Source organism: Eleginops maclovinus, chromosome 4 (genome assembly GCF_036324505.1).
Source record: "Eleginops maclovinus isolate JMC-PN-2008 ecotype Puerto Natales chromosome 4, JC_Emac_rtc_rv5, whole genome shotgun sequence".
Lineage (NCBI taxonomy): Eukaryota > Metazoa > Chordata > Actinopteri > Perciformes > Eleginopidae > Eleginops > Eleginops maclovinus.
Window position 1 is genome coordinate 35,405,539 of NC_086352.1, and position 61,566 is coordinate 35,467,104.

A 61,566-nucleotide genomic window follows, 5' to 3' on the forward strand; every position below is an offset into this window, starting at 1 on the left:
AGATCTGTCCTATGAGAAGAAAAATGAAGAACAACAGCACAGGCTGAATGGGTATACTCTCATTGGAATTGGTTTAACAATGTAACAATTGACATCACAACTCAGATACACTCTAAATATAAACGTTAACATTAAAATCATTTCATATGTTCTTCACAGGCTTTAATAGAATTAATCTCATCTGTAGTATCAGCAGTAAAAAAAAGTACATTGCTGTCTGCTCTAAAATCGGAAAATTGAGCGTTCACTAAACTCTTAACTAATAAGTTTAATGAGTGAATGTGGATGGTCCCTTTTCTTATTTGATCTGTTGTTCCTGCTTTTATGGTTCTTTCATCCATTAGTTAGACAGTCTGTCCCAGATCTCATTCTGAATTTGCATGTGACGTGAATCACGTCCTGTCACAGGCTGAGGAGGCGGGATGAGCTCAAGCACATCATCAAATCGATACCATAGTACGTCCTCTTGTAGAGGCCACAATAAACCTGTTTTTGGTTATTCCAGCATGGTGCATGCATTTGACTTGAACGTCGATTTCATCTGTGGCAAAGATTATTCCTGGATACAATGCTTTATCATAAGTGAGCAGACACCACTTCCTTATTACCTCTGGGTTATCCCAATTGATTTCTTTCTGCCCTTGTGACACAGTAGCTGGCGACACGGTAGCTGGGACTTTCCTGACAAAGCTGAAGTGCTTTGTATTCCAGCATTCACATATAAGCTTTCCATAGGTGGAGCACATGCAGCTGACATCTCGTGATGTTATCTCCCCTTGAGCAAGAGTGATGACCTGGGACTGGTGGAATGGTGGACGGCATCCTTTGCAGTGCCTGCTCAACAGCTTCCTCCTTGATAAAATACAATTTGATCGAAGTGTCCGTCTCAGAGACGGCCTTGAAGAGCTCATAAGCATTGTTGATGTCCCGGCCATGGCTGATGAGGTTGTCTGCTGATCTCTTTAAGGCAGCACCAACATCATCATTGGCCATGCAGCTGCGCAGGCCACGGTAACAGGCATAATGTTGCCTGATGTTGAAGATATGCCTTTTAAACTTGGTGACGTGTGTGTGGAAACTCTGTGCAAGCTCCTCTTGACGGTTTTCAATGTTTGTTTGTTTTTTCCTGTTATTTTTGTGACTGAGCTCTGTACATCATTTGATTTTGCATTGTCTTCTGTGGCCCACTGCATATAGGTCACATTCTGTGCACCATTATATGAGGTTGAGAGGGGAATGATTCTCTTCTTGCAATCTTCACATTCTCCATACATGCAGGCCATGCTGTTAATGTCACAGCAGACACGTTCTGTGAGGCTCTCTAAATGTGATGTTCCAATAACCTTAAGCTGACAAAGCTTGTCAGCCAGAAAGCCCAGTTTTTCATGTAACCTGCACTGGCATGTGTCGCGGTCTGAAAGGGAGGGATGGACAACCCAAAAGGGTTGCAGCCGGCAAACTGAGGCATAGGAAATGTGACTGGTGTTGTTTTCTGCCAGAAACTTCATGTGAAGGTTTTTCCTCCTGTCTACAAGGAATCGTTTTTGCATTTTAATGTTCTTCTTTGTTATTGTTTGTTTTTTTCCCGTCGTCATCCGACTCACATCATCTCTTGTGAAGAATGTCTTCACCTTGCTCACCACGGATTTATCAGTGTACCTGTTGTAAGCTTGTCTGGTGGAGTTATTACTCAGGTCTTCATTCTCACACAAGGTCCTGCGTTTCTTTGAAAAGCCTAGTGCTTTCTCAGACCACCTCTACAGCCTGTATTTCTTGACTATCTTCCCGACAACAACCTCAGCAAGTTTTTTTTCCTTTTTCATTTCGGGCATTCTCATACTTCCTCCTAATGTCACGAATGCGGGCTTCATGGTGCAGTACATTTTTCCTCACCTTGCTGTTCACAGTACAATTCTTCAGCAACTGACGGACTTTGGACCTGGGAGAGTCTTTATTCTTGGTTGCTCGCTGGAGGCTTTTCTTGTATTTTTCTTTCTGCTTCTTCTGATGTTTTAGTTTCCTTTTTAGTTCTTCTATTTCTTTGTGCAGTTTGTCTCTAGATTTTCTGGATGCTTTCTTGCCTGCTGAATGACTAAGATGAAACCATACAATACATGGAAAGGGGATCGTTAGTTTAACAGATTAGTAGTTACATTAGTAGTGACATAGCAATTACCTATACACTAGGACACTAGGGTGCAATAATTAACCCCCATGGCTTTGTGTGTGTGTGTGTGTCTGTATGTGGAGGGGCGTCTGAATTCACTACTAAAAAGCACTAACCCCCTAACTCCTAACCCTAACCCACAACCAAACATTATTTCTAACCACATATTTCCCTCACCGTGAGGACCCTGGTCTGGCTTGCACAGCATCTTGAATCTCACTGTCAGCAGTATGTAAGTAAGACTCTACAGAGGGTGGGGAAAACTGCTCAGCACATCACCAGGACGGAGCTGCCATCCATGGAGGACCTCTACACCCAGCGGTGTAGAAAGAAGGCCCGTAGGATATTAAAGGACCCCCATCACCCCAGCAACAATCTGTTATGTCTGCTGCCGTCTGGCAGACGGTACCGCAGCATCCGGACCAAGACGACCAGACTCAGTCTACTCACATCTGTTTATAGTACACCGAACATATATACAGTGGGGCAAAAAAGTATTTAGTCAGCCACCAATTGTGCAAGTTCTCCCATTTAAAAAAATGAGAGAGGCCTGTAATTTTTATCATAGGTATACCTCAACTATGAGAGACAGAATGAGAAAAAAAATCCAGAAAATCACATTGTAGGATCTTTAAAGAATTTATTTTCAAATGATTGTGGAAAATAAGTATTTGGTCAATAACAAAAGTTCATCTCAATACTTTGTTATATACCCTTTGTTGGCAATGACAGAGGTCAAACGTTTTCTGTAAGTCTTCACAAGGTTTTCACACACTGTTGCTGGTATTTTGGCCCATTCCTCCATGCAGATCTCCTCTAAAGCAGTGATGTTTTGGGGCTGTCGCTGGGCAACACAGACTTTCAACTCCCTCCAAAGATTTTCTATGGGGTTGAGATCTGGAGACTGGCTAGGCCACTCCAGGACCTTGAAATGCTTCTTACGAAGCCACTCCTTCGTTGCCCTGGCGGTGTGTTTGGGATCATTGTCATGCTGAAAGACCCAGCCACGCTTCATCTTCAGTGCCCTTGCTGATGGAAGGAGGTTTTCACTCAAAATCTCACGATACATGGCCCCATTCATTCTTTCCTTTACACGGATCAGTCGTCCTGGTCCCTTTGCAGAAAAACAGCCCCAAAGCATGATGTTTCCACCCCCATGCTTCACAGTAGGTATGGTGTTCTTTGGATGCAAGTCTGCATTCTTTCTCCTCCAAACACGACGAGTTGAGTTTTTACCAAAAAGTTCTATTTTGGTTTCATCTGACCATATGACATTCTCCCAATCCTCTTCTGGATCATCCAAATGCCCTCTAGCAAACTTCAGACGGGCCTGGACATGTACTGGCTTAAGCAGGGGGACACGTCTGGAACTGCAGGATTTAAGTCCCTGGCGGCGTAGTGTGTTACTGATGGTAGCCTCTGTTACTTTGGTCCCAGCTCTCTGCAGGTCATTCACTAGGTCCCCCTGTGTGGTTCTGGGATTCTTGCTCACCGTTCTTGTGATCATTTTGACCCCACGGGGTGAGATCTTGCGTGGAGCCCCAGATCGAGGGAGATTAGCAGTGGTCTTGTATGTCTTCCATTTTCTAATAATTGCTCCCACAGTTGATTTCTTCACACCAAGCTGCTTACCTATTGCAGATTCAGTTTTCCCAGCCTGGTGCAGGTCTACAATTTTGTCTCTGGTCTCCTTTGACAGCTCTTTGGTCTTGGCCATAGTGGAGTTCGGAGTATGACTGTTTGAGGTTGTGGACAGGTGTCTTTTATACTGATAACGAGTTCAAAAAGGTGCCATTAATACAGGTAACGAGTGGAGGACAGAGGAGCCTCTTAAAGAAGAAGTTACAGGTCTGTGAGAGCCAGAAATCTTGCTTGTTTGTAGGTGACCAAATACTTATTTTACCGAGGAATTTACCAATTAATTCATTAAAAATCCTACAATGTGATTTCCTGGATTTTTTTTCTCATTCTGTCTCTCATAGTTGAGGTATACCTATGATAAAAATTACAGGCCTCTCTCATCTTTTTAAATGGGAGAACTCGCACAATTGGTGGCTGACTAAATACTTTTTTGCCCCACTGTATATATAATACACATCTGCCATACATATCTGTTTATAGTACACATATCTATATATTATACATATCTGCCATATACATCTGTTATAGATAATATATGCATTTGTCCATACCTCCTCATTCAACAGTGTAAAGTATTTAAATACTTTCAATGTATTCCACATATGTATATATTTCACATCCTCAAATCTTTATTGTTGTTATTGTAAATATTATTCTCTCTTTTTGCACTATTTTATTTATCTTATTTGCACCATGTATGTTGAGTTGTTGGAGGAGCATGGGACATAAGATTTTCATTGCCAACATATACGTTGTATATGCTGTGCATATGACCAATAAAACCTTGAAACCTTGAAATGTGGAGGGGTTAGAGAGGTAGGTCCACTGTTTTCAATCTCAGCTTTCCCTTTAGCCTTCCGCCACTCCTTCCGCTTACATCATTTGAGCTCTCTTACTCAGGTCATTGATTTATTTATTTTTCCCTGCTTCTGTATCTCTTTTCCATCGCTCACACTCTTTCCTGAGGTATTCTTCCCTTCTCTGTGAATCTGCATTTCTTCTCGCCCTGTACTCTCTTTGCCTCTCTGCATTTAATTTAGCCATCTGATATGAAAATAATGAACATGAAATAACATTTAGAGAACTTGGGGTAAGACTTCATTCCCTACCTGGAATGGACAGTCCATCGGTTTCCTGCTGAGAACCATGGCCTCAGATTTGGAGGTGCTGATCCTCATCCCAGCCGCTTCACACTCGGCCGCGAACCGATCCAGTGGGTGCTGAAGGTCACAGACCGATGAAGCCATTAGGACCACATCATCTGCAAAAAGCAGTGGTGCAATCCCTAGCCCACCGAACTGCAGACCCCCTCCCCCACGACTACGCCTCGAAATCCTGTCCATGAATATCACAAACAGGATTGGTGACAAAGCGTCGCCTTGGCGGAGGCCAACCCTCACCAGAAATCGGTGCGACGTGCTGCCGAGGACCCGGACACAGCTCTCGCTTTGAGAATACAGAGATTGGATGGCCCTGAGTAGAGACCCCCTCACCCCATACTCTCGCAGCACCTCCCACAGTATCTCCCTGGGAACCCGGTCATACGCCTTCTCCAAATCCACAAAGCACCCCTCCAGGATCCTTGCGAGAGTGAAAAGCTGGTCCGTCGTTCCACGACCAGGACGAAAACCGCATTGTTCCTCTTCAATCTGAGGTTCGACAATCGGCCGGACCCTCCTTTCCAGCACCTTAGAGTAAACTTTCAGGGGAGGCTGAGTAATGTGGTGCCTCTGTAATTGGCACACACCCTCTGGTCCCCCTTTTTAAAAAGAGGAACCACCACCCCGGTCTGCCACTCCTTCGGTACTGTTTCCGACTTCCACGCAATGTTGATGAGACGTGTCAACCATGACAGTCCCTCAACACCCAGAGCCTTCAGCATTTCTGGGTGGATCTCATCCACCCCCGGGACTTTGCCACTGTGGAGCTGTTTAACTACCTCAGTGACTTCCCCCCCGTGAGATTGGAATTGATCCCCCTTCATACTCCAGCTCCGCCTCTAACATAAAGTGCGGAGTTGTCGGATTCAGGAGTTCCTCAAAGTGTTCCTTCCACCGTCCTAACACACTATCAGTTGAGGTCAACAGCGTCCCATCCTTACTGTTCACAGCTTGGATGGTTCCCTGCTTCCCCCTCCTGAGGTGTCGGATAGTTTTCCAGAACAACTTTGGTGCCGACCGAAAGTCCTTCTCCATGGCTTCTCCAAACTTCTCCCACACCCGCTGCTTTGCCTCGGCCACGGCTGAGGCTGCTGCCCTTCAGGCCTGTCGATACTTTGCAACTTGCGTCAGGAGTACCCAGGGATAACATATCCCGGAAGGCCTCCTTCTTCAGTCGGACGGCTTCCCTGACCACCAGTGTCCACCAGGAGGTTCGAGGGTTACAGCCCCTTGAGGCACCTAAGACCTTAAGACCAGAGCTCCCCGCCGCAGCTTCGGCAATAGAGGCTTTGAACACCGCCCACTCTGGTTCAATGTCCCCAGCCTCCACAGGGATGCCTGAAAAGCTCCGCCGGAGGTGTGAGTTGAAGGCCTCCTGGACTTGGGACTCCTCCAGACGTTCCCAGTTCACCCGCACTACACGTTTGGGCTTACCAGGTCTGTCCAGAGGCTTCCCCCGCCACTCGACCCAACTCACCACCAGATGGTGATCAGTTGACAACACCGCCCCTCTCTTCACCCGAGTGTCCAAACCATGCTGCCTCTGGTCCAATGATACGATAACAAAATCGATCATGGACCTTCTGCCTAGGGTGCTTTGGTACCACGTACACTTATGAGCATCCTTATGTTCAAACATGGTGTTTGTTATGGCCAATCCATGACTAGCACAGAAGTCCAGTAACAAACCACCACTCCGTTTCAGATCAGGGGGGCCGTTCCTCCCAATCACGCCCCTCCAAGTGTCTCCATCATTGCCCACGTGTGCGTTGAAGTCTCCCAGCAAGAATAAGGAGTCCCCTTCAGGAGCCCCATACAGGACTTCTTTCAGGGTCTCCAAGAAGGCTGAAAACTCTGAACTGCTGTTTGGTGCATAAGCACACACAACAGTCAGAGTTTTCCCCCCCATGATCCGCAGGCGTAGGGAGGCGACCCTCTCGTCCACTGGGGTAAACTCCAACAAAGCAGCACTCAACCGGGGGCTTGTGAGTATCCCCACACCCGCTCGGCGCCTCACACCTTGGGCAACTCCGGAGAAGAATAGAGTCCAACCCCTATCCAGAAGTAAGGTTCCAGAGCCGACACTGTGCGTAGAGGTGAGCCCCGCCAGATCCAACTGGTAACACTCCACCTCCCGCACAAGCTCCGGCTCCTTTTCCCCCAGAGATGTGACATTCCACGTCCCCAAAGCCAGCTCCTGTCGCCTGAGTCTGGTCCGTCGGGACCCTCTGCTTTCACTGCTACCCTTCTGGCAGCGCACCCGACCCCATCGTTGTTTCCCGTAGGTGGTGGGCCCGCGGGACGGAGAAGCGGAGGTGTTGCCCACGTTGCTTTTTCGGGCTGTGCCCGGCCGGGCTCCGTGGCAAGCCCGGCCACCAGACGCTCGCTGATGAGTCATCCTTCTGGGCCTGGCTTCAGAAGGGAACCCCGGGCTTCCTCTGGGCCGGGTATCCTCGCTTCCAGGTGTTTTATTCATGAGGTATTTTTGAACCAATCTTAGTCTGGCCCCTTACCTGAGACCAATTTGCCATGGGAGACCCTACCAGGAACACAAGGTTCCAGACAACACAGCCCCCAGGTTCATCGGGGCACACAAACCTCTCCACCACGATAAGGTGCTGGTTCTCGGAAAGCTAGTCATAATAACATTTGAGATATCTTTAATTTTCAATCTGCCTAGTCAAAACTGAATTACAGATATCTGCAATTGTCATTTAAGATGTGGGACGAGTTGAATGTCGGTTTCAGTGACGTCATTACAGATATCTCTATCTGTAGTTTAGACTAGTCACAATTACGTTACAGATATCTTGAATGACAATTCCAAGTATCCAAAATGTAATTACTACTAGTCAGAAAGACGTTGTTGATATCTACAATGTTAATTCCGGATAGTCAAATGAAGCTATTAAATGTTATAAGGGCTTGCCATAAAAGTAGGCCTGTTGTAGTCGATGACGTCGACGTGTCGCCGCACACACATGGGTGATCCAAACAAAACATTGCCACAGTTCGCACTGCAGAATGGAGACTGAAACTCCAACCTCCTCACAGGATGCCCAACAAAGCCCTGCAAAAAGCCCCAAAAAAACAGCTCGCCCTAAATCATTGAAGACATGGGAATACTTCAAATTTAGTCCCAAACGTAAAGGCATCGTTATTTGCGGTCTTTGCCAAATGGAGTTTGCATACCACACCAGCACAACAGCAATGTCGGAGCATCGGAGGCGGAGGCATCCCATTGTCTCTTACAATACTTACAGTACTAACGTTGGTTAAATTAATTGTATGTGTGTTGTTAGAAATAATCAATATATTAGAGCGGAACTTTAAAAGATAATTCACTGTTTCTGGACGGATCATATTTGTCCATTTCCGGTAGTATTACAGGATGTTGTTTTTAGCCTCAGATAGCATAAAGCTAATATTGTTTTGTATATATGAGTAGAGGGAGAAGGACCAGTGGAGTTACATACTAAACACACCGCCTCTACCTCTCACTCATTGATGCTGCAATGATACAGTTGCCTGTTTAATAACTGATAAACCACCTAAGAATTGCATAATAGACTATCGTAGATGACAGCTCCAGGACTTCGCTAACAAGATGGCGACGGTGACGTCATAAGAGGACCCGCCCCCGACGACGTCAGCCTATAGAGGAGGATCCAGCCCCCCCCCCCCGCTACCAACCAATGAGAGCACGAGAGCGGGGCGCGTCTGATTTTGAAGTTGTTTATTGTATGGTCGGAAAGGGGTGGTTCTATAAATCATGTTTGGATTGTGAAATCGGGCTCTCTTTTGTTCCGGACCGCCAGACAGTAACTACTGATGAGCTCCACTCAGTCAGTGGCCTGTGGACGCGTGTCCCGGGCTATTTAGCTACAGCTGTGAAACTTTTGTAAAACCTACTACTGCATCCTTTTATTAAACACTCCTTTTATAACTTTTAAGGGAGTTTTGCTTTCTTTATTTTAAACCGACTCCTGGGCTTCAAATAAACGAACGTTTCCAACAGTGTGTAGTGTGTTGTGCAGCTTGAGCTCTGTGCACTTCGGTGGTGCTAGCTAACTATCTTTTCAGCTCTTCGTGCAGTTTGTTCGTGCTTGGTTAGTAGCTAACGTTAACGTTGGCTAGCTACTAGCGGCTAGACAATTGTGTTTAGTTAACGTTAGTTAGCATCTAATGTTGGCTGGAATGGTAGCTGGCTTACGGCTGCAGAACACAGCTAGCCAGCCGCTAGTAGCTAACGTTATTTACTAACCTGGCACGAACAAACTGCACAGAGCTAACTCATGCTGTGGTCGTTTACGAGTCAAACATAACATTAAACTAATGTTTATACGCTTATAGTATGTGTCATGATTCACTACGCTTGTAACGGATTCCCATAATTCGTGATGGCAATTAATTAATGAATTCTTGGCTGCTGGTGAAGTTTACATTTTTTTTTATTACAACGTGCATTCTGGCAAACAAGTAAACAAAGACCACCGTAAGAGCTTTTGTCTCGTTACGGGTCCATTCATTGTGTGTCTCCTTTCGTTGCGAATAGGTGAAGCGCGTGACCGCGTCAGAAGCGCGCTATAGATACAACAAAAGCACATGTAGACACCGGAACATAAATAAACTGCGCTTGACCTGTACTAAAATAAAAGCTTCCCTGTCAACATTCATTACCAATCACTATTAACTAATGAGAAACATCCATACAAATATCAAAAACACTTACATCAGCAACACCACAAGAGAAAAACAACAGATAACTAACAAACCCTTAGGGCAGGGGTGGCCGAAGAGACAATTATTTGACTGTGTTAATGCAAAGAGCCACATCATACACATCGTGGATGTATGTCCGCCCACTTCTCTCTTGCCCTTTCTCTTTTGCGCTCACCCTTTCTGTGTGCTGTTTCTGTGCAGATTTTTAAAAACATTTTAAAGTTAATTGCATGCTTCTGGTGCACTTTGAGAGCAAAATTAAGAGGCTACACAATAGAACTGTGTGGTCTTGGTAAGGGGAGGGGGCACAACTCTCAACACTAATGTATTTCAATCCATTTTCGGAAGTAGTTGCCAAACCCAAATCGAGAAAGCACATCAAGTAAGTAACTCCACTCCACCTTGTCAAAAGCCTTCTCAGCATCCAGAGATAGAATGGCTGTGTGAGTTCCCTCCCTCACATGTATTAAATTCAACACTCTTCTTACGTTATGGAAGGCCTGGCGATTTTTCACAAAACCGTGCTGATCTGGATTGATCACAGTTGGAAGCACCAGCTCTAATCTTCTAGCCATGACTTTAGCGATAATTTTAGTATCTGTATTAAGCAGAGAAATAGGCCGAAATGATGTACAATTGGTGGGAGATTTATTAGGTTTCAAAATAAGTATTATTAGTGCACTCCTCAGGGATTCTGGGAGACAACCTTGTTGAAAGGCCTCTTCATACATGGCCAAAAGAGGTCCCAGTAGTTTATCTTTGAATATCTTATTGGGAGTCCATCAGGACCCGCGGCTTTACCTCCCCTCATATTGATAATAGCATTGGAGATTTCTGAAAGAGTTAATTTTTCGTCCAAATGTGCTTTAGAATCATCGGCTATAGTAGGAATACAAAGTTTATCCAGGAAATCATTCTGTTTTCCTAAGTTTTCAGGAGTTTCAGATGTATACAGTGTTTTGTAAAAAGAGGCAAAGGTTTTATTGATCTCCTGGGGGTCTGCTGATATTGTCCCACTTTGGGTTTGGATCGCATTAATTGCCCTATCTGCATCCAATTTCTTAATACGCCAAGCCAACAATCTCCCAGATTTTTCACCTTGTTCATAGTAACTCTGTTTCAGACGGATTAGACTGTTTTCTGCTTTTGTTATAGACATTTTTTCATACTGGGCTTTAAGAGACATCAATTCTTGTTTTATCTTTATGGAGTCATCCAAGAAAGCCTCTCCTTCCAACTGTCTGATTCTACGGTCAAGTTCATTCATTTCCAGTTTAAGTTTGTTTGTTTTTGAGCTGGTATAGGATATGATCATACCTCTGATGTACGCTTTAAAGGCCTCCCATCTGACAATAGCAGAGGTCTCATTTGTATTTGTGTTAAAATAAATCTCAATTTGAGCTTTTAAAAAAAGCAGGAAGTTTGAATCAGAAAGCCATCTTGGATGAAATCTCCATCTAGAAGTGGACTTAACCAACCTCGGGACGTTGTATATAAGTGAAGTAGGAGAGTGGTCTGACAGCAGTATACTATTATAATTACAATCTACCACAGAGAAGAGCATAGAGCTTGATACTAAAAAATAATCTATGCGGGAGTAAGATTTAATAGAGGTAGAAAAACAGGAACATTCTAATTTATCAGGGTTTAAACTTCTCCAAGGATCACACAGGTTTAGATCATTTACATATTGCAACAGCTTCTTCCTACTCTGTGTGTGAGAGGAGTCTACTCCAGAAGAGCGGTCCAATTTGGGATCTAAAGTGCAGTTAAAGTCACCTGCCATGAGAACCCTCCCTGGGAGTGAGGCAATTATCAAAAATAAATTTTCAAAGAATTTGGGGTTATCGTTTGGTGCGTATACGTTAATCATATGTATCTTTTCGTCTAGCAATGTACCCTGAACAATCAAATATCTACCCCCTATATCACGAATTATATTGTCTACCTTGAAGGGGACAGATCTGTGAATAAGGATCATCACCCCACGGCTACGTAAGAAGCTGAAATTACTTGCCCTGGCCATCTCCTTTTTATCTTTATGACTTCATCTGACAGCAAGTGGGTTTCCTGAATATACACTACTGATGATTTTAGTTGCTTAAGCCTACTTATTACTTGCTTCGCTTTAACCAGTCTAACCAAGCCTCTAACATTCCAGGACGTAAACTTTAAATTTAAATTAGAAGTCATATTTAACGTAATCCAGTATGAGTGGTACAAGCCCCGTCATAGATGGGATGGAAATAAACACTGATGTGCCTGTTTTTAATAGAACGCATGTGGTTATCTGATGTCTTGGAAAATAATGTAACGTTACATTTATAACCCTTAAATTAATCCCCGAGTCGTCTCGTTTCCCTTGCAACATTGGGAGCGAACTAGGAGCTCACTGATCCACTAGAGGAGCAGACAAGAACCGGCGTGTCACAAAATAAACCAGCCCTCCGGATACAATCGGTATAAGGCGATAAACGAACAATAAAGTGTGCATGTGCATCTGGCTGTTGTGTGGGTATAAGACCACGTTAGTTTACAGTGACTCAGCAGAGGGTGATACAGTTAAGGCTGCGACCCGGTGATCACCGGCACCGCTTTTTGCACGGAGCCAGGTGTAAAATGATTTAAATTATTGTAAATATATGTACAAGTCTCAATAATTGCATCAAAAATTTTATTTTTCGCCGTTCAGAAGCAGATCTCTCCCTTCCCTGTCACATCGCGAGTGCAGTAGAACCCGCCTCCTGTACTGCAGGATCTGCATTCTGATTGGCTAAAGCACTTCTGTGTCGAAAACTCTGTGTAACGATTGGCCTTGAACTTGTGTGTCGTTAACCCTATTTGAACATGGATACATATGCGCAAAAAAACCCACACATTTAAAATTCCATATGTACGGAGCCCGCGAAGGGTCATGTTGGTAAATATTTTTATTGCGTTCCCTCGCAATAGTTTTGCGTTCCCTCGCAATAGTTTTCCGTTCCCTCGCAATGGTATTGCGTTCCCTCGCAATAGTTTTGCGTTCCCTCGCAATAGTTTTTGCGTTCCCTCGCAATACTTTTTGCGTTCCCTCGCAATACTTTTTGCGTTCCCTCGCAAAACTTTTTGCGTTCCCTCGCAATACCTTTTTGTGATCATTTTTTCCCCGTTGCTTTGCCTTTTCAAATTGGGCGGTACATTTCAGTTCCCATTGATGCAGCGCTGTCAGCGTCTAGGCTACCTGGATTCATGCTGGTGTAGGCTGGCCGGACACAAACAGGTAAGTTTGTTCCTATGTTTAATTTAAATTGTTACAGTGGTGTTTTGACCTCGTTTTGTGTGTGTTGCAGATAGACATTTGCTTAAGTTAAGCGTAAGTCAAAAGTTGCAAGTTCCGCATGTTTCCCCATGAGCAGTGTTTGACGTTAGAGTGAGCAGTGATTAGCCATTAACAGGGTAATGTTAAGTAAGGGATAACGGCTGCCGAGGTGTCCTGTTATACTGAATTAATGGACGAGGGCGAGGGGCAAATAACTCCCCGACGCGAAGCCTCCGACCGAGTCCATTAATTCCGTATAACTGTACACCTCGAAGGCTGTTATCCCGCTTATCACCAGGTTGCCACTGTAGGCAACAGTCATTATAGCACGCAAAGGAAACAAGCGGTTCCGTTTGAAAAGAAGCCGACTTGTTCAGTTTGTTGTACGACTTTCGTTGGCCCTATAACAGCGATAGCATGGACAGCTTGTTTACAGTTGATTCCATTGTTGAGAAGCCTGCCTCCAGGCTCAACCAGAGCCAGATAGCCTATGCCTACCAACTACATGAAACAATGTGTAACTTGCGATGCAAGGGAAGTTTTATTTCTAACATTAGGAATGCAGAGACCAAATGTCCCTCACGGGATCAAACGAGTAGGCCTATATAGGCTACTTACTTAAACATGCATAGGCTAATTGTTGAGCCTGTGTAACTTTTGAAGTTCTCGTCAACCTTTTTTTTTAAACCAGCCATGCATGTACAGTACTTCATTCTGTGTTTCATCTTGTCTAGACATGGACCAGGAGCTGGAGGCTTTTCTAATGTCAAGGAATGTCTGTGAGGACAACCTGCAGAGAATGAAAATGGATGAGGTTGGCATGTTGATAATTTCACAGATCTCAACATTCTGGACATTGCTGATGATGTAGTTTTAAAACTATTTTGCTTAGTAGGGGCTTTTGTTAATCATGTTAAATCATATTACTGTAGGCCTATCTTCATTACAACTGCACAGGTTAAACTAGACCATGCACCTACATCTTCTTGGGGGTGGGGGGTAATGGTTGTTAACTTTTTGTTTGTCATTGCAGATTGACAGAGCTGTCTTAAATGTTATGACAGACGCAGAGATGGCCAAATATATCCCTTCTTATGGCAGCCGCTTGGCAGTCCGGTCATTTTGTCACATAAAGGAAACGGATAGGCGGACAACCCAAGTTATACACAGGCTCCGCCAAAATATTGCAGAGGGAAAGAGAAAAAGATCTTTTGCTGAATCTTCCTCAGAGCGAAATTATGACCTGATGGCAAGACACAGGAACACAAATGCCTCAAGAAGCAAACGGAGAATTGAATTAGGTTGGCAACATTATCATAATCATGACATTCATCAGGTTAGGTCTAAGAATGGTGGAGGTACAAGGCATCTGGCAGTGGAGAAAAGTACCATGGTGAAACAGATCATGGAGACTGCAAAGAATCTGTTCTTCCCAGAAGGCAAGTCACCTAAAGGATCGGTCGAGGACTTTACATATGAGATATGTGATTTCAAGAAACAGTCTGTGGACATGACTACTACTATCGCTGACCTTTATGAGCAGTCAAAACTGAAAATGCTTAGACTTTACCTGTGTACAAAACCAACTGTACATTCGGTTCCAGACTCTGACGTTTCAGACACTGAGATCCATGAACAGGTATGAAACACCTAGTTTAATGATTGATGTTAATCAGCTTGTCTGACAACATGTCTGACAAGTAGATGAGGTTATGTGAATTGTGATATACTTTGTTAGATTTGTTGGCAATGGAAAATGTGTTTGCAGTCTTTGTGTGTTAGAATATTTTACCACATTGTTGATGGAATATGGGTTGATTGGGATGGGTGTCTGGTCAAATGAAACTGAACTAAAGTAGTGTGTTATTTTAGGTCAAAGGTCCAAGTCCTGTGCATAAACCTGAGGCAGACAATGAGGATGAAGCTGAAAGCCCTCCACAGTCCTCCACACCAGATGTAGGCATATGTTGCTCAAGCCCAGGGCAATTGCATTATGATCTAAGTCCAGTTAGGCATTCCATTGGAGACACAGAAGGATTACCAGCCATATCTTTCCAGGCCCCAGCCATGCCCTCCTACCAGGTCGCTACCATTCCTTACCATCTTGAAGTCCCTGCAATCTTACTGGACCCCTATGAAAATGAAGTTTTCATCTTGCAAGATGATTTGAGTGGACAAGATATTTCCTATGAAAATGATACAACACTTCCAATCATGGGGGTAAGTTCTGAGGTGTTTTGGTTAGTAAATGAACAACATGTTTGGTTCTCAATGTTGCGTAGCACAGCACATCAGGCTTTTGAGGTAGTTATCTCTCTTATTGTGGGTGTTTCAGGTGCTATCAGAGGTACTACCCTATCAGCACACAATTGTTCTGTTGAACTATTTGTAGCTCAGTGGTGTAATTCTGACTTTGATGCATACAAATAGAAGAGTAAGCTATTTAGGTATGTGGTTCAGTAATTAACCTTTCCAAGCTATGAAAATGTTCCTCTTGCAGGAGAGTGCGGTGATATCAAATACCCCCCCAGATCAAGGAAACCAGGTGTCTCATGGATTCGGTAACGCTCAACTCATTCCAGAGCTTGTTTATCCACCATCGATACCAGGTTAACAACAGCTTGACCCTCTTGTATGTGGTTATACTGTATGTGTATGTACAGTGCCCCGCCCCCCCACAATTATTGGCACCTCTGGTAAAGTTTACTAAACACACATGCAACAGACGTTTTCATCACATTCATTTACTAGTAATTAACCTTAATCATATCGCCTAAAGAAAAATTATACCTTGAAGAGAACCAAATGCATTTTGATAAAGGACAGTTAAAGAAATAAATATCTTTGTACCCAAAACACATGTGCCACAGTTATTGGCACCTCTGCATTTTCTTCATTGCCAACCTCACTTTGCTGATGTAAGTATTAGCCTTCTGATTTGGCATGCCATCAAGTTAGAGAACACATGATGTTTTTTAAAATAGCCAGCCATGCCCTGTCCCTGAAGTGAACACACTTTCTTGAAGGCATGTAATACATTTAATACACATGCATTTATTGAACATTATTGTCTGGCCAATACATATGGCATATCGAATAATGTGTTTAGCATTGTGTTTTCTCCAGATTAATTTGAGACTATTCCTTAATGTTTATTTTTTTATTTCCACTTCTTAGTCGTCTTTACCAGGGGTGCCAAAAGCTGTGCGCTAGAGGGATTGGTATGTGCATGAGGGTGGGGGGAACTGGTGGAAAGGGGGTGCTGATGTTAAGTCTTGTGTGCGTCTGCTTGTGAGGCGTACTGACTGCAAAAACAAGTGTAGTATGGACAATAAAGCTATATATCTCTCTCTCCCTCTCCCTCTCTCTGACTATCCATGTCTCTATCTATCTATCCATCTATCTATCTTCCAGATCACATGGATGGGGAAACAACAAATGAATCAGTTACATTGACTATTAGGAGGGGGCATTGTCTCATTGATTTAATCCAAGCCTTCAAACACCCAGATATTTTAAATATGGATGTCTCCATCAAGATGCGCCTTCCAAATGGAGCACTGGAGGAAGGAGAGGGTGGTGGTGTTAGAAGAGATTGCTTGACAGAGTTTTGGTCAGACTTTTATGAAAGATGCACCTTGGGAGGGGACGTTAAAGTCCCATTTATTAGGCATGATTACCAGCTTGAGGAATGGCAGGTAGTTGCAAGAATTTTAGTAGTCGGGTGGAGGTTGGCACGCTACTTTCCAGTTAAACTGGCGACTCCATTTCTTGAAGCCGCTTTGTACGGTAAAACCACCAGCAGCATGAAGGACTCCTTCATACAGTACGTCTCAGATAGCGAAAGAGAGGTTCTTCTTAAGGCTTTGGAAGACTTTAACTCTGTAGAAACGGATGACCTACTTGATGCCCTTGAGGCACACGATTGCCTGCAAATGCCAACCGAAGAGAATTTCATACCACTACTGTCACAAATGGGACACAAGGCTCTCCTACAGGCACCATTGTTTATCATTGAGAGTTGGCGTCCGATTTTGCAACACCTGACAACAGTTATGCCACCAGATGTTCTGCATGGTGTCATACGTCAGAAAACACCTACTGCCAAAGCTGTGAAGGAGCTTCTGATGTTCCCGCTTAACATGTCTCCTCTACAAACAACAGTTGCCAGATACTTGAAGAGATACCTAGGGGAAGTGGATATGTGCAAACTTCAGCTTTTCCTCCGCTTTTGCACTGGATCCAATTTGATTGAAGAAATTGAAGTTGAGTTCATTGAGACCTCAGAATTTCAGAGACGACCACAATCCCACACATGTAGCAGTATTTTAAAACTACCTCTATGTTACCACAACTATCCAGAGCTGCGCAGTGATTTTAATAGCATACTCATCAGCTCTGTTTGGGTAATGGATATTATCTAGGTCAGATAACTGAATGTTTGTGCTTTGTTCATAGCTTATGATCTGTATTTTAACATTTACAAGAGACTGATGTAAGCTGAACAAGCAATTTGTTTACAGTGGGACAGGGACTTGTGTTTTATTTGTTTCTTTTGTCACTAAGCAACCTGTGTCAACCTACTCTTTAGAAAATGTGATTTCCTGTTTTTGCACTGTCATGTATTTTAATATATTAAGATGTTAATTAGGTCTGTTTAAGACCTTTGTTTAGATTCATACCCTTGTCACTAAAGCAACCCGTGTCAACCTACTCTTTAGAAAATATTATTTCCTGTTCTGGCATTGTGATATATGTTTATACATTAAGATGTTAATGAGTTACCTCCAAAAGTATTGGTTTTATAAGGCTGTTTGCACTTTGTTCCATAGATGAGTTCAATAAACTGGAAACATTTTTCACTCTTGCTACAGTGTGAAAATGACTGCTGTGTTACTTCATAGATTAGAGTACTGTCATACATTTTGTGTAGTAAAACACAAACAGTTTGTTTGAGCTTTGCAGGAGAACAAATTTACTCATTTTATGCCAAGATGTTGTCATGTAAAATTAAGAGGTCATTCAGATACAATATCTTTAAGATATCTATATAATCTTTCAGTTCAATAGAAATGGGGAACACTGTTTTATCAATTCCCCATTTCAGGCACTACAATGTTCCTACTGTTTAAATTATTTGTAATTGGCGTAATAATAAAAGTAAAGATAAAACATTTGATGAAGAAAGAACATACCTTCTTGTTGCATGAAAACATGCTTGCAGCTCTGCGAAGTTTAACAATAGAGTACACACATTGTATTGTATTTGTACATGTATTTCAATTTGTGCATTGCTTGCACATATGGGACTACATATTTTTGTGAGTAACTGCAGTCTATGTGTCATGTGCAAAAGGAACTCTGTCAAGATCAAAGACCCTGATCAGCTCTGATCTCAGTGAAAGGTAGAGATCAATGGCCATATATGCATCGCCTGGAACCTGGAAGTTTTTTTCTGCCATTATGCTGGTACAGAGGATGAACAGATCATCGTCACATGCAATAACATGGCGATGAGTGCAGTACTCTTCACATCTGCCTAGATCTTCCTCTGCCACAGGGCACAAATAGTCCTCTGTGCCATATAACTCTGGAATGGTGTACATGGCATCAGGCCGGCCATGGGGAACGTGCACATTCTTTGAAGGACGAATCAGGTGGTGGTTCCAAGTATTTTTGGTTAAGTCCAGGTCATCCTGCAGAGGTGAAAATGGATAAACACATTTTAGGCAACTCTGAATGGTTTACAAACTTCTTCAGACCAAGGACCACTGAGAGTGTAGGCCTACTGTAGCCATTACCTTTACAGCAAGGGGAAAACGTAATGGGTAGCATAATACTTGCCTCCACTATTACATAGAAATGTAAAAAATCCAAGGACAGGGCAGTAACATGAAATCTTACACCGTTTTTCACTCTACTTCATGATGGTAAAACGTGTGACACAGCTGACTAGCAGCTGAGTGCGGTTCAGTTTATCGTTGCCAGGGCAACGGGTAGCTCATTGGTCGTTTGCACATAAATAAAGACCAATCATTTAGAGCAGTGTTTCTCAAACTTTTTCAGACCAAGGACCACTTAACAAATAAAAAAATACTCACGGACCACCTAACTCCCCCAATATCCCAAAACAAGATTCAAGATTCAAGAAGCTTTATTAATCCCGAGGGAAATTGAGGTGCAACAGTTCAATACAAAGAACGAAGGAGAAATATACACTAAATATAACTAAATATAAACTAGAATAAATACAATAGGCCTGCTTACTACTCCAACAGTATATTACAAATTACAACCTAATAATAACAGCTTTATGTGACCTTCTCTATATCGCTCGTTCACACATTAAATCAACAATACAAATACAACTACGGATTCTACAAGCATTTTGTTCACATGCAATTTAAACGGTAAATGCTGATAGATTTTACACATCATATGAAACATAGACTACATTTATTACTGAGTTTATGTCCGAGCGAACAGAGAGATACGCAAAATGCACCGCATTTAGTACCACACAAACTTCTGCTGTGTATTTTCAAAAATAAAACACAGTAAAACTATGGTTGCAGGTCCAAATTTAACAAGAATTTAACAATAGACACAAGGTAATTATTTACACTGTTACATTTACAAATAGCATTGTTTACTCACTCATACACTGTGTGTCTCTGTTGCTACCTAATGGGAGGAATGGTGCTGCTTTTGCTGAGACATCAGTGAAACAATGTCTGGATCCAAACTGGAGAGTTTTAGTCTCATATCACAGTCCACATTGATCCTGTTACGCTGCTTTGTTTTCAGACCAACAAGTGTAGAAAAACCAACTTCACAGTTGTAGGTGGTTGGAAACGGCATCAACCGTTTCAGAGCAGCGTCAGCCAGCTCTGGGTGCTCAGGCTGGACGTGGACCCAAAAGTCCGTCAAGCTTTTCTCTCTGAAAGTCGTCCTCAGTGTCCCATCAGATGCGATGTCCACAAGGCTGTCAACCTGTTTTGATGGGAGCTTGGAACTGACGTGTTCGATGTGCGTTTGGTCCACAAATGGATTCCTGATCCACTCATAGCCTGCATCTAGTTCTGGGAAATATCTTCCCAGCTGAAAGTGAAGGCCTTGCAGATGTTCCTTGAAGGCTGCAACTGTGCCGCCGTCCAGCTCTTCATCTGCAGCGAGGAGAAAACCCACAAGCGTCGGAAAACAGTCAAACTCCTGGCGATCCAGACGGACACACCACAATTCCATCTTGAGGCGTGCAGCTTTAATTTTGTCCTGCACATTGAAGGCGGTGACGGCTTTTCCCTGCAGCGCTAAGTTCAAAGCATTGAGTGCACTTAAGACATCGGCCAGGTATGCCAATTTTGAGAGCCACTGGAAATCATGCAGTCTGTCATACAGTTCAACAGTATGATGCAATAATAACATCACCTCATCGCGCAGTTCAAATAGACGGGTGAGAACTTTCCCACGTGACAGCCAGCGAACTTCAGTATGGAAAAGCAGTTTTGTGTGTTCACTTCCCATTTCATCACACAGAGCTTTAAAAAGACGTGTGTTCAGTGCTTTGGTTTTTATTGTATTAACAATTTTCACAGACTCGTCCAGTACTGATTTGAGGCATGGTGGCATTTTTTTCACAGCCAGCTGTTCTCTGTGAATGCAACAGTGTGTTGCTGTGGCGCAAGGTGCAACTGCGCATACGCGCGCTGCCAGTCCCTTGTGTTTCCCAGTCATTGCAGTTGCACCATCTGTGCAAATACCAACACATCGTGTCCAGTCGATATTATTCTGCAGGATGAAATCGTTGACTGAGTCAAAAATGGCTTCCCCTGTGGTGTTGGTCGGCAGGGAACGACAAAACAGAAATTCATCCTGCACACCGCCATCATAAATGTACCTTACAAAACACAGCAGATTTGCCTCATTCACGATATCAGTTGACTCGTCCAGTTGCAGTGTGAAAAACTGGCTTTGGCGTAAACGTGTGATCAGCTGATCTTTCACATTTTCGGCCATGGCTGTTATTCGCCGCTGGACAGTATCATTGGAGAGGGAGACCCTGCTAATTTCGTCGCTTGCTTTCTCCCCAAACAATACATTAGCCATAACCTTGGCAGCTGGTTTGACTAAATTCTCACCTATCGAATGAGGTTTCCCTGTTTTTGCGATGAGAAGGGATACCCTGTATGATGCCTCTGTAGCCTTCGCATTTTCCCCCGTCGCAAAAAAATGTGAGGGCGCCTTCGTCACGTGTTTTTTAAGTTCATCACGTTCTCTCAAACAATGCTAAAGGTTTCCCGATGTAATCCTTGTGTTTGATCTCAAAATGACGCTTGAGCTTGGCGGGTTTCATAGCCTCGTTAGCCAACGACTCGTAGCACAAAACACAGTGTGGATTGGGATCCTCTCCATCTCCAGTCCAGAAAAATCCGAATTTTATGTAGTCGCTGTGATAATTTCTCTTCACTTTAGCGCTGGACTTTCCGCGATCAAGCCGAGTTTCACAGCTTTCAGCCGGGTGGTGGTTAGACGGCGAACCGCTCTCCTGGGACTCAGTAACGCACACAAAATCACATGTCGCTGCGGCTGAACCACTTGTAGTTGCTGGATCTCCTGCATCAGGACGATGCACCTTGACTGTCACGTCAGATTTGTCATTTAATTTTCTTTTAACTGACCCTGTCTTTAGCCATCGATCCATCTTGTCAGTTGACAGCTCAAATTGACCGCGCAAATCATTTATGACGTAAGATCGTAACATAGGCTACGTAGATACGAACCTACGTAGCTACGCTACATCTATGCTACACTCTATACTAGTCATTTTAAGACAGTTTGAGAAACACTTTAAACTTATAATATATTAATTTCAAATGTGACATTTTACCAAAATACTCACGGACCAATAGGGGTCGCTCACGGACCACCAGTGGTCCACGGACCACTCTTTGAGAAAGACTGATTTAGAGTAGCCTACTATATTACTACATTAGGCGTATATGATCATATTGTTATAATTGCACTGTAGCCTAAGTCATAATTTGTTAGCCTATACTTTTAGTCATGTGTATTGTATGGAGTTTAATATCTGGGACTCAAGTTGCCAAAGCATCTGCTTACCCGCATATGTCTCTCATTCTTTCAGAATAAACCACATAATTTAAATACCCTGTCACCAGTGGAGTAAATAGAACTTCATATGTAGGCCTATGTGTAACACCTGCACGGGCCCAAAGGGTATGTCGGTGTATAGCCTATTAGATAGGCCTATCCCCGAAATGAGAGTAAGAAAAACTTTCGGGAAGTCACTTACCTGTATTAAGGCCAGAAAGCAAAACAGCATGAGGTTCTTGTCCAAGAAATCGCCAACGAAATCCCCTTCATCCTTTAGACGGTGAAAGTGGCCCAGCCAAAAGTCAACGCATTCTTTGCGGAGAAAGCCCCACCAGCTCTCGATCCTTTGGTTACTCGTGCTTCTTCCATACATGAAGCTTCGCTCACCTCCATGGGCATCAGTGTCGTTGCGGCGAAGGTGGCGTTGCATGTCTCGGATAGAGCAGTTTTCTGTCCCCATGTCCGTCCTGACAATACGAGCACACCCTCCAAGTTCCTGCGCTGTTTCCAGGTAGTAGCCTCCTACCACCTTGGGGTCGCTGCTGGTGCAGTAGGCATTTAACCAGAGCATTCGCCTAGAAAACCCGTCAATGGCCCCGTTGATACAAATGCCGAAGGGTTTCAATTTGTCATAAGAATCGACATGCCAAATAAAATTCGGTCCCTTGGCGAAGTATGCCCTTCGAGACAGTCTCCTGCTTCTCCTACGCTCTGTTCCCTCCGGATCCAATGTGGACAATATGATCCTGACATCCTCCTTCCTGATGGACATGCCCTTCTCTTGACATCTGGCATGCATAACTCGGTAGCCATGCAGGCCTCCAGAGTCTCGGAGTCCTCTCCGAATAAAGCGCACGGCATCTTCTAGTGTATCATGCCTCCGCCGAAACAGACCGTTTTTCTTTAAAATGCGCTTCAGAGTCTTCATGCTAATAATCACATTGTGCCTCACTGACAAAGCCTCCAGTATATTATTATATGAGAGCCCAAGGTTAAAGTAAAACTTAATAAAGTCCAGGTTATCCATGGTGACTGAAATCCAAATCAACCGTGTAGCCTATTGTGAGGTTGGAAATACAGAGCCCTATTCAAGGGAGCACAAAAGTTATTGTGAGGAAAAAAGTAGCCTATTGCGAGGGAACGCAAAAGTTATTGCGAGGGAACGCAAAAAGTATTGCGAGGGAACGCAAAACTATTGCGTGGGAACGCAAAACTATTGCGAGGGAACGCAAAAAGCATTGCGAGGGAACGCAAAACTATTGCGAGGGAACGCAAAACTATTGCGAGGGAACGCAAAACTATTGCGTGGGAACGCAAAACTATTGCGAGGGAACGCAAAACTATTGCGAGGGAACGCAATGAAAATATTTACCAACGTGACCCTTCGCGGGCTCCGTACATATGTACTGAGGAGCCGCATGAGACTGGGCAAAGAGCCGCATGCGGCTCGAGAGCCGCGGGTTGGCCACCCCTGCCTTAGGGGGTTATTTACAACGCTAGTTCGACAATGTCAATTTATGCCTTGCACAGACTACAGGACTTTCAAAGTCATACGATCGCTTGCCAGTTCACACTACACAACTCGCTCGGGAGTGTTGAAGTCGTTGTGGTGTGCACACTACGCGATTGAACAGCGACAGGGGGTCACACTACACGATCTGCCACCAGGCGAAATCCCCGAGGAGTCTGTCTGGTCTCCAAACTAGGTTTTGTCACGAAAACAAGCGAGAAGTGACACGGGAAATGAGGCGGATTTCGAACGTTACTATGTTTTACCTAGAAACTGTCAATAAGTAACTTTGCTGAAGCTTGTTAGCACATCAGCTAACGTTAACTTCAGTGAATTGTATAACCTAGCTACAACTTTACAGTTCAAAATCAGGTTTCAAACAGCTGTGTCGACTTGTTGTGTAGGACAACGCTTGTTCGTTTTTGAAAGTTGTGCAGCTCCTCCCCTGGGCTTTTCCTCACCCTGTGTCTTGTGCTCTCATTGGCTGTAGTTCATCGGCGCACCCATTACCAGGCACAACCAGTGGTGTAGTTTACTTTTTTGTAGCGGTATACTGTAATAATTGTACTCATCCATCCTAGAGCGACGCATTGCAGAGCGACACCTGTCTCGAAGCAACACCTCATGAACACCATCACACTCACTAATGCATATAGTATACATCGTGAGACTGGTTATGCGTTACCAACATGTCAATGTATTATAAGCATTTTTAGGTGACTTAACTGCCAGTGACATTAACAATAAAAAAAAAGAATGAACAATGATGGAAAAAGTCCAATTATCTTCTAGGGTTGAACAATTAATTGAATTTTTTATCAAAATCTCAATATGGCCTACTGCAATTTTCAAGTAATATACAATAAATATGGTCATGCTACAGATATCCTGACCCACACATCATATTCTACACTTAAAACCTCTTTGTTTCACATAGATCTGCACAAATATCACACAATAATCATTTTAAACACATTTTTCAATGCATTAGATATTTATTCAAACAGCCCTATTAAATTCCATAAATCATTGTCAAACTACAGTGGGGCAAAAAAGTATTTAGTCAGCCACCAATTGTGCAAGTTCTCCCATTTAAAAAGATGAGAGAGGCCTGTAATTTTCATCATAGGTACACTTCAACTATGAGAGACAGAATGGGGGAAACAATCCAGGAAATCACATTGTAGGATTTTTAATGAATTAATTGGTAAATTCCTCTGTAAAATAAGTATTTGGTCACCTACAAACAAGCAAGATTTCTGGCTCTCACAGACCTGTAACTTCTTCTTTAAGAGGCTCCTCTGTCCTCCACTCGTTACCTGTATTAATGGCACCTTTTTGAACTCGTTATCAGTATAAAAGACACCTGTCCACAACCTCAAACAGTCATACTCCAAACTCCACTATGGCCAAGACCAAAGAGCTGTCAAAGGAGACCCGAGACTAAATTGTAGACCTGCACCAGGCTGGGGAAACTGAATCTGCAATAGGTAAGCAGCTTGGTGTGAAGAAATCAACTGTGGGAGCAATTATTAGAAAATGGAAGACATACAAGACCACTGCTAATCTCCCTCGATCTGGGGCTCCACGCAAGATCTCACCCCGTCGGGTCAAAATGATCACAAGAACGGTGAGCAAAAATCCCAGAACCACACGGGGGGACCTAGTCAATGACCTGCAGAGAGCTGGGACCAAAGTAACAGAGGCTACCATCAGTAACACCCTACGCCGCCAGGGACTTAAATCCTGCACTTCCAGACGTGTCCCCCTGCTTAAGCCAGTACATGTCCAGGCCCGTCTGAAGTTTGCTAGAGGGCATTTGGATGATCCAGAAGAGGATTGGGAGAATGTCATATGGTCAGATGAAACCAAAATAGAACTTTTTGGTAAAAACTCAACTCGTCGTGTTTGGAGGAGAAAGAATGCAGAGTTGCATCCAAAGAACACCATACCTACTGTGAAGCATGGGGGTGGAAACATCATGCTTTGGGGCTGTTTTTCTGCAAAGGGACCAGGACGACTGATCCGTGTAAAGGAAAGAATGAATGGGGCCATGTATCGTGAGATTTTGAGTGAAAACCTCCTTCCATCAGCAAGGGCACTGAAGATGAAGCATGGCTGGGTCTTTCAGCATGACAATGATCCCAAACACACCGCCAGGGCAACGAAGGAGTGGCTTCGTAAGAAGCATTTCAAGGTCCTGGAGTGGCCTAGCCAGTCTCCAGATCTCAAACCCATAGAAAATCTTTGGAGGGAGTTGAAAGTCCGTGTTGCCCAGCGACAGCCCCAAAACATCACTGCTTTAGAGGAGATCTGCATGGAGGAATGGGCCAAAATACCAGCAACAGTGTGTGAAAACCTTGTGAAGATTTACAGAAAACGTTTGACCTCTGTCATTGCCAACAAAGGGTATATTACAAAGTATTGAGATGAACTTTTGTTATTGACCAAATACTTATTTTCCACAATCATTTGAAAATAAATTCATTAAAAATCCTACAATGTGATTTCCTGGATTTTTTTTTCTCATTTTGTCTCTCATAGTTGAGGTATACCTATGATAAAAATTACAGGCCTCTCTCATCTTTTTAAATGGGAGAACTTGCACAATTGGTGGCTGACTAAATACTTTTTTGCCCCACTGTATGTACTGTATCAGCTTAAATGAACAAGCAAACATCCTTGTGCTACAAGACACATTAGCTTCAAACAAGAAACAAATTAACAAATAAGCTTCACCTCAATAAATGAGGGTTGAAAAAGCACTCAACATGTCCATACTGGGTTCAATGTGTTAGTCCACAAGTCCACAAGTGTTCCAAAAGGATGGAACACTTCTAGACATAGTCTGGTAGTCTACAGAGCTTTCCAGATATGTTTGTACTCAGGCATCTGAGGTGTGCATTGCCTCCTTGCTTGCGTGGCAGAGCGATGGCTTCTCAGCCATGTTGTGACGTACTTCCTTGGCTCAAAAAGTGTCAAAGGGGGCCCATTGATGCTGATCATCATCAAATGACTTACATTTGACAACAACAGTGTCGATATCTTGTCTGTGCATATATTGTTCATGAGACTGAAGCCCCTTCCACACCCAGCACTGCTGCAAGGGATGGTCTTCATGCATTGTTTGAGTGGCTTTAAGCTTTCAGACTAACTGTCTGGGTGCTCAAGGAAATCTCTCATACCATTAACTGCTTGCTCTTCACCAAGATTGTTTCTTCTTGTTTCACTTGTGCCTAACCATGCCATATGCCAGGGGTTGATGGCCAGTTGCCTGTTTCGAGAACAGTGAGATCATGAAGCATTTCACCATCAAATGAGAGGCGCGTTTCCAAGTTGTTGATCAGACTTTGTAGGAATTGTTTTGCATTGATTGGTGTGAGCTTTGCATTTGACTCCAAGGGAACAGATCCTAAATGTCCCAAAGCTTGTGCAGTCAGTGCGTCCTCTAATTTCTCTCCTTGGGTATCTTTGGATGATGCCAGCACTCTGATGGTTCGCTTTAGAAGATGGACTGCTCTCAAGAGTGTGACAGAATGGGCCTGGAGTTGTTGAGACAGGTTTGCAAGTTCAGACAGTGCATCAAACATGAGTCTGAGGTCACACAGGAATTCCTTGCTTGCATTCGACATGCCATGCCTCCATAAGTTTGTCTCTCTTTGCTGCTTCTTGTTGGTCGCCTGCAGCATTTTCAAAGTGTCATATGATGTCCATACAGCCTTTACAGAACGGAAACTGCTGGCCACCCATCGCGTACTTAAAACTCTGCCAATTTTCAGGACTTGTGAGCCCACTTCTTGTGCTGCTTCCAAGAAGCTCTCGTGAATTTTTATTGGACTGACTGTAGAGATTGTGGATCTTCTCTAGGAACACTTTAAAGTGGTTGACTGCCTGAACCTCATCCACAGCATCAGATATAGCCAGTTCCAAACGGTGGTGCATGCAGTGCCATGTGAAGAGGTTAGTGTACCTTGCTGTCAGCCTGGTTGCCACACCAGAGTTCTTGCCTAACATGACACTGGCTCCATCAGAAACAAATGAGACCCAGTTCTTTTGAAGCCACTCTTCAGTGAAGACTGCAGTGTCCAAACAGTTCAGCAGAGCTACTTCTATAGCCTTTGCCCTTTGGCTCTCCAGCTCAACTAGCTCCAGGAACAAAAATTCAGGAGTAGCTCCATCCACTGAGGCTTTCAAGTTGACAATCATTGCAGATTTGTGGCTAATAGATGTAGTCTTGTCAATGAGAACAGACAACTTGCTTGAAGACATCCCAATACTGAACTATTTCTTTCTGCATCTCTTTTGCTATGTACAGTTCCACAAAAAGTGGAACTGTACCTTGATTGCAGACTAGTGCCCATGTTGGCACCATTTTTCTCCTGAAGCTCAATGAGACTATCATGGTCAGTAAAAGGTCGGTTCATCTTCGCAAGATAGTATGCTGTTCTAAATACAGAATCTGTCTCTGCAAACACAGTCTCTGACACAGCTCTCACCAAATGTCCAACTAAATCCTGTCCACCCTTCTCCGTGAACTCCTGGGCTATTTTGTGTGCTCTGGACATCTCATGTCGTCTAATCTTGTTTTTCAAAGAGGCCAGAGATGTTGATCTGCTTGAATCTGAGGACTGGATCTTAAAGTGCACCCACTCCTCAGACATAAACACTTGTTGTTCTGTGAGGACACCGGTTGATTTTGTAGCGCTGCAAAGAGCACAACCTGGAAATAAACAAAACCATGACTAATTAGCATAATACACGTTTTTACCAATAACATCTGCAGAAAATAGCCAATATTTCCTCAAAAGTATTTAATAAGTTGCTTACAGTATTTGCATCATGGCTAACAAATGCATGAAGAGCAGGCAGATAAAAGGAGAAAAATGTTCCACTTTTTCAATAGCTCATTATTTGACAACTACTGATAACTAACATATAGTAATTTAATGGTGCAAATGTTTTAAATGCACTTTTAACATGACCATGAATTAACTCTCATTTGCATAGTCATTGACTTTATGAATTTATGTTGTTTAGATCAGCTTTCCTTTGCATGTGTGCTGACATTTACCTAACTTTCTGTCCCTCCACTCTAACCAAGGATGCCTGGTCTTCAATTCCCTAGCCTGACTTTCAGTCCACAAGGCTGGCCAGGAGCTCTCATCTGTGTCATCATCTGAAACACACACACACACACACACACACACACACACACACACACACACACACACACACACACACACACACACACACACACACACACACACACACACACAATCCCCTGCTACAGTTACGTTAATGACAACCATGCAAATTTCACTTACCGGGTAACTTTGCGGTAGCGCCGGGCTCGTTCGCTGTCACCTTTAGGACAGCTGCCTGACCTGGCTCTTCTTCTGTAGTGTTAGTAGGGGAAAACTTCGGAAAACATTGAAAAATTGTTTTCATTTCATTTTTGCTTCCTGTTTAGCGCTCCGCGAACTTGAATGGTGGACGGATCAAATTCTGATAATGTTAGAGAAACGTGGGGTTTGTCGGAGCCGAAAAAAGCGTGTTGCTGTTGCTTAGCAACAGGCTACAGGCAACAGAAGCCCCAGATGTCCAAAAGTATTAACACAGAAGGGGCGAAAGCGTGAAAGCGCAGTCACAAAATGATGTTGTTACGTATCATCGCTCATTTTTAAGAGGGTATACGGAAATCACCGTCATTTTCTTGTGGGAATACGGCGTATACCAGCGTATCACGTAGACTACACCACTGGGCACAACCCTTTTAACACTACAGGATTTGGACTCGCCGACAGGTCCAGATATTTAGCTTGGTAGATATCAGTCGGGCGTCGGGGAGGCGTCGGGGAGTCTCTTGAGCAGTTCAGACATAACAATCCGACGCCGACTGCCGAGCGGGGATTTAACGCCGATTTAGTGCCGACTCGGCCGATTGGGCTAAAAATCGTGTAGTGTGAACTTGGCATAACGGAGCCAAAGTTCACACATAAGCTGGTGCGCAGTGCTCATGGATGAATTAATGTTTTTATGAGCATTGAAAACATTATAATGAGAACCACATCCAAGTATGATAGGGTTCATTTGAGTAGCACTACCAAACATTTTTACTGTGTAGATAGAGTACTCTACGAGCCTCTAGATCAGTGTTTCTCAAACTTTTTCAGACCAAGGACCACTTAACCAATAAAAAAATACTCACGGACCACCTAACTCCCCCAATATCCCAAAACAAGATTCAAGATTCAAGAAGCTTTATTAATCCCGAGGGAAATTGAGGTGCAACAGTTCAATACAAAGAACGAAGGAGAAATATACACTAAATATAACTAAATATAAACTAGAATAAATACAATAGGCCTGCTTACTACTCCAACAGTATATTACAAATTACAACCTAATAATAACAGCTTTATGTGACCTTCTCTATATCGCTCGTTCACACATTAAATCAACAATACAAATACAACTACGGATTCTACAAGCATTTCGTTCACATGCGATTTAAACGGTAAATGCTGATAGATTTTACACATCATATGAAACATAGACTACATTTATTACTGAGTTTATGTCCGAGCGAACAGAGAGATACGCAAAATGCACCGCATTTAGTACCACACAAACTTCTGCTGTGTATTTTCAAAAATAAAACACAGTAAAACTATGGTTGCAGGCCCAAATTTAACAAGAATTTAACAATAGACACAAGGTAATTATTTACACTGTTACATTTACAAATAGCATTGTTTACTCACTCATACACTGTGTGTCTCTGTTGCTACCTAATGGGAGGAATGGTGCTGCTTTTGCTGAGACATCAGTGAAACAATGTCTGGATCCAAACTGGAGAGTTTTAGTCTCATATCACAGTCCACATTGATCCTGTTACGCTGCTTTGTTTTCAGACCAACAAGTGTAGAAAAACCAACTTCACAGTTGTAGGTGGTTGGAAACGGCATCAACCGTTTCAGAGCAGCGTCAGCCAGCTCTGGGTGCTCAGGCTGGACGTGGACCCAAAAGTCCGTCAAGCTTTTCTCTCTGAAAGTCGTCCTCAGTGTCCCATCAGATGCGATGTCCACAAGGCTGTCAACCTGTCTTGATGGGAGCTTGGAACTGACGTGTTCGATGTGCGTTTGGTCCACAAATGGATTCCTGATCCACTCATAGCCTGCATCTAGTTCTGGGAAATATCTTCCCAGCTGAAAGTGAAGGCCTTGCAGATGTTCCTTGAAGGCTGCAACTGTGCCGCCGTCCAGCTCTTCATCTGCAGCGAGGAGAAAACCCACAAGCGTCGGAAAACAGTCAAACTCCTGGCGATCCAGACGGACACACCACAATTCCATCTTGAGGCGTGCAGCTTTAATTTTGTCCTGCACATTGAAGGCGGTGACGGCTTTTCCCTGCAGCGCTAAGTTCAAAGCATTGAGTGCGCTTAAGACATCGGCCAGGTATGCCAATTTTGAGAGCCACTGGAAATCATGCAGTCTGTCATACAGTTCAACAGTATGATGCAATAATAACATCACCTCATCGCGCAGTTCAAATAGACGGGTGAGAACTTTCCCACGCGACAGCCAGCGAACTTCAGTATGGAAAAGCAGTTTTGTGTGTTCACTTCCCATTTCATCACACAGAGCTTTAAAAAGACGTGTGTTCAGTGCTTTGGTTTTTATTGTATTAACAATTTTCACAGACTCGTCCAGTACTGATTTGAGGCATGGTGGCATTTTTTTCACAGCCAGCTGTTCTCTGTGAATGCAACAGTGTGTTGCTGTGGCGCAAGGTGCAACTGCGCATACGCGCGCTGCCAGTCCCTTGTGTTTCCCAGTCATTGCAGTTGCACCATCTGTGCAAATACCAACACATCGTGTCCAGTCGATATTATTCTGCAGGATAAATCGTTGACTGAGTCAAAAATGGCTTCCCCTGTGGTGTTGGTCGGCAGGGAACGACAAAACAGAAATTCATCCTGCACACCGCCATCATAAATGTACCTTACAAAACACAGCAGATTTGCCTCATTCACGATATCAGTTGACTCGTCCAGTTGCAGTGTGAAAAACTGGCTTTGGCGTAAACGTGTGATCAGCTGATCTTTCACATTTTCGGCCATGGCTGTTATTCGCCGCTGGACAGTATCATTGGAGAGGGAGACCCTGCTAATTTCGTCGCTTGCTTTCTCCCCAAACAATACATTAGCCATAACCTTGGCAGCTGGTTTGACTAAATTCTCACCTATCGAATGAGGTTTCCCTGTTTTTGCGATAAGAAGGGATACCCTGTATGATGCCTCTGTAGCCTTCGCATTTTCCCCCGTCGCAAAAAAATGTGAGGGCGCCTTCGTCATGTGTTTTTTAAGTTCATCACGTTCTCTCAAACAATGCTAAAGGTTTCCCGATGTAATCCTTGTGTTTGATCTCAAAATGACGCTTGAGCTTGGCGGGTTTCATAGCCTCGTTAGCCAACGACTCGTAGCACAAAACACAGTGTGGATTGGGATCCTCTTCATCTCCAGTCCAGAAAAATCCGAATTTTATGTAGTCGCTGTGATAATTTCTCTTCACTTTAGCGCTGGACTTTCCGCGATCAAGCCGAGTTTCACAGCTTTCAGCCGGGTGGTGGTTAGACGGCGAACCGCTCTCCTGGGACTCAGTAACGCACACAAAATCACATGTCGCTGCGGCTGAACCACTTGTAGTTGCTGGATCTCCTGCATCAGGACGATGCACCTTGACTGTCACGTCAGATTTGTCATTTAATTTTCTTTTAACTAACCCTGTCTTTAGCCATCGATCCATCTTGTCAGTTGACAGCTCAAATTGACCGCGCAAATCATTTATGACGTAAGATCGTAACATAGGCTACGTAGATACGAACCTACGTAGCTACGCTACATCTATGCTACACTCTATACTAGTCATTTTAAGACAGTTTGAGAAACACTTTAAACTTATAATATATTAATTTCAAATGTGACATTTTACCAAAATACTCACGGACCAATAGGGGTCGCTCACGGACCACCAGTGGTCCACGGACCACTCTTTGAGAAAGACTGCTCTAAATAAACATGAAATGCATTGTTGGACTTAACATTACTTTTTAAAGTAACCACGTTAGCCTTCAAATAAGCTAATCATAACATAGCACTGCAATGAGGTTATTGTAGGGGGGCGCGAGTATTGTAGGGGGGCATCCCCCCCCGAACATTTTTGAAATTCATAACTCTCTGAAACACTATTTCTTGCATTTTGAGGTGCAAATTTTGTGGAATACAGCCACGTTTTTGTCTTTGTTACAACATTATTTTTGTGCTTAGACTGGGAGGAGGTATGTGTGTGTGTCGGAGGGTGGGGAAGACCAGATCATTTTTTGGTAATATTATATTTACACTGATTGATATACAATATAATATGTTTCATAAGTTAATACAAAGAACAGTGAGTGTAACTGAAACTAAAAGGTACAACTTAATTGTCACATACATTTTGCATTTTTTGTATTATTCAATTTTGTTAAACTATATCATATATTTATGCAAGACACTTAGCATACAGCTGTATTAGCTATTTGTTTGGGATGGTTTTCTGACCTTTCACACCTTTGAACATTCACACAAGAAAACAATTCTTACATGACTACTCTGCTGGAAGAAGCTGGAGATTGTTGTCTGTGTTCTTCCTCTTTTCCTCATCTTTCACAGTAACTTGAAGAAAGAATTTTCATTTAGCCTTCATATCAAATCAAATATTATAAAGGATATTATCAGAGGACGCCCAGAGGCCCACCTGCCTAAAAGCCTGCTGTCAGGAATGAGGTGCTTGTGTACTTTGGGCAGAAACCCATTCCAAAAAGACAAAAACCCACTCCAATGGTGGAAGGAAAGTGAAACGAAGTTTCCTGCCCTGGCTGTTGTGGTGAAATCCTATCTGGCTGCCCCTGCAACATCCACACCTTCTGAACGTCTGTTCTCAGCACCAGGGACCATTGTGAGCAAAAAAAAGAGCAAGCCTCACCAAAGAGCATGTGGATATGCTCACATTCCTCCACAGTAATTCAGAGTAGGTAGTGTAGTAGAGGAGTAAAGAGTGGTGATGGATGAGAGGGAGGACAGAAGGAGGAAAATGGACAGTACTATATTGCACCCTCTTCATTACCATGTAAGCTGACAGAATAGCAGTTAAGATAGTCAGTTTGATTGTGCATCAGGTTTAATGTTAGGACTGTTATATTGTGTTAAAACACTAAGGAATTTCTGTACTGTGCACTGCACAGTGTTTGTTTTTGCACTGCATTTTTTTTATCTTTTGTAATTGTGTACAGGAGAGATTTTTGTTTGACTGTAAAACAGTAAACAGGCTGGCCTTTTTATTTTGTATAATTTTATTTATTATATATATATTTTTTTGCTGTGCAAAACAGTGTTGTTTAATAAAGTATATTATTAAGAATTGTTTGGTATTTATTTGAGATACATTATGGTTTTTATTAATCGAGCAACAGAAAAATAATCGTTAGACTAATCGATAAAATAACCGCCCGACTAATTGTTTAAAACAGGAGTGCCCAACCTTTTTTGAACCAAGATCTACTTTTAAAGTTGATAGTGTGTCGAGATCTACCAAGCCATATCGAAAGCCATAGCGTAGCCACAATTAATTGTGCATTTATATAATAACACAATGTTCTGACAAAAAGATCAAGTTTTAACAATAATAATACATTTATTGAAGTAAATGTACGTCGTGCAAAGAATAAGCACAAGTAGGCCTAGGACTGGCCCGTAACAACACAACAACATACAACCCGATTAATACAATGCCTATTTCAAGTTGGAAAAGTGGTTCTCTACCTTAGTGGGACTTCTGGCACTGAGAGGAGGAAGCTAGTCTCTCATAGTCCGGAAAGTAGGAGCTGAGTGCCAGCCGTAACCAGGCTACAAGGTGGTCATCAGTCATGGTGGATCTGTATTTTGACTTAATGATTTTCATATGTGAAAAGGCAGACTTACACAAATATGTTGATCCAAAAAGTGCAGTCAAATTCTTTACAGTTTGTCTGAGGTTGGGGTACTTCTCTTTCTGCATTAGATTCCCGAATTGGACATTTGTGTCAGGTGTAGCTCTTGATTTGAGCTCAATGTCATTATTTAGTGTGAGGATCTCATTCTCAATAGCACCGCTATGCCGGTTGAAGAGTGATGCCACTTTGGACGTTATACAATCCACATCTATATTTTCCCCAAATGGAAAACTGAGAACAGGCTCAATGGATACAAAGTCAGTAAAGCGCCTGTCAAATTCTGACAAGATGCTTTGCACTTGATCATCATAACGTGCACTCTCAAGCTCCGCACAGTCTTTGCCCTGACGCTTAAGTTCTGTGTCCATGTGTGGAAAGTTCCGTAGATCACACTGTTGCAACCTGCTTGATAGCAGCTGTAACTTGCTTTTAAAAAGGTGTTCACGGAGCTGATCATGTTGATGATGTGTTGGTTCTTACCCTGCAGCTCTAGATTCAAGTTATTGAGCTTGTCAGTCAGATCAGTAAGAAAGACTAAATCCAAGAGCCACTGACTGTCTTCTAGCTGTGCATATTCAGCATGGTTTGAACATTTCAGAAATTCTTTAATTTCGGGCAACAATTCAGAAAACCGTTCCAGAAATGTACCTCTGCTGAGCCACCTTGCGTCTGTGTGCAGCAGCAGATCTGTGTGTTCTGCACCGGTCTCCTCCAGTTGCGCACGGAATAATCGCCTCTGCAGACTCCTGGCCCCAACAGAACAGGCAATCTTGTTAGCCACATCCATCACGTCTTTCATATTTAAAATCTTCCCGCACAACCCCTGCTGGTGAATTATACAATGGTAATTCAAAAAATCCGGGAAAGATTCAGACTGTTTGCACAATCCAATGAACCCAGCAGTACATCCAATCATTGCTGGAGCCCCATCGGTTGTAATGGAGATGAGTTTGAAGAGGGGCAACTTGCTCTTGCTAACGAATTCCATAAAATCCTGAAAAATATCTGTGCCTCTTGTGTGCCCTTTCAAAGGCAAAATGGTCATTCTAATTCTAATGAACACACATAGCTGAGCCACATCCACAGCATCAGTGGATTTATCGAATTGCAGAGAAAAACACTCACATTTGTCAATATCATTCCTCAATTGCTGTTCAACATCCTCCGCCATTCCCTTGCATCGCCGTGTAACAGAATTTCTTGATAGCTGCACATCCTGAATAGCAGACACAATCTCCTTTCAATTTTTAAAATCGGCCAAAAGCGTATCTGCGGCTTCCATGAACACAATGTTCACAATCTCACCATCCTTGAAAGATGTATTTCCTTTTGCAAGAACACGACAGACACGATAAGAAGCTATGGTTGCAGCCTTACTCGTGATATTGGGCCTGGTAAAAATGGACTGTTGTGCTGCTAGCTGACTTTTCTAGTCCTTGACTTTTCGGGCGCGCAGTGGTGATTTAGCTGGGAAGTTTGTATCGTAGCTCTTGTGGACCGTCTTGAAATGCCCCTCCAAATTCCCTTTCTTTGGTAAAGCCACATTTGCATTGCAGATAAGACAGATGGACTTGGCATTCGAATACACGAAAAAATAATCCTCCTCCCACTCTGAATGAAAATGATAAGTTTTAGATGTTTTAGCTTCTGCCGACATGGTAGTATCCACTCGCTCTAGTCAAGCTTCTCGCACACTTCCGGGTCCTTAGTTAGAACCTAGCAACCATACCATGCGCGCAGATAGAAAGAAGCGCGTGAGATTTTTTCTGTGATTATGCCTGATCTACCTTACTAAAGCTGTACAAATCTACACACTGCTTCACGCGGTCAGCAGTTCATTGTGCCTATTTAAGATGTTTTAAGTTGGAAGTTTTACTGTAGGTCTATTTTACACAACAGTAGGAGGATAGTCTACACACAACATTTTCTCGCGATCGACTGGAACTCAGCCCGCGATCGACTGGTAGACCGCGATCGACTGGTTGGGCACCCCTGGTTTAACAAATAATCATTTGCCCCCAGCCCTAATGTACAGAAACTGGTATTGTCGAGTAGCGGCACTAACTCGTAATAGGCGTCACCATTCAACTTGTCGTCTAGAGCCTTCTGCTCCACGGTCAGGTCTCCAGAGGGTGCTCGTAGGATGGTCTCATCAATGAATGTATCATATCTGAATAACAAAGTGGAAAAAAACTGTGTATTCGTTTGTTGGAAACATTGTTCATGATCTCCAATTCATTTTTATTATGAACACAATAAAATTAAAATGGAGGGATTGAATATCTGTCCGCAGGAACAGCTTTTATCTTTTATGAAAAATTAGTTATTTCATTAAATGTATTTGGGTCTACAACAAATGGTACACATGTGTATTAACAGAGGCGTCAGGTGGGGGGGGTTTGTGTGTGTGAACGAAACGGGGAGAGTCGGCTGCTGTCAGACCATCCAGCTGTACCGCATCTTCACAAAAATTAGTTTTGCTCTTAAAACTCATTTCCATGCTTCTTCTTTCTTCACATGGTTTCCTGGCGTCTCTCCATGCATTCCTGGTGGGAGCGACGAATGCACAAGGAAAAGACGCAAGTGAGGGATGCAGGGATGCAAGTTAACCCTTAGATGCATAAGTGGTGTCAAAAATGACCCCAGCAGTTGGTTTTTTTGCAATTTCTTCCTAAGTTTAATGTTTTGTCATTTAATCTTCCATGTAGTCCTCAAATAGGTTGTCTTTGACATGAGGCAATTTGGATTTGTATGTAATTGTTATATTTTTTTATTATAATATATAATTGCATTTTTTGTATCAGTACCACACTTTTTAATACGTGGCGTCAAAAATGACCCCAAGCATTTTCTATGGAATTTCAAAGGTTAACCCGAGGAACCTATGATTTTTATCAACTGTGACTGACATCTCAGATGAAGAGGACCCAATAGAGGACCCAGACTATTCTCCACCTGGACCCGACTGGAAACAGACCACTAGGCAGCCTTCCACTACGTATGGGACTACGTCCTGGTCAACTGCAGGCAGAGATTCATCCCCAGTGATTGTATCACAGTAGACGAACAAGTCGTGCCATTCAGAGAGAGGACCAAGTTTATGCAACACATGAAGAGCAAGCCCGCTAAGTACGGCATAAAGATCTTCTGGGTTTGTGATGCAAAAACCCCCTATGCAGTTGATGGGATGTGTACACTGGGAGACCACCAGGGGAAGGAGTCAATACAAATCTGGGTTTTAAATTGTCAGTCAGTTGTGCAGTGGATTCAGACACACAGGTCACAATATCAACACAGACAACTTTTTCATCAGTGTGCCTCTTGTAGAGAATCTCCAGAAGGGTCTGACTATTGTGGGAACATTGCGAAAAAACAAGCCATACATCCCTCCTGTGATGAAGGCTTCCAAGACCAGGGAGCTCTTCAGCACTGAATATGGGTTCAATGGCAGCATGACCATGGTCAGCTATGTTGGAAAAAAGGACTATGCTGTTCTGCTCCTCAGAACAATGCACCACAGCAAAACGGTGGATGAAAACACCCGGAAGAAAAAACCAGAAGTGATCTACTTCTACAATCAGATGAAAGGAGGTGTAGATATTGGCACCTACTCCTGTAAACGCCAAACGCAGAGGTGGCCCACGCTGCTCTGGTACAACTTGATTGATATTGCCACCCTGAATGCCTATTCCTTTTTCAAGGCTCAGCACCCTGAATTCTATGCCTACCAACCTACATCACTGCAGCAATGGAAAGGTGTGGGATGACAAAAGCTGCATCCAGCCACAGCAAGGAAACAGACAGGGCCAACAGAAGAGGAAGAGGTGTAAGATATGCCCAAGAAACCAAGACCGCAAAGCCAGCAATAGTTGTTGGAAATGCAGTGACCCTGTGTGAAGTGCTCACAGCCAGAAAAGGGTACTTTGTAACAGCTGCTCATAGTGAGAATAGAGAAGACAGCGTGTGTTTATATGTGTGTGGATGTGCGACAGAAGGACAGACAAACACTGAAAGTTAAGGTTTTGATGGCTGTATTGATAGCAAGTTTTTGTTCAAATGAAAGACGATAAGAAATTAACATGTAAATTATGAAATCATTCTCGAGTTGGGATCATTTTTGGATGTTTACCTTTTTTACCTTTCTCAAAGCTGTTTTCTGATAAAAAATGTTAATAAAAGTGATAAATGAACATGTTAAAAATGAAATCATTATTTTGCTGACCAAAATATAATAAAAATCATCATCTTTAACCAAAATGAAAGACATTTCTTAAGTTTACAGCATAAAACACATTCATTCTAATTGGGGTCATTTTTGACCCCACTCATGGAAGAGTGTAGGTATTGGTAGGTCATGCATCTAAGGGTTAAGAGAAGTGAGTTCTACCCGAAGTCAGGTGCGATACAGACTCGCTGTTGGCGGGCTTGATAACCCACTCCCCCTCCACAATAATTGGATTGGAACAGCACTTAATGCGTAAACGCGTAAACAGAGGGGTAGTGTGTAGGGGGTGGTTTGGAATTGAGCCTAAATCAACTTTTACTAGGATTTACTCCGTTCGTGCTATTCTGCTTCTTGCTCAGTTTTCCTCTCGTCTCTCCTAATATGTGCCCGGTGAGCAGAGCTCCCTTTTTTTTTTTTTTTTTTTTTATCTTTTATTTATAAAATTTGCATATTTACAATTTATTTACATTTTTACAAGTTTTTTTTTTTTTTTGATTGTTTTTCCTTTTGCCACTGTACACACATTCGCATCATACAGTCAACATTTCTCCCTCCACCCAAAACCAAAATTGTTTCCAAAATAAAAAAAATAAAACAAAACATAATCATGCACAAAGACCCATCGCACACAGGCATGTCATTCCCCACAATAGAACATTGTCCTTTCCTTAATTCGTTCAGAGTCCTCTTTCTTTTTTTTTTTTTTTTTTCTTTTTTTCATTTGTTATTTACAAAATGTATTCTCATCACATCTTCCTTTATTGTCACAAAGGAGCTTCCCCACACAAAGTCTTCCTCGAAACGCAGTCTTTCAATGCTATTATACAGCATTTTTATGTCTCTTTTTGTGGTCCTTTCAAATAGGCTCCAGACATTCAGCAGAGCTCCCTTAAAGGAACAGTACCTTGTAATTCTTTGTCATACTACTTTTATTATGTTTTTAAAGTGATGATATCATTGACCAATTTTAAACGTGTTTAATACATATTTATATACATTTATGGATTTATTTACTATGTTTTAATGTGGGTTACAATAATAAAACCATTGATTCTTGAAAAATACAACTTGCCAATAATTGAGCACACTGTATTTGTTTTTGTTGGAGCTTTTTCTCATCCTCTGCAAGGGTTTGAGGACATACGGATTTGTATAATACAGATAGTAAAGCCTCCTAAAGCACACTTGTAATATTTGCCTATATAAATATAATTTCATTAATGGATATTAATGAAAACAATCCATTTATTATTTATTTGATTATGTACTGCATGTCATCGACTTGCATCCTCATATTGATTGTTGGGCCACTACTGCTACATAAGTAATTCTCCAGGAAAACCTTCACAAAGAACTTAAAGCAGTAACAGCTCATTTTTGGCAAAATTATTTTCTCAAAGTCAGCAATCAAAAGCCATATGCTCCTGGTTTGTGTACTTAAAACCTCTTGCTAGTCCTAGCATGCACCGGTTGAAACACAAACGGGACCATTTAGATTTATCTAACAAGCCAGTAAAGAAAAACAAAAATCTATATTGAAATGTCAAAACACAAAATTGCTATGAAAAGTTGGATAATATCTCTAGGAGCCTTAAGAGTGAAGAAGGGTTGTATGGGAAGAGTTTCTTTGTGTGCAGCCTCTTCACCACGTCTCTGAGTTGTGACATGCAGAGGACCACCCTGTCTAATGTGTCACAAGTCAAATGTCCTGACACAGGTGCCATGTTTGGACACGATGTTTGCTGACTCTGAAACACCGGCACTGAAGGCCCTTCTGCTCTTCTGTGTGGTATGGTGTTAGGTCCAATCAGTATTCCTGCTAAGTCCGATAGTTTTTGTAGTTTCATGTCTGATTTCATATCTAAACCACTATATCTGCTTTTCTCACTTACAGACGCCTGTTCTGCACCCTTAGATACCTCCATGTCCTCTGTATCAGACGTGTCAGAACTATCATACTCTACGAGGTGAAACCCAGCAGCCATACCGATCATTCCCGCTGATGAAATAGCACCTGTGGGCTGGAAACAGGCGTTGGACCGAACTGGATCTTTATCTTCGTTAGTCACCTTTAACTCATCACCCCCACATGAGGCAGTAGGTGACTGCTGCAGAGAAAGACGGCGATCTAACAAGCATGTTTTTCCACATGCTGCAGTGAAGCCCTGCCAGTCAGATCTCAGGTATTTGAGGTACCGCACAATGTACTCCAAAAAACAGGTTTCAGTGGAGATGAGAAAGTCAAGGAGTATGCTGTGGTCGAACGAGATGCTCTGAAGCAGCAGCAGGAAGTGGCAGTGAGGGTTGCATCCAAAGACACAGGCTGCCTTCAACATAGAGAAGTCATCCAGTCCAGAACACAGTCTGCAGGAAAAACAACAGTTCAGTTAGCTTATTGTCTAAGCATGACAGCTACCTCCCCTGGATGAGAAATTTAAATTGTTTTCAGGTTAGTTCAAATTACACTTCTCTTTTATGAATATTTTTTCCATCTACCAATCCAGCTGTTTAATTCTGCAATAATTGGAAGATCCAGGTTTTGGTTTAATTTCCAGCTGGATTTAGAAAAAAAAATTCCCTTTGTTCAGCTGTGATCCAAAATGTTAAGTGTGAAAGTGTTAGTGTGTTTTTATCACACTCCCCTACTGATATGTTACTTGAATGTTGGTGAAAATACACATACATCTGCATAATTGTAGTACCTGTGATGGAGGAAAATGGAAAGCAAAGCTTTAGCTGCCTCCATCATGTCGTCGTCCTGTTCACCAAACAGCAGGCTGAGCCAGCAGCAGCAGTGTGTGACCTCTGTCCTTGGCACACTGACCTGCCTCAGGAACGCCCACACACTCTGTAGATACCCACACACCTTGAAGACACTGTTCACTTCCGCTGTGAGAGGACATAGGAAGTATCAGCATCATCACTCAGCTTAAATGAGAGTTGAGTATTATGGTGTTTTATTAAACCAGGGAGGTTGCTTGAGATTAAAAATCTCTTTTTCACAAGAGTCCTGGCCGAGATAGGCAGCAGCACAGTTACAGACACAAATGAAAAACAATACCGGATGACATATGTTCACATTCAGAACATCATCATACAGAGCATCTACAGACAGGGTTTTCAGCTTCTTTGTTTATTAAGAAGTGCTTTAAAATTGTTTAGAAGGACCATGTTCATGTTGCAGCCGGTTCCAAGAATAGGAGCAGCATTATAAAACAATTACAGCCGTAATTAACTAAACTACATCAATCAATGTTTTTATAAAATCAGTTCAAGTAATGCAGAAAGTATTGTACACAGTAACTCACCAATCATCAGTATCATCAGTAACTATGTAGTATCCCTTTACTATGGACAGTTGAGCATCTTACAGCTCACAGTTTTGATTTAACAGCCTGCGGCCACAAGATTTCATAGATCCTCACCTGCTCCGCTAGAAGTTTCGATATAAATCTCCAAGGACTTGAGAAGCAGCAGGCCAAGCGCTCTCAACATCACACAGTCTGCTTTCTGACCTTCCATTCCTCTGACATGTCTCGTCCCCCCAAAGACAGAACTAGACTCCACTTGAACCCTTGGCAACCAATTAGTATCCACTGCTTTTAACATAATCTTTGCAAGAAGGCTCATATCAGTGTTGAGTTGCTTGTTTTTCGGCCCAATGTACAGCCCTTCCCGTAGAGCCCAGTTCTCTCCGGACTTTTGAAGCACAGCTCTCTTCAGCAGCAGTAATGCGCGCTTTTTGACAAAATAATGTGAAGAGCCGCCGATTATTGTCAGTAGTGCTGAGGAGTGAGTGTAAGTTATTCTCTGACTCTGCAGAAAGACATCAGCTCCACAGATCACACTGGATGCGGTGAGCAGCTCCAGCAGCTCCAGCAGGAGGCAAAGTGTTGTTCCCCAGCGTCTGCTGCTGCTGCTGACATCCTCCGAACACAGCAGTACCTCACTTCTCTCTTCAGGAAGAAACTTTGAACATAAAGTCATCAGGCTGGAATCAAAAGCTGCCAGAAGTTTCCCAAAGTTCTCTGGTGGAAAAAAATGCATGGATTAAAACATACAGCAACAATCACACTGCCAGCAGCCTGGGCTTCTCTATTCTGACCTAATGTCGGTCTTAGCTAGCATTGAATCAATGTTGCATGACAATCTTAATAATGAATCCGTTATGCCAATGATCATCTTGTAATTGAGTGTCGGAGGATACAAAACACACCGAACATTCTGGTGTTCTCTCCTGCTGGTGACTATGTTCTATAGAAGAAGATTAGGACGACATGAAAAAAAAAATGTGGGGATGTGAATTTTTTATTTGTTTTGTTCTGAGAAAAAAGTCAGAATTCTGAGATTAAAGTCAGAATTCTGACATTAAAGTCTGAAGTACGGGTTCCTGTAGTGGCCCAACTTCAGTAAGAAACTCTCATAATGCAGTACAGAACAATGGAGGAGGTAACAGAGTTTTTGCGCACCAGAGGGGTGCCGGAGGAAACCATATTCCAAATGGCAGAACCAAAGGTGAGTTATCAATCTATGTGTTGTTTTGGCATTCGTAAAAAAAACCAAAAAGGCGTTAGAATGTGAAATGCAGACGATGTTTAGCTAGCAGCAAGTGTGTTAGCTTATATGCTAGGTCAATTTTTTTACCCATCTAATTCTGCAAATAATGGGTTTAGTTTGTCGACACACAAGTTGATGCCTGTTGGAACAGTGACGACTAACCAAGTGGTTTTCATGTTTCTGAAGAGACTGAATTAAATATGCCTGGTGGTTTTCATGTTTCTGTAGAGACTGAATTAAGTATGTTTATCAAGGCAACTAGCAGCTAGCTGAAGCCTGACATCTACCACTCACCTGCCTGCTAGTTATATATAGAAAAATAATTGCTAACTATTTTCTCAAGATATTGTCTGTAAAAAACATTGTAAAAGTGATTATTGCAGTGAGACAACCAAACAGCATGATTCTACATACATTTTTGATGACAGTTCAATATTATTAAACAAATTTTCACACTGAATGGTTTGTGGCCTAACAGGACCATCACTTGTTTGTGACATTGCACATCAGAGAAGGTGTGGTTATTGCCAGGCCTTTAAAGTGAGGACAGACAGAAAACAAATAACCAAACAAAAAAGTAGGGCGACTCGATGATGATTATTTCTATTTGCCTCGCTATATAAGCTTTACAATACTTGTACCTTGTACCGCGGAATTTTCAATGTCACACACAAATGGTGCCCATCTACAGTCAGATTTGAATGTGTAATCTAACATTTTCAAAAGGAGTACAAATACAAATTCAATTTATTGAACCAGAAGTTATCATAGATAAACTATCAAAAAGGTTTTAAATAAAAAAGGACAGGATCGACAAAAAAGGTACACTATATGATTCAAGATTCAAGAAGCTTTATTTATCCCGAGGGAAATTGAGGAAGAGAGCGACTGTTGCTGGCTGCCGCTCGTAGCAGCGCCGGAACCGGAAGAGTTAACGTGTATAAGTAAACACCTTTTGTCAAAGAGAGACAGACTGGGCTGCCTGTGCAGGTGGTAACAGCTACTGTATGCCCAGTATGGGCTCAGTTTCTGTAGGTGCAGCTGGTGCAGGTCTTCCTTCCTCAGGCCTGGTGCTGTCCTCCTCCTCCCATAGTAAAGACCTCTCTACTTCAGTCCTCTCCGCTAATCCACCACATACGCACACTGAGGTTTGTCCTTTAAGTCTATCTAGGCTCCACGCTGTCTCAAATCAATCATACTGCAAATATGAGGGGGAAAAAAAGAGTGTAATAAAAGCTTTAGAATAATAAATAAATGAAATGAAGCTGGCTTTGGGGACGTGGAACGTCACCTCTCTGGTGGGGAAGGAGTCGGAGCTTGTGCAGGAGGTGGAGCGTTACCAGTTGGATCTGGTGGGGCTCACCTCTACGCACAGCGTCGGCTCTGGAACCTTACTTCTTGACAGGGGTTGGACTCAATTCCTCTCCGGAGTTGCCCAAGGTGTGAGGCGCCGAGCAGGTGTGGGGATACTCACAAGTCCCCGGTTGAGTGCCGCTTTGTTGGAGTTTACCCCCGTGGACGAGAGGGTCGCCTCCCTACGAATGGGGGTTACGGTGGGGAAAACTCTGACTGTTGTGTGTGCTTATGCACCAAACAGCAGTTCAGAGTATTCTGCCTTCTTGGAGACCCTAAAAAGAGTCCTGTATGGGGCTCCTGAAGGGACCCCTTAGTCTAGCTGGGAAACTTCAACGCACACTGGTCAATGATGGAGACACTTGGAGGGGCGTGATTGGGAAGAAGGGCCCCCCTGATCTGAACCGGAGTGGTGGTTTGTTACTGGACTTCTGTACTAGTCATGGATTGGCCATAACAAACACCATGTTCGAACATAAGGATGCTCATAAGTGTACGTGGTACCAGAGCACCCTAGGCAGAAGGTCCATGATCGATTTTGTTATCGTATCATCGGACCTGAGGCCGCATGTTTTGGACACTCAGGTGAAGAGAGGGGCAGGGTTGTCAACTGATCACCATTTGGTGGTGAGTTGAGTCAAGTGGCAGGGGAAGCCTCTGGACAGATCTGGTAAGCCCAAACGTGTAGTGTAGGTGAACTGGGAACGACTGGAGAAATCCCAAGTCCAGGAGGCTTTCAACTCACTCCTCCGGCGGAGCTTTTCAGGCATCCCTGTGGAGGCTGGGGACATTGAACAAGAATGGGCGGTGTTCAAAGCTTCTATTGTCGAAGCTGCGGCGGGGAGCTGTAGTCTCAAGGTCTTAGGTGCCTCAAGGGGCGGTAACCCTTGAACCTTCTGGTGGACAACGGTGGTCAGGGAAGCTGTTTGACTGAAGAAGGAGGCCTTCCTGGATATGTTATCCCTGGTTACTCCTGATGCAGTTGCAAGGTATCAACAGGACCGAAGGGTAGCAGCCTCCGCCGTGTGGGAGAAGTTCGGAGAAGCCATGGAGAAGGACTTTCGGTCGGCACCAAGGTTGTTCTGGAAAACCGTCCGACATCTCAGGAGGAGGAAGCAGGGAACCATCCAAGCTGTGTACAGTATGGATGGGACGCTGTTGACCTCAACTGATAGGGTGTAGGGCGGTGGAAGGAACACTTTGAGGAACTCCTGAACCCGACAACTCTGCCCTCTATGTTAGAGGCGGAGCTGGAGTATGAAGGGGGATCCACTCCAATCTCCCGGGGGAGGGGAGTCACTGAGGTAGTCAAATAACTCCACAGTGGCAAAGCCCCAAGGGGTGGATGAGATCTGCCCAGAAATGCAGAAGGCTCTGGGTATTGAAGGACTGTCATGGTTGACACGTCTCATCAACATTGCGTGGAAGTAGAAAACACTAAAGAAGGAATAGTAGACCGGGGTTGTGGTTTCCCTTTTTAAAAAGGGGGATCAGAGGGTGTGTGCCAATTACAGAGGCATCACATTACTCAGCCTACACGGGAAAGTTTACTCTAAGGTGCTGGAAAGGAGGGTCCGGCCGATTGTTTGAAGCTCAGATTGAGGAAGAACAATGCAGATATTTTCCTGGTCGTGGAGCGACGGACCAGCTTTTACTCTTGCAAGGATCCTGGAGGGGGCCTGGGAGTACGCTCATCCGGTCTACGTGTGCTTTGTAGATTTGGAGAAGGCGTATGACCGGGTTCCCAGGGAGATACTGTGGGAGGTGCTGCGGAAGTATGGGGTTAGGGGGTCTCTACTCAGGGCCATCAAATCTCTGTAGTCCCGCGAGTTCTGTGTCCGGGTCTTCGGTAGCACGTCGGACCGTTTTTCGTGAGGGTTGGCCTCTGCCAGGGCTGCGCTTTGTCACCAACCTGTTTGTGATTTTCATGGACAGGATTTCGAGGCACGCTGCTGAGATGAGGGTCAGCACCTCCAAATCTGAGACCACGGTTCTCAGCAGGAAACCGATGGACTGTCCACTCCAAGTAGGGAATGAGGCCTTACTCCAAGTGAAGGAGTTCAAGTATCTCGGGGTCTTGGAGTGGAGCATGAAATGGGCCGGAGAATCGCAGCAGCGGGAGCGGTACTGCAGTCGCTTTGCCGCACCGTTGTAACGAAAAGAGAGCTGAGTCAGAAGACATAGCTCTCTGTCTACCGGGCCATTTTCGCTCCTACTCTCACCTATGGGGTCATGACCGAAAGAACGAGATTGCGGCCAAAATGGGATTTCTCCGCAGGGTGGCTGGCATCTCAGTCATCTGGGAAGGACTCGGAGTAGAACCGCTGCTCCTTCGCATTGAAAGGAGCCAGTTTCAGGTGGTTCGGGCACCTAGTGAGGATGCTACCTGGGCGCCTCCCTAGGGAGGTGTTCCAGGTACGTCCAGCTGGGAAGAGATCGAGGGGTAGACCAAGGACCAGGTGGAGGGATTATATCTCTTCGCTGGCCTGGGAGCACCTTGGAATCCCTCAGTCAAAGCGGGTTGAAGTGGCCAGGGAAAGGAAAGCCTGGGGCTCTCTGCTGGAGCTGTTACCTCCGCGACCCTGACGGATAAGCGGGAGAAGATGGATGGATGGACTGAAACTGTTAAGAGTGCTTCAGTTTTCTAGGCTGACAATACTATTACTGTATTGCTAAAATCTCACGTCTGAAGATTTCATTTAAAATAAAAAGTTTGGTCTTTCAGTGCATCATGCTGATTTTGTCTTTCAGATTGTTTGGCTAAACTAAAGTAGCTAGAACCGGTACTTTTTGATATGAACTTGTGATCTATAAGATGAAATTATCAACATTGTCCTGCTGTTTTAATCACTAACAGATAGTACAGCATGATTTATATATTAATAATTCGGTGGTATTGAGGTAAAATTATAATGGCCCGAACCCCCACGGTAACATTACTACAGTACCATGAAGGGGTTACTGGGCAAATGATTGGTAGCTAGGGAACATTAATTATCAAATATCTTCCATTCTACTTTGACCACGTACCTCTAAACTACTGTTACAGGCCAAATAGTTTGCAGTTATGACAGCTAAAAAGGTTGCGCAATATGGTGTGTTTGGGTGTGCAGCCCCGATAACTAGCAGGCAGGTGAGTGGAAGACGTCAAGCTGCTAGCTAGCTGCTAGTTGCCTCGATAAACATACTTAATTCAATATCTACAGAAACATTTAAACCACCTTGGTTAGTCGTCACTGTTCCAACAAGCATCAACTCGTGTGTTGACAAACTAAACCCATTAATTACAGAATTAGATGGGTAAAAAATTGACCTAGCATATAAGCTAACACACTTGCTGCTAGCTAAACATTGTCTGCATTTCACATTCTAACACCTTTGCGTAGTTTTTACAAACGCCAAAACAATACAAAGATTTATAACTCACCTTTTGTTCTGCCATTTGGTATATGGTTTCCTCCGGGACCCCTCTGGCACGCAGAAACTCCGTTACCTCCTCCTTTGACTTTAAAGTCAGAATTCTGACTCCCCCCCCAAAAAAAAATCTAAGAATTCACACCCACCAATTTATTTTCTTATGCAGCCCTAATCCTCTTCCGTAATGTTCACCAACATAGAAAACATGTTTGAAGTTATTTAGTGATGCTGTCTTCATTGGTTCACCAGAGAGTACTTACACAGTGAAAACTTACGCTTAAGATAAGATAAGATGTGTGAATGGAACCAGGTCGTTCAATATTTTGTGCAATGACAAAAAAAATGCTTCCTATTCAATTCTAGCCAACTTGTTTTACCTTGATGGCCTCCTTGAAGAAGTCTTTTGACGACATCAGTCAGTGACCACAGACAGGTATCCAGAGCAGGGCTGAGGGTCGAACTGTAAAAAGCCTGTTCACACGTCTCCCACCAGACAGGACAGACTGTGTTCTGAGAAATGTAAATGTATAATATTAACAAATAATGCGGGAATAAACCACATTATATTAAGTACTATAAAAACTAGTATTGGTCAAATAAAGCGCTGACCAGTTTATTTTCATTTTTTATTCAAAGTTATACCTATCATTTCTCCGTCTTATCCTGATGTTTTGCCTTTAATGCAATAATTACATTTGTAAGCCAACTCTTTGCCTGTGTTTACTGACACTATGTTGTTTATCAATTTGTCTATGACAATCACCACATAAGCTGATTTAAATGTTCTAGCATGTATAGAGCAAATACTTTCATATAGTTTTGAAAAAAGGGGAATTGACAAAGGCTTGGGATGTCAGGGACCGTGCACTCCTATTTACTGCCAGCGTAAAGGTTTTTCCATTGTAGGAGAGATATAACGTAATTTCCCTCAATGTTAACGGGTTACAAATTCCAATAAAAAGAGGCAAACTTATTGCAAAAATGAAAAAAGAAAATCAACATATAATCTTTTGGCAAGAAACACATCTAGTACAAGATGAACATGAGAAACTAGAGAAACTACGATTTAGAAATGTATTTTATTCCTTCTTTGCTAAATGAAATACAAGAGGAGTTGCTATTTTAATTTTGAATAAAGTGGCCTCCAGCTCTCCTCACAAAATGTTGATAAGAAGGGACGTTATATCTTGGTAAAGGGTACTCTTGATTCCAGGGAAGTAACACTATTTAATGCTTATAGACCATCAGGACAGGACAAATCACTAATTAAGAAAATATTTGATATAATCACTGCAGAAGTTTCTGCTATTTTTATTTGTGGGCGGGACTGGAACGTTCTTCTCGCGCCCATATGCCGTTTACTCAAGAATTGATTACTTCTTTATGTTCAACGTAGAGAGAAATATAATTAAAGACTGTAATATTGATGTTAAGGATGTATCAGATCATGTAAGACTATATTTGAAACTTCATTTAGATATACAATCCAAAAGCACTCTCTAAGACTTAATGCTAGCCTGCTGAATGAACATCAATGCGTACATTTTACTGAGAAGGAAATTTGGAAATATTTGGAATTTAACAGTACTAAGGATATTTCATCAAGTGTTTTATGGGATGCGGCAAAGGCAGTGCTTAGAAGAAAATTCATAATGTGGTCTTCAAAGTGTAAAAAGGAAAAACAGAAACAATTGAAGGATTTAAAGACCAAATTGAATACATTCAACCCCCAATTGTTAGAACAAATAAATACAGCAAAACAAGAATTGAATAAGATATTGGACAAACAAGTGGAGATAAAGCTCAAATATATTAAACAGACTCACTACAAAATCGGTCCTAGAGCCCAAAAAATGCTCGCATTGGAATTTAAGGAAACAGCAGTCTGAAAGGTCGATCTTTAAAATCAGAGACCCAGACAGCAACAGCATGTGTTTTAAACCAGGTGATATACAACACTCCTTTGAAAAATATTTCAAGAAACTATACTCCCAGCCTAATACAGTACAACCCTCTGTCATTAAAGCCTTCTTGGATTCCTTAGACTTACCATCAGTTGGTGTGGAGCAAAATAAATTGGTAACAAAAGAAACTACACATTTAGAGAGAGACAATGCCATATCAAGACTGAAAAATAGCAAGATGCCAGGAGGAGACAGGTTTCCAGCAGAATGGTACAAGAAATATAATATCTGTGATTCCTAAGGTTGGAAAAGACAAGACTGAATACGGATCATAGACCTATTTCAGTCTTAAACATTGATTACAGACTATTCGCTTCAATTATTGCAAAAATACTTGCAAATACAGTTCCTGACTTGATGGACACTGATCAAACAGGATTTATAGGATATTTTCAACATGGAGTTTGCAGTGAGCAGAGCGTTTCCTCTGATTTTCTCCGCTCACACAACATTCCTCCAGACATCGCGAGGTGCCCCGGCTCTCCGTGGATTACCATCCCAGCGGGCAGGCGGAGAAAGCGGCGCAGGGAGAGGAACCAAAAGCGGGTTCGCAGGGTACGGAGGGAGCCACACAAACCACCGCTTCCCAGCATCTTCCTCACCAACGCAAGACCACTCGCTAATAAAATGGATGACCTGAGGCTTCAGGTTCCAACAAACAATAGCATCAAAGATGGTTGCATCCGGTTGATCACGGAAACCTGGCTTCACTCACTCATCCCGGACTCAGCAATCCAGCTAGCAGGCTAAACAGCACAGCGCCAGGACAGGACAGGACGAGTGACTCCGGTAAGAGCAGAGGAGGGGGACTGTGTGTGTATGTCAACAACATCTGGTGGCCTAAAACAGTGACTTTAGACCAGGGGTGTCAAACATACGGCCTGCGGGCCTTAACCGGCCCCTCCCATGGTTCAGTCCAGCCCGCGAGACAACGTCCCAAAAAATGCAAAATGAAGAAATTCCACATTTGTCCAGTAGAGGTCGCACTGACATAACAAGAGATCTGGTCAGCTCGTAAACTCGCATCCAGTCATCCGAAAATAAACAAAAACGTGCCCAGATTTTGTCAAAATTATCCACGGCGACACCCTCCAAAATGTCTTTGTCAAAGTAAAGAAAAGTGGATACAGAGTGCAGAGTTTTTCAAGAAAGGTGGACTGATTCTTATGTTCTCACAGATGTGAATGGGAAACCTGTGTGCTTGGTGTGTAACCAGCAAGTTTCAGTGCTAAAGGAATATAATATTCGGCGCCACTATGAGACTCATCATGGTGAAAAATACAACCATTTTCGAGGACAACTAAGAACAGAGAAGATAAATGAATTGTTAGCAGGTCTGAAGAAACAGCAGTCTGTTTTTACCCGTAGTCGAGGGGTCAGTGATGCAGCGGTGAAAGTTAGCTACCTTATTGCTAACGAGATAGTCGCAGGATCCAAGCCATTTTCTGATGATGAGTTTGTGAAAACATGCATACTGAAGGCTGCAGAAATCATGTGCCCTGAAAAGCGACAGGCCTTTGCCAACGAGGAACACTGTCTTATATAGGATTTCAGATCTTTCGGCAGACTTGGACAGCCAAATTAATGACAAAGTCGAGTCATTTGATTATAGATATGGTCCTATAATATATTGTTCAAATATTGCATTATAGCTTTGATCTTTATCTTTGCCTATATATTCCAGTTTCATGGAGTCACAAATGTTGTCGTTTACCTTTAGGTTTTGGAAAGGCTGGACAGGTGAAAAGTTTGCACCCAGTTCCAAACGTGATTTTATAAATAAAGAATCATTAAAAGTGTTTGCAATATTTAGGCTATCAATATCGTGTGCTCCATTTAATTTAATTTGCACGGACTGACATTTTCGGCCATCTCCATGGTCAGAAAATCTGCACAGGAATTACTGAAGGATGTTTGATGCAAACTGTGATCATTTGCCTTAATAAATTAATTAGGTTTCCATATTATTTGCAAGTGTTCAATTCCGTTACATAAACATGCCTAGTAGAACACATTTCCCTTTGAGATTATCTTCAGGATCTAGAATAAAATAAGTTAAAGTTGGGTGTAGTGGCGCATGACCTAAATGAGCTGAAAAGCTAGTGTGAAAGGTTTACAACAAAGGACACAGATTTCATAGAGGGCAAATGAAGTAATGCAAATGTGTAATACAGTGCTTAGAACTTACAGATGTGTGGAGCTGATAAAAGACACACGTTGACACACTCTTTGCAGCTAGGTGTGAGGTGATCTGGTCATTGGACTGGAAATGAAGGATCTGCGAAATAGAAGTATTTTAGGATATCACTGGGGAAAACATGTGGACACAATCATAGATGGAAGAAGTACTCAAATCCCTAACATAAGTTCAAGTAAAAATTACAGAACAATAATTTCATGCATAACAACACTATTACAATATTAAAGAATGTTATATCGTCATTTTTTCATCTCCAACAAATACATTTTAGGGCTCATTAATGTTGTAGTTTATCAATGTGGAACCACTTTCAATTACTTAATATATATGAAATATTAGTAGTAGAAACAGTACTGCATCATACCATGTAATTATATAATGTGTTTTTATAGTGAACAAGTACATAGTGTTTAATAAATGCAGTAGAGCAAAAAGTACAATATTTGCCCCTAAAGTGTAATTTGTACATCTATACAAATATTATTTAAGTATGCTCTCGAGTAAATGTAATTTGTTCCTTTACTTCATTGGCTAGTCCAGGGGTGGTCAACCAGTCAGAGGTTAAGAGCCAATCATTTTACTGTCTTACTGCAAAGAGCCACATCATACAGGCACACATGCTGGGTATGTCCCCCCACCTCTCTCCCTCCTTCTCTATTTTGCTCTCTGCCTTTCTGTGTGCTCCCTCATTCTCTTCCTCTATGTGCCCATATCTATCTGTCACACATACAAAATGAAAATCTAAAAATACAATAATTTACACAGACACACTGACACAGACAGACACACATACCTCTGCTCAGCCAGATATGTTGTAAATGTCACAAACCATGATATTGACATAAATTGACTTAAACCTCTCCTACCAGTATTAAGACTAAATGAAGTAATAAGAATAAAGGAATATTTAAATGTTTGTATTAAAACAATTTTAAAAAACATGATTAACGTTGGTTCAAACACTGCTTCATGACAATAAATGAAGTGTATTTTATTTAACTTTCCTCACATGAGAACCATCTCAACTTTTACCTTATCCTGACAGAAGTGACAGAAGCTTTGCTCATAGATAGATAGATAGATAGATAGATAGATAGATAGATAGATAGATAGATAGATAGATAGATAGATAGATAGATAGATAGATAGATAGATAGATAGATAGATAGAATTTGAGGATGAAACCTTCTTTATAAGTCACATACATGCACACAGCAGAGCACACATAGTGAAATTTGTCCTCTGCATTTAACCCATCCTAGTACTAGGAGCAGTGGGCAGCTATTGTGCAGCGCCCGGGGAGCAATGGGGAGGGGAGTTTGGAGGTGTCCGGTGCCTTGCTCAAGGGCACCACAGCAGGGCCTAGGCGGTGAACTGGGACCTCTCCAAGTAGCAGTACACTTTCCATATTTCAAGTCTGTTCGGGGACTTGAACCATCGTCCCTACGATTCCCAGTCCAAGCCCCTACTGACTGAGCCACTGCTGGCAAGATGCAGTTTCTCTCATCTATGTATTTACCACATTCACCAATCCGGGAGTATTTCTGTTTCAGTTGCCAGCTTTCCGTGAGTAGGCCTTCACACTCACACACACACACACACAGTTTTGATTCGACAACATTGTATTGAGTTATTATAGTTTTATCTGAGTTTTATTTTTGCCGTTCAGAAGCAGATCCCTCCCTTCACTGTCATGCCATGGATGTATAATAAGGCCACATCGCGAGTGCAGAAAAGCCCGCCTCCGGTACTGAAGGATCTGCAGTCTGATTGGCTTAAGCACTTCCGTGAGGAAAACTCGGTGTAACGATTGGCCTGGAACGTGTGTGTCGTTAACCCCTTTGTGAACTGGGATACATATGCTAAAAAAAAAACCACATAATTTAAAATAGATATGAACTGAGGAGCCGCGGGTTGGCCAACCCTGCGGCTACGATGTTTAAAATGTATATGTGTGTGTTAGGAAGCCCACTTACAAGTCGTAACATGACATTCATGTCTTGTAAGCCTGTCAGAACCTCGGCATGGTATAAGTTGGCTGCTGGAGGTAGGCTCCCAGACATCAGCACGGAGGTGATCTTGTCCAGCAGAGACACACTGATGCAGGTCAGCTCCAAGTCCCCACCGGAGACCCCTCCACACACACCAAAAAATATCGCAGAGGCCACATCGCCAGCCCTTTGGCTGGGACATGACCCCCTCCGCAAACATGTGTAGGCCTCTGTAAGGCAAGCAACGCTCTCTCTGACAGGACCCAGCTTTCTGCTCGCTGTTGGCTCCATGGTGCTGCCACTTCCGCGTTCATACTTCCGCGCGTATCACATGACCAACAAACGGTCAAGTCACTGAGGGAAATCATACCGGATGTGTGCTATATAAGCCTTCAAATTAAAAGTAATTTCACCTCGTTTCATTTTTGTGGACTAGATAGCATTAGTACCAGTGTTGGGGTATTTACTCAAAAAAAGTAATTAGTTACTTATTACTAGTTACTTCTGTACATTTCAACGCTATTACTTTACTAGTTACTGCATTTGGAAAGTAACTTCACTACTTATTACTTTACTTTATCTAGTATTTTTTTAAACCTGGGCGATTCAATAGTCGACAGGGGAAGCATGTCTTCTACAATGAACCCTGCCACCAGCCTGTTAATGTCTTTCTGTGTTACCTGCTTCTGCGATCCAACACTTGAAAAAAAGCTTTGCCTGTTTAGGCGGGGTCGGCTGCTGATCGACTCCTTCAAATGACCGGAGAACAGGATCTTTCGCCACAAGTTTTGTATTGCCGTGCAGGGATGATAAATGCTTGGACAGGTTGCTCATTGAGTTGGTAGCAGTTGAAAGACACCTGTCGCCTGGGCATAGAGTGCATTTCACTCGACTATTTTTGTCCTTTCGAGCTATAAATTGAAAGTAATATGTTTATCGTCACCGGCTGAAACCCCCTATGTCCATCTTATCCACTGAAGCTTCTTGCAAGTCACAACATTTAACATTAGAACTAGTTATTTTAACAATTCTTACAAATTCAAAATTGTAACAATATTCTTTATCAGTGCATAGAGCTAAGTGCAATGAGTTCCAAAATATGCTGCATCACTTTTCACAATGCCATTAAAGGGCCAAACAGTTCTGTTACTAACTCAGGTCAGCGTGATGACTGCGACTGAACGCTCTGTGAGGGCTCTGCAGTCTGGCTCATAGCTGCTGACAGCCAGTCTAGGGCAGTATGTCAGGGGTCTGTCAGTAAGGCGGCTCCTGTACTTTGACTTCATTATTTTCATCTGTGAAAACGCCATTTCACAGAGGTCAGTGGTCCCCAAAAGCCACTCAGCCTTGACCTGCATTTCTATGTCATTTTACAAATCAATTATCTCCATGTCAACCCCACTTGGCACAGCACTTCATGGAATGTATCTGCCACCTGTTCTATGTCAATGGGCTGGAATGGATTTGAATTGAGAACAGCAATATCTTCCATCATATGTAACTCACCAAAACGCTGGCTGACTTCGTTTGCCACTTTGTCCATGTGAGAACAGTACTGCTCAGGGTGAAAAGCATCCTTTTCTTCAAAGGCTTGTGACATTTTCTCAAGTATGCGAAAGTGGTGCAGCTTCCTGTTCCCCAGATGTGAAGTCCAGACACCAGGTTTGGCTTTAAACGCATTCACTGCGCTTATCATTTGGTGCCCTGGAGCTCATTGTTGAGTGCGTTCAGTTTCGCCATTAGGTCTGACAGAAACCCCAGCTCCAGTAGCCATGCATCATCTGAAAGTTCCTTGTGCTTCTCATTCCTTGTCGACAGAAACGTTTTTTTTTTAAATCTCCGGTAGCAAATAAACAAATTACTGCAGGACTTGGCAGCGACTCAACCACTGCACATCAGCATGGAGGAATGGGTCTCAGTAACACGCATCAAGCTCGTCCAATAACGGCTTGAATAAGCAATGTTGAAGTGCTTTTGCCCTAATCAAGTTGACCAGTTGGACCATTACATGAGAAAAGTCCACGATCGTTCCAACCAAGGCCTGCTGGTGAATCACTGATAATTCACAAAGTCGGGAAAATCAGGGTCAGAGCACAGTGCAATAAAACCCACGCGCACACTGCGCAATGTCGGTGCCCCAGTTGTAGCCCCCAGTATATGAATGGGGATGTCATTTTCGAGGATGTATTTTTTTTTAACATATTTGTAAATGTCCTCACCTCTCATCCTCTCCTTTAAGTGCAAAATGGTGAGGAAGTCCCCCTTTGTTGAAGGATCCCGGAAACCCATTCTGACAAACAGAACAAGCTGAGCTGTGTCTATTACATCCAGGGACGCAAGTGACAGGTCCTTTAACACAGTGACTCGACCCTCCTCGTCACTGTTGCGGCAGCAAGCGGTACTCTTTTTAGCGCCATTTTGATTTCTTCTTTGTTTTTAAAGTCATTAAAGACTCTCTCAGAGGCAATTCACATTGATTCCTTAATTAAATCTCCATCTGTACAAGGCTTCCTGTTTTTTCGCCAAAAGGTGACTTACACAAAATGATGTTTCAGGGGCAGCCTTTTTCTGAGCAGCAGGCTTCGAGAAAAACGATTACTGGACCTTCAACTTAGATTTCAGCTCTTCTACTTTTCTATCACATTGGTCAGTAGCCTATTCTTCTCTAATCTGATTGGTCACATTGCTACACTGAAAACATACGGCTGATTCAAGGGAGCTCGTAAAAACAAACCCTAATAATTCATAATGTTTTTGTGTATCCAGGTTTCAATTATTTTTGGGAATGACAGTGACCAATGCTGTAAACACTGTAAGATAAATGTGAAATATTTGGCTTTATAAAACCAAATATTCATGTGTGATTGATTGAGCTATTGTAGATATTGTAGTCAGTTATGGTACAAGGAATTAAGCAATTTCGACAGGGTAATTACTTTATCTATCTTTATCTTTCCGTTCTTCCGTAAATATTAATTTGAGGTAAATATGGAAAGGAAAGGTAGTTGTTTATTTCAGTTCAGGGCTAATGTTTTCAAGAACTTAAGATTTGTACACTGTTTTTTTCATTTCAAATACATATATACATATACATACATATGACATCTAACCCTGCCAAAATGGTACCTGATCATAATTTATTCTGGGAACAAGTGCCAGTGTGTGACACACATACACACAGAGGGGAGCTGAGCAGAACTTAGACAGACACCCACCATCTCGCTGTTCACACTGCACTCTCCTTTCACGTCATGATTTTGAAGTGAATGCAGAACCAGCCACAGGAACTGAAAAGCAAACAAGTTGTCATGACCTTAGTTTTTGAGTTCCAAACATTATGCATCCCTCAACAGCATCAGAAGTTTGGGATTCCTGCCCCAAACTCAGGAATTTCCCTGACAATGTCATGTCAAATGCAAAAACTACAAGCAAAGGTAAATGGACAAAAGATAGCAGATTTGCCCCAAAGACTGCTTTCGGACAAATCACCTTTCAATAGAGGTATCAGCATCATTAGAGGTATGGAGTATTGCTTACATGTTTGATTACCCAAGCTTCACCGTAATGCAACAGCTTTGCCAACCATTTCTATTCATCTCGTTTGTGTGTTGTGTCTGAACAGTGGGTAAGTGGGTTTATATCTGTCCATATAGTAAAGTCATGCCCTTTTCACCAGTGACTGAATTTCTCTGAGAAGCTCCCTTTTAAGGCCATGAACTTTAGATGCTAGACAAGACATCTCAGGATATCTTACTAGCAAACGTCACAACTTGGAATTCTTCTGTCATGGCCTGGTTGCTGTGCGCTCTGAGTTCATGCTGGAAACCAGTCATGCATTTTTGATCCTCTCGTGTTGTCCATTGCTTGCTGCCCTAGCTGAGCCTGTTTTGTAGGACTGGTTCTGGGCAATATTTAATGAACACCATTGACACTTCAGGTCCTGGATCTTCAACATTGCAACCCTGCCAGATTAAGCAATCATTCACTATGGCCATGTTAAGTCTATTGAAGTAATTCATTACTCCTTCACGTTGAGGTGGCTTGGTGTTATTAAAGTCGGCAATTGCATGGAAGAGTTAGTCAAATGCCTCAAGCGTTGTCTCTGTATGGCATATATCAGTTTTGGTGTCTGGATGTAGACAAATGTGGAGTTTTGGCGTAATGTTACTTTTAGTACATCCTTTGCTTTTCCCATTAGCCTAGCTCATATCTCTTGTAATGGCTGGTGTATTGGTATCCAATGTTTCACAAGATACATCCCAACCCATACACCTTTGAACCATCCTCTACCAAAGCCCATAGCCCCTCTCTCACTGTAAGTAATTTTCCCCTTCAGTACATCTATTATACTCTGAATCAGCTTTTGGTTCCATGACAAAAACAACTATAAAAGCAAAAAACACACATATAAACTATGACAAACTTTACAATAACTTAATTATTATCTTTCTCTTAAACTTAAACTTGTTTGGACTAACCAATGTTAAATCATATTTAGAATGTCCCACAAAGCTGAAAGAAACCAACGTAGCTGGGCATGATTATCTTCCAATGGCAATCAAGATGACGACGATACCTGACAAATCCATGAGGTCACTGGCCCAATGTAAACCTTGTTATCAAAATGTTGCTTTTCTGTCATGATCAGTGATGGGCAAGTTACTTCCAAAATCTAATACAGTACATATTACTTATTACTGTCTTTTTAAAGTAATAAGTTACATTACATTATTACTGTCTCTGAAATGTAATGTGTTATACTACTTTTGCATTACTTTGAGTTACTTTCACCAAAATAACTGCAAAAGTATGACTTTAAATACTAAAATGTAGTTTATTGCAGCTCATTAATTAAAGCTATCTATGGCAGTATGCTGAAATTAAACATATGCTCCGTTTAAGTGGGCTTAATAATATTTGATACCGGTAACATTACGTCTCTGTGTGTTATTAATAACATGTTAGTGGAGCCTCTGCACGGCCCAGTAACCTGCTGTATATGAACAGCAACATTAGCTCACCTTGTCATTGGTGTGTTAACGGGGATTTGGCTGACAAGCTTTCTAAAAGCTGGCGATTCCACAGCTGACGGAGGCTGCATATCTTCAACACTCTGCCACGAGTCTCTCAACTTCTCGGGCAGACCCAGAGAAAGTGACCTTCTGTTGCTTAGGCCTGCGCGCACTCCTGTCGTTCTCTTGTCTTTTCTCAGAGCCTGCAGCTCTTGATCGTGAATCTGTTTCTGCAGCCCTCTTAACCAATAGTAAACAGGCTTACTGAGTTACTATTCACAATTATTTCTCTGGTGTCGGAATGTCTCGCGATGTTTGTGAATTCTTAGAAACAAAACCCCACATAATTTCGGGTTAAAATGTGTTGTAACTGCGTTACTGAGAATTGTAATGGGTATTATATTACCTACATTTCAGAAGTAATGCGTTATATTACTGTGTTACAGCTAAAAGTAATACATTACTTTAACTTTGTTACTTTTGTAACGCGTTACACCCAACTCTGGTCATGATCCATGTTTTGTGTCTGTTTGTTCCTGTTTTATTTTTAAATGTTTTTTCCCTGTGCATTGTTTAGTTTCACTTCCTATCTGCGTTTCCCTCGTGTGCCTGATTATGTCATTGTGTTCACCTGTTGCCCCTGTGTGTCTCTTGTTCGGTTGTCGTCGTTTCTCACCTAATCTTGAATGTTACCTGCCTGTTCCTCCCTCTCCATCTGTCTGCTCCTGTTCCTGGTGTCCCTGTGTCCCCTGGTTAGTGTAGGAGAGGTTTTTCTTTGTTTGAAAGTACAGCTTTGATTTGAATAAAGCTCACCTTTTGTTTTGACCCATACCTGCCTCCCTTTGTTTTACTGCACTTGGGTCCTATTTCCCCAACCCCTGACATGTTCATTTGTGTGTGAAGTATATCTTGTAGCGATGTTTGTGAAGATGATGAAGAAGTTTCCGGAGACACCAGCTTGTATATGAAAAGGTTTATTACAAACAGCATAGTATCATACACCAACACGGGCAATACGAGGTTCCCAGAGCCAATTGTGGAAGTCCCCCTGAAATCTCTTTGTGCATGAAATGTATAGGAGTAATCTGTGTGCAAGTCCAATGTGTGTGTGTGACCAAATAAGTTGAACTATATGTTCATCCGACATGTCTTTCGTGTACCCAAATAAGGTGAGATATATGTTTGTCCAACATGTCTTTCTCTTATTCATACATGGAGGCCCTGTGATGTATTCCAGAGGTTTGTTATACAAGACCCTGTTGCACCACATCACTCCCTGCACTCTCTATGACCTCAGAGAGTAACTAACTGTATATATGAACCGATTTAACTCACTGTACATATGAACAGATTTAATACACCACATGTGTATTCTGATCTGACGTTAAATAAATAGGATGGGGCAGTACTGGGTCTCTTCTTCTTGATATCTGTGTTTAGATAAATGAACAGAATCATCGGCTATGTGCTCTGTGTGACAGTCGTCTCTCTATAAGCCATACACAGCTTAGGGCTGCAGGAGAAAGTACTTATTGACAGGAAATAAGATAGATTTTTTTTTCTTCTTATAATTAATATTAACCTTTTACCCAAGTATTTATGGGGAAAGTAATAACTGTGAAACGCAATTGTATTTGACTACTGTTTGTTTAACAACATAGTATGTACATATAGTACTGTTCTACATTTAATGAACCTTTACTTAACTGGTCTCTTTCTTTTTAATTGCACTATCTTCTTGATATCTACACAATTGTATATGGAATTATAAGGTACTTTCTGCAATTCTTTAAAAACTTTAGTTACTAGTCACTTTACAAAGGCTTAATTAAGGTTTGTTATTAATTAGTACTATTGCGAGTTGTGTAAATCATCCTGAAAACATTTCATGGTTCAAGGTTTGAAAATGTGAAAACTTGAAAGCTCCAATTCAACTAACAGTTAAATCTTGCTTTTCCATAATTGCATAAGTACAAGTCCTGCATTAAAAATGTCACTCAAGTAAAAGTAAAAAATCAGTGGCATCAGAATACACTTAAAGTACCAAAACTCAAAGTACCCATTATCCAGGTTGATTCATTTCAGAACAATTAATTAATTAATAGTTAATTATAATTATTGATCATTAAAGTTTTATCAAAGCTGGTATATGTGCAGCTAGATTGAAGTACTTTTTATACTGCAGGGTAGCTTGGGAATTTTCT

At 42.4% G+C, this 61,566-nt stretch overlaps 1 protein-coding gene and 2 pseudogenes across 1 annotated transcript; all 3 read right to left on the reverse strand.

Moving 5' to 3' along the window:
- Positions 1-18,668: 18,668 nt before the first annotated feature.
- Positions 18,669-22,673, reverse strand: LOC134863101 (zinc finger BED domain-containing protein 5-like; annotated as a pseudogene).
- A 1,002-nt stretch (positions 22,674-23,675) lies between these two features.
- Positions 23,676-32,158, reverse strand: LOC134863102 (zinc finger BED domain-containing protein 5-like; annotated as a pseudogene).
- Positions 32,159-39,273: 7,115 nt separating this feature from the next.
- Positions 39,274-54,653, reverse strand: lins1 (lines homolog 1). The gene is made up of 6 exons (XM_063882468.1): positions 54,336-54,653; positions 52,348-52,437; positions 48,573-48,705; positions 42,294-42,896; positions 41,571-41,757; positions 39,274-41,232 (listed from the first exon to the last, which is right to left on the reverse strand). Exons 1-6 carry the CDS (start codon positions 54,639-54,641, stop codon positions 40,428-40,430), a joined length of 2,124 nt encoding a protein of 707 aa, XP_063738538.1. The 5' UTR covers positions 54,642-54,653; the 3' UTR covers positions 39,274-40,427.
- Between the last annotated feature and the right edge of the window lie 6,913 nt (positions 54,654-61,566).

Bases quoted from the DNA above. Each gene is read 5' to 3' on its own strand.
- lins1 (XM_063882468.1), bottom strand. From the start codon at position 54,641: ATGGAGCCAACAGCGAGCAGAAAGCTGGGTCCTGTCAGAGAGAGCGTT. The intron at 52,438-54,335 runs GTAAGTGGGCTT...TCTATTTCGCAG, and splicing joins TGAATGTCATGTTACGACTT to ATCCTTCATTTCCAGTCCAA. The intron at 41,233-41,570 runs GTACTACAATTA...TTTTTCCTGCAG, and splicing joins TCCATTTTCCTCCATCACAG to ACTGTGTTCTGGACTGGATG.